The sequence below is a fragment of the Salvelinus fontinalis genome, chromosome 6 (assembly GCF_029448725.1).
Source record: "Salvelinus fontinalis isolate EN_2023a chromosome 6, ASM2944872v1, whole genome shotgun sequence".
Taxonomy (NCBI): Eukaryota; Metazoa; Chordata; class Actinopteri; order Salmoniformes; family Salmonidae; genus Salvelinus; species Salvelinus fontinalis.
The window spans coordinates 57,257,476-57,319,415 of NC_074670.1; the positions used below are offsets into that span (position 1 = coordinate 57,257,476).

Genomic DNA, 61,940 nt, shown 5'->3' on the forward strand with positions numbered 1-61,940 from the left:
AACGATTGAGTCGGACATCGATCACTCTTCATTATAAGACTACCCCTATGAAAACTGGTAAATACATTTAAGTGTTCTTCGTGTAATTCCTATTTATTCTGCATTGGCCCAGTCCGTTTCAAATGGGTTTTTATCCTTTGCTGTAGAGTCTGAGAGATAAGCTAAGACAAAATCAACAGTGACAGCCATAGGCCCGGGAGCTCCCACTGAACACATGACTGACCCCTCATTGTCTCCTGTGGCATCAGAGAGCACACTGCTGTCTCTGGAACAGCTCTGAACTGGTTGTCCTACCTCTCCAATTGGAAGCAATACATCACTATTGGAGAGTCCAGAATGGAGGAGTATGCAGTCACATGCGGTGTCCCACAGGGGTCAGTGCTGGGGCCTATCCTGTTTTGAATTGACATGCTCCTTCTCGGCCAAATCCTCCAATTATAACATCAACTTCCACTGCTACGCTAACGATACCCAGGTTTACGTTAACACCAAACCGGACACTATCTCTGCCCTAGCAAATCTCAGCAGCTGCCTAGAGGACATGGATGAAAGAGAACTTTCTCCATTTGAACAGTAGCAAGATTGGGGCTATACTTATTGGGACACCCAAACTGGTCACCAATGCAGGAAATTGCCCTACAGTCAGTGGCCAGGCTCCCGGTCATCTCTAACGTAGCAGTCAAGTTTGATCCTTCCCTGTCCCTTCTCTGTCCCTCAATGCTCCAACTAATCCAACTAACAGTGCTGCCAGAGTCCTGACCAGGACCAAGACGTCAAACCACATGACCCCGATCCTGGCCAAAATCCACTGGCTACCGGTTAACTACAGGATCGGCTTCAAAATCCTCAAAATGCTTGTATTTAAAACCATGAATGGATTAAAACTCACTTCTGTTTTTCATAGTCCTAGTCCCAATCTAATACGTATTTGCACCAAACCCACTATTGCTACCTGCCTTGATTCTAAATATTTGTTGTTTTTATTGTATGTAATATTGAAAAGAAATCCTCAGTAGGCATTTGAGAAGTGTAATCAAAGTGCTGTATAGATTAGATGTATTGTTATTAGGGCTGATTGATAGTCAAGTTGTAAGCCATGCTCCCCAAAGATGGCCCAGGGATTTCAGCGCCTCTTGGTAAAGAAGAAGAATCCCAATTGCAAGCTAATAGGATTGTAACTTATCCAGCCGTAACATTTACATTCATTGTTATTTGGGTCGTCAAATTTACATTTGTTATTATTCAGGTCATGTAAGGGCCCAATTATGAGTTGGGTTGCCAGGCTTGGATCTCTGACTTTATGAATTTCTAGCATAGAGATAATCAGCTTAGAGTTGCTGATTGGAAGTCGACACCATTCTGAAGGCCACCACTGAGCATGCTGTCAAATTGCTGGTGTAGCTCGCCTGCTCTGTCTTGCAGGAGAATTAAATGATTTCTTCCTCGTGTGAAGTGCACCAGAGCAGCATGAGGCCTTCATTTGCTCCAGCCTGACACTGCTCCTGAGCTGTGGACGGACAAAGCTAGTCTTAAAGGGATACACTCCAAATCCAGTTGGTGCTTTATATTTCCCATTAATTTGCCTGAAGTCTGCAGATCTCTTCCAATGCATAGAGCATTACTCACTCTAAAGATAAGCATGGCCTTAATTTGACTTTAGACCATTTCTGATTTATTGAAACATCTGCCAAACTATTGAGTGAACCATCACTTTAACTATTCTATCTTTGACCCAGCGCTCCCTCAATCAAAAAAAGTTTATTTCACAGTTTCTTCACCATAGCAACAAAGTTCTGTATGTGCTGTGGAACTTTTTCTCCAAACTCAGCCATCGGTTGCCACAGATCAGGAATCACCCAGGAAATGGATAGAGGAGACTGGATCCAGTTCATTGATCTCAGGCATTCAGCAAATTTCCCAGTTCAGTAAAGTGAGACGACTCCAATGATTTTCTGGGCCGGTTTATGTATTGATTTCTCCTGGCTGCCGGTGGTACAGAGAAACCAGTCTGTGAGATGGCATCACTGTATTAAGATAATGGCGTTGGGCTGAATACAAATTATCAAAGAAATGTAGAGCGAGACTCTGGGTCCTGTTCCAATACTATGACAATCCTTCCTTCAGCCCTTTCTCACTTCCTTAATGGTACCTATCCAATGATCGGTCATGACTGGATTGGAGATAGAAAGTTAACCTACGTAGTGAACCCTTGATTGATCCAACAGTGTTCAAGGTCAACTGTCGCTTAGAACCAACTTGTCTGGTTTAAAATGGCCTCTGTGGCATCGATATGAGTCAAACATATATAGTGTCTTAATAGGGTAATTTTGGTCAAAAAGTCAGTCTCGTTCCAAACTGAGTTTTGCAAGTGAGTTTGTCACGACATACAGGAGGGTTGGGTGTGGCGGTCTTGCCCAGTGCCCACTAACATGAGAGAAGCTGCTGTGCTGATTGCGCTCAGTTGTGTGAGTTGTGTGCACTGTATTCAACCATAGCAGCCAGAATCTCCAGACAGTGGTACAGACCTGCCCATGACACAGTGCCTCACGACTTGTTTACATAAGATAACAAGTCGTCAATGTATGGTTGAAATGACCCTTGGCCATAAGCCCTTTATGGTGTGGCCACTTGCTAGTGTGTTTCATAGTGTCTGCCACTTTTTGGGGTAAAATTAGAATTGAGACGATCAGAGCGGACTTGTATACCAACTGCAACCTGTCAAAATTCCAAAACCCATTTACAAGCATATTGTCCCCCGCGACCTGTTTTGTAACATGAGTCCATATGAAACACTGCCGGACAGATGCACTCTGGTAATAGTTGTAAAAAAAACAAATATCATAGAAAGAACACACACAGCCACTCACCAGTGACCTGATAAGCTGATTGCTAGCGTCTTTGACAAACACAGAGTTGGAACTTAGCTAGCTAGCAAGTGATTTTGGGCAGTGATAACAGCTTACAGATGATTAAGTTGTATTTTTTTATTTAACCTTTATTTAACTAGGCAAGTCCATTAAGTACAAATCCTTATTTACAATGACAACCTACCAAAAGGCAAAAGGCCTCCTGCAGGGATGGGGGCTGGGATTAAAAAGATTATACAAAAATATATACACTACCGTTCAAAAGTTTGGAGTCACTTAGAAAAAATGTTGTTCATTAAAATAACAGCAAATTGATCAGAAATACAGTGTAGACATTGTTAATGTTGTAAATGACTATTATAGCTGGAAGTGGCTGATTAAAAAAATAATAATAATAATAATTTATGGAATATCCTCATTGGGCCTCTGTACGTGTAACGGATGTGAAATGACTAGCTAGTTAGCGGGTATGCGTTAGTAGCATTTCAATCAGTTACGTCACTTGCTCTGAGACTTAAGTAGTGTTGCCCCTTGCTCTGCAAGGGCCTCGGCTTTTGTGGAGCGATGGGTAACGCTGCTTCGTGGGTGACCGTTGTTGATGTGTGCAGAAGGTCCCAGGTTCGCGCCCGTGTCGGGGCGAGGGGACGACGTAAAGTTATACTGTTACATACGCCTATTTCAGCAACCATCACTCCTGTGTTCCAATGGTACGTTGTGTTAGCTAATCATTTTAAAAGGCTAACTGATCATTAGAAAACCCTTTTGCAATTATGTTAGCACAGCTGAAAACTGTTGTGCTGATTAAAGAAGGAATAAAACTGGCCTTCTTTAGAGGAGTTGAGTATCTGGAGCATCAGCATTTGTGGGTTTGATTACAGGCTCAAAATGGACAGAAACAAAGACCTTTCTTCTGAAACTCGTCAGTCTATTCTTGTTCTGAGAAATGAAGGCTATTCCATATGAAAAATGTATTTTAAGGAAAAATACTATTTTAAGGAATTGACTATTTTGAGGAAGTGGCTATATTGTTGCTATGGAAACTCAGGAAGGACAAACTACAGTACCTACAAGGGTATGATATGCAAACATAACCAGAGATCTGTAATGACGAAATGCTCATGTCTCTCCCCTAACAACGGGAGTCGTTGTCCCAAAGGCGGGAAGGCAGACTACAAGCTTAGGTCCAAAATAAGCCCATAGAAACGTATTGGGCTTATTTTGGACAGATTTTGTCAAGAGAGAAACCTCTTGCTTCACCTTTTTTTCCTCTCTGACATAACACACCCACATCAAACCACACCCCCATGACCCTTGTTTGGCTGCTTGCATTTCTCAATGAGCAATCTTCAAAATTAGGCCAAATCGGGAAGTGCAGTCTCCCTTTAACTTCAGTGTTTGCACTGCATGGGCTGGGTTGGACAAAGAAACAACTGCGCTGCCTCTCAAAACCCATAGAGGACACTGTAAAGAGTTATGGTTTCTTAAAAATGTTCATACTGTAACAACACAGTTTCTCTTGTCCTCAAGTGGCTTTTACAAGCGTGTTAGTTCGGAGTGGATCACATCACTGGACAAGGTTAAGCAGCACTTACAATGCAGAAGAGTTTGAAGTGCCAACAGGGGTCACTGACTAATTCAGAGGTGAGATGATTCGTCCATTGGCCACCCTGGGGATCTCTACAAGAAGCAGCAATGTCATCAAGTATTTTTCTATTAGATAACAGTGGATTCTGAATAGAAAGGGATGTTGGCCACAATGACTTGATCAGACTAAATCTTTGTATCTGAGGTGTTAATAATAAATTAGTGCAGTATTTATGGGTATTTCAACTTTGTCAACCTCTCAAGTTGAGTCTTCAAAGCTTGATTATTTATTGTTATTCATACATCTCCCGGAAACATTATCTTTTTCATCACATCTTGCCATGGGCCGACTGACTATTCAGTTGCAAAAAATATAACTTTGTCTCCCCCACCCACTCCCCCGCCAGCTGGGTAAACACAGCCTGGTGCAGACATCCCTACTAAGAGCTACAGCCTGGCCATTACACCAACTGTAAGAATACTAATGACTACCCTCGACACCAGTTCCTATACACACAAACACAGGGTGGCTGGTAGCCTAGTGGTTAGATCCTAGTAACTGAATGGTCGCTAGTTTGAATCCCCGAGCTGACAAGGTCAAAAATCTGTCCTAATTGCTCCATGGTCACTGTTAATAATTGCAGACCCCAGCTGTGATTCCACTCTCCGAGGGTGTTTCGGGAGAGTTGGAATATGTAAAAAAGCACCATCCAATTTACACATGCAAATGAATACACACTTGTACATGTGTGAAATAGGACAAACAAAAGCACCCACCAAATTATTATTTTTCAAAGTTACTTTCAATAGTTTATTGAAATACATTGTGCAAAATAGATTGATTTTGACACCTACGTCGGACAACAAGAAATTACATAGGTCTCTCAACCCCGTGTTTTTCATAAGGAATCAGTGCATCTTATCAACAACAGAGCACAATATTCCTTATTTTATTTAGGGAGCTTGCATCCATTCATGATGCAATCCAGGCATGCTTAAAGCCACCATGTTATCTTGATGATTATTCTGTCTATGTTCTTCCTTTTGGAAATCATATGCACCCAACCCAACTAAGCGTCAAAGAGCACACAACTCAGTTCCATGGCCTTGGCTGGACTGCTGTTTATCTTCTCTCCATAGCCAAATATAGACAGAGAAACGTAAGCTGTTCGCGCGCCCTGCTGGAGATCACCACGTGGCTTTCTTGTAGTCACCATTCACGTTGCTACGGCGACGATGCAAGCAAGGCTACGGTTGGTTGAGCAGCGATGACGTCATGTGGATATCGGGAATTCCGTATGCACGGAGTGGAAGAAAAGAGGTCCGGAAAAAGTGGTAACACAGCTAGCACGAAACATTCTGTGGGAGATGGCTAATTATTTTAAAGTTGATGTTATAGAAGTGTTGCCTATGTATTTTATTAAGAGAAAAGTAGATGCAACCTTCGAAAGTGGTATCAAACCCAATGACCATACCTCAACCAATATTCATAAACATCAGATTTGAGAGCTGCACCGCTGGGGGACAACTGAGGGCAGACTGCAGACTTGCACATGTAAGTTTCTTACACAGAATAATGTAGATGTTGACAACTTTTTACAATGTTTCACTGGAGATGATGATTGTGAAGGATTTTGGTGATTGTGGTTGTTACAAATGATATACCATTTTCTAATTACATAAGTGCATAATTTTTTCCAGACAAAATTGATTTTGTACTGAATGACCTCTCATTTATTTGGACTTGACATTGCCAGCAAACAGGGCAGTTCGAATGTAGGGTTAACAAAAATGTTTTGTTTGCTTATGCTCCGGTCACATCCTTTTAACGTGGGTCAATTAAAAGTACAGTCTACAATGGAACTTGGGTTAATATTAACCTGCTTTGGCATCATTATATATATTTGTTTTGTTGTCCTTTTATCGTTCGCTAAGTTAATGTTTTTAGTAGACTATTGAGTATATGCACTTACCCATCCTACAGGACTTATTTGACATAAGGAAATTGTATAACGATATTCACTTGATCAACATGTTTGGGCAGTCCAGGTGCTCTTTGCTTGACGGTGCCTGTTTAGGAATTATTTAGGCATGGTTTCTGCTATAGCAGCTGGTTCTGCAAAGTTATCAGCCTGGTGACAAACTTCACATGATGAAGGGGCCACGTGATAAAGGTTGGAAGGGGGGGAATATCACTTTCTCTCGTATGTCAAGTGAAACGTCTCACTTCTCTGCAGTTCTCATGCTACAGACACTGTACACTGACTCTTACAGTGCTACTTTTCAACGCATATACCGATAAGATCTGTCTGAAGTACACAGAACTGTAACTGACTCTTGCAACATGCTACTTTACTGTGTGTGTGTGTGTGTCTGACCCATTGGGTGTAGTAGACCTAAGGCCGCTTTTCCTTGCTAAACTTTATTGGTAGCATGTCTGTGTCAATAAATACGTTCTTAAATAAACCTTTCGTCTTAGTCCACATTGCTGTCCTTTCCCTGGCCAAGGTCGATCTGCAACATACGTACACTGAGTGACCTTATCGTGGAGCTTTGCCATCGAAGGATCACTGACGCTGTGCGAACACACAAGCGGCTCAAATATCCTCCCTCCTCTCAATGTTTCCCAAGCCCTTGAAGCCGCCAGCGGGCGTCTTTAAATAGATAAGCACTTCATATTTGTGGCTGTGGGGGGCACAACTTGAGTGTAACTAGTGTGAAATGGCTAACTAGATAGCGTTAAAGTCGGTGACGTCACTCGGCCTGAGACCTTGAAGTAGTTGTTTCCCTTGCCCTGCAAGGGCCGCAGCTTTTGTGGAGCCATAGGTACCGATGATTCATGGGAGGCTGTTGTTGATGTGTTCAGAAGGTCTCTGGTTCAAGGCTAGTTTATAACATGGAGAGGGCCAGAAGCAATATTGTTACATGAGCAAGGTGCTTTTCAGTCATACCAGGTCTCCACAGGTGAGTCAGCAAAACAAATATATTTCTCTAATAGGGCTCAGAAAATAGGTGATTAGGCAATAGATGGATAGAAAGGGTTCCCACCAAGATTTGATTTAATTTAAAGAGTTAACTGAAATTCATGAATTGAAAATGGCCCATTATTTGCTATGAGGACTTTTCAACTCAAGTGCTTGAAATCACTGCACTCAAACTTGCTGTTAGGTTATTCAGATTGTTTAAGTGTCTCTCCAAAAACCCTAATTCAACTCCAACCCAGGTTTCTCACAGAAAGGGCCAGTTCGAACACTTTTACATGTCAACTAACTTTTGTGTTTGCATTTTCCCCTCTACAGAAGGTCAGCCATGTTCCCCGATGCTCTGGAAGCAGTTGGCAGGGTGGAGGGCTTGCCCTTGAACTCCCCCGCAACCCCAACCTTACCCGACCCCGATGAAGAGGAAGGCCAGAGGGAGGTTGTGCCGTGGACCAGTCCCAGGCGGAGGGCTGGCCGCTATCGTCACAGCCTGCAGATACTGAAGCCCTTCAGGATAACGCACAAGTAAGCACACTCTTTTTAGGCCAAGGGTTCCTAAACTTTTTGGGCCCACGACCCCATTTTGATATCTGAAAATTCTTGCGACCTCCACCATGTGAAAAAATTGTAATTAACAGACAATGTTTATTTTTTTTATTTGGTGCTATGACAGTCAATTGAAAAACATTCTAGCATTATTTCTGACTGTCTTCTCAACTCACCATCACATAAAATATTTTTAATTTTTGGTACTTTTTTACCCCTTTTTCTCCCCCAATTTCGTAATATCCAATTGGTAGTTAGTCTTGTCCCATCGCTGCAACTCCCATACGGACTTGGGAGAGGTGAAGGTCGAGAGCCATGTGTCCTCCGAAACATGACCCTGCCAAGCCGCATTGCTTCTTGACACACCGCTCGCTTAACCTGGAAGACAGTCGAGCCCGGCCCACCACAAGGAGTCGCCAGAGCGCGATGGGACAAGGACTTCCCGGCCGGCCAAACCCTCCCTAACCCGGACGAGTTCCTAGTTGTTTTGAACGCAACCTTAATACTCAGAGGGAGACGGCAGGCTATTCCCTTTGAGTCAGTAACCAAAACTCCTCTAGTGACCCATGAATGCATTCGGTTAAATTTCACTCACCGGAATCGCAACTGAGCCAGAATCACAGTCAAACGGATTGGGAAGTAGGTACCAAAGTGCTCTTCCAAGCATTGGAGGTGAGCAGTCGTCCCTTGTGTGAGACACTTATTGATGCTGTTTTTTGTTAGGAAACATGCACAGCCGAAGGGAAGGGGGCATGGTTCACTTTTGAAAGACTCTGTCCAATAAGAATTATTTCCACTGATTCGGTCACTTGTCTGTAGAATGTTTTTGTATTTCCCCTGCATGCTTGTGTTCACTTCATTCAGTTTCCCTAATATGTCTGTTACGTAGGCAAGGAGACACAACAGTTCCTCTCTCAAAGCAAAAAAATCTTTACAACACTCCCCCTCTAACCACAAAGCCTCAGCGTGAAATAGAACATTGTCATGCTCTGATATCATATCTCCACATAACTTTGCAAACAGGCGTTCGCTCAGTGGATGTGGTAGTTTACAATCGAAGTTACCTGCTGCAGTATACAGCATCTCAGAGTCCTGTGCTCCGCTCTCTTGCCACCAGTTGCTTTTGGTGTATCATACAATGTGTCCATATGGCAGAGGGAGACACATTCATAACTAGAGTGCAGCGGCCTGCCCGCCATACTGTTGTAATAGCATACATTTTTTTAACAGTGTTATATGACAAAGGTATTGATTTGAGTTTGTGCCTCCCCACACATTGTTTTCAATTGCGGACGGTAATATCAAAGTCTCTGCAATAGTGTGTGGTTTCATAGCGTAACAGGCCTAGCCATTCACCTTGGGAATGATTCAAGTGCAACAGTCAAGTGAGGCCTTTTCCCATGATCTAAGGGAGCTCTCTGGTTGAATTTTATCTTTTAGATTTGAATAATTTTCATTTCGATTTTTAAAGGTTAACCACATTACAGTGATTTTGAGATACAAAGACGATATATTTATTTTTGTATATATTTTTCAGAATTTCGGAAATTCTCCCGCGACCCCATTTTCATATCAGGACCCCTAGTTTGGGAACCGCTGTTTTAGAGCCTTTACTAATCGGCAAAAATCCGGCAATGTCAACATGAGACAGTGTGCCCTGCTGAGTTGTGAGTGTATAGGGTAAATGGCTCATCCCAAATGGCACTCAATTCCCTTCATTGTACAGTACTATAGTCCCTGGTCAAAATAAGTGCACTATGAAGGGAATAGGGTCCCATTTGGGACTCAACTATAGTCTTCCTGTTTCAAGCGAGCAGCAGGAGGCCATGATAAGGGAATTGACTTATCCCCCGCTAACAGAGGGCTCTGTGTTTGAACGCACACTGACTGATAAACTGTCCCTGAACTTTTTTCACAGCTCCCCAAGATTTATATGAAGTGCCTGCAAACTGCTGTTCAAACAACGGTGGTTCATGATTCATCTTTCCCCGGTCAAAGTGAAGGCTTAGGGGCTCTTTTCTTTTCTCTCAGGGGCCAGTGTGTTCTCTCTCTCGTTTAATCTCTCTCGCTCTATCTCTCTCCACCTAGCACCCAGATGGTGCCTAGATTTTCACTCAGTCCGTTCTTTTCTGCTCCTGTCTTTCTCGCAGGCACCAGCACCCAGTCGACAACGCTGGCCTCTTCTCCTTCATGACTCTGCACTGGCTCACCCCACTAGCACGGAGAGCCCACAAGACATCCAGCCTCTCCATAGATGACGTATGGGGCCTATCCTGCCACGAGGCTTCTGAATTCAACTGTCAGAGGTGAGGCTATTGTCAAACATCAATCCCCAAGCACCCTATGGTCCATTGACTCTCCATATGTTCAACAGGGTTATTATTTTATATCTTATCAGAAACCCAATTTTTTCCCCTTCAACAAATATTTGATGAATCCCTTTTCTTGCCCCTGTGCGAGTTAAACCAGAAAACAGTAGTGCAGCCAAGCTTTCGCAAGGTAATATCAGTGGACCTCCACATTTGCCGTTTGTGGGATTTCCCAGAGTCACCCTCCACAGAGGTTGATTGCCTGATTTGATGAACATCTTGTCACTTCCAGGAGAGATATGGCGGTTAGGGACGGTGGTATTAATAGCCTAGGATTAGAGATTAGGGTGTTAGAGTTAGCCAGGACTAGCCTCGCTCAGTCTTGCCTACAGAGAGAACAGTTATGTCATTATCCCTCGTCCTCGCCTCAGTGTGGCTGCCAAAACAGCATTTCAAGCAATCCTTTGAGTCTTGTGTCCTCGCCCTTATGGAGGTGAATCTGTCATTCATGAATGAATGAATGAATGAACACAAGAAGGACATTTTAAATGGTGGATCATTTGTGACTCATCTTAAACAACTTCCACATTTTGATCAAGAGCAGAAATTCCTGTCAGCTAGGCTTATAACATGCTATAGGGGACTACATGGGAGAGAGGCATGAGAAGAGCTCGCAGTATGTCCCTGACCTGGGTCCAAACGTGGCCCAGAAAACGGACACAATGATATGCTTGTGCCACGTCTGAGAAAAAGAGGTAGAGTGGAGGGTTTAACTTTGTGTTTACATGGCTAGAACAGTTACGTAACGCAACTACCAAAGAGAGGGATGGGAGAGGAGCCAGAGCGCCCCCTGGGAGAGTTGACACTTGAGTGCCAAAAGAAGGTGCTATTCATGAAACGCTAGCAGACTAGCCCCTAGCTGCATTCAGTCACCACATTTGTTTTCTTAGGCACGTTTTTTTCTAAGGCGAGCCAGTACAAAGTGTTGCTATTAGGCCTACATTTTGCTGCACTGACTTTTTATTTTGTTACTTTCAGTATTATTAAGACAAGTGAAAGGTGTTTTATAGATTTATAGGTGCTTTATGTGCAATTACACTCCATAGTGCACTACAACTAGACTCTTTTCAACATTAGACAGTGGACGGGATTATTTTGCTTGTATACCTTTTACAGCCTTGAAAGGCTTCTCTCTAAGTTAAACTGCTTGGTGTATCGACCATTGATGTCAATTCAAACCAAAAACTCAAATGGATATATATTTACACTAAGCTTTGAATGTTTCCTTTCCTGCAAACCTCTCTCTGCATAGACAGCTTAGTGTAGATATAGTGTTAATTGTAATTTCTCACTCAGCTCGGAGGTAAATGTGAATTCAAGTTTTAATTATCTGCCCAGGGGAGAATGTGCACGGGTTAGTGCACTTTGTATCTCTGTAACGTTTGTAATAAACTCATTAACACATCAATTAGATGTGGCACCTGCTCTATCCTTTTCTTTTTCCAGCCATTAGGAATGATACATTTTGTCAAGCCATTTTTCCCTCTTCATGGGGAATTTACACACCGGTAAAAGAGTGCATTACCACATATTGAACATGCTTGCGTGTAATGCTCACGCGACTATTATCCTACGTGCCATCCATTCTCATCTCCATTGGGCTCGTTGGCCGTTGCTGTGATTAATCTGTCCCACAATGTTAAATTAGTCTATTTAGTGTAAATTACTGTTATGAATAATGCATTTTTCCAAGATAATCATTTTGTCCTCAATGCTAATTTCCATCACCATCTTAATATTAGCTGATCTATCACCTTCATCTGTCTGCAGAGGGCATACTAATTTGGAATGTGTTCAGATCCCTTGACTTTTTCCACATTTTTTTTTACGTTACAGCCTTATTCTAAAATGGATTTTTTTTTAAATATATCCTGATCAATCTACACACAATACCCCATAATGACAAAGCTAAAACAGGTTGAGAAATTTTTGCAGTTGTATAAAAAAAACATGTTTATATACGTTTCCAGACCCTTTGCTATGAGACTTGAAATGAAGCTCATGTGCATCCTGTTTCCATTGATCATCCTTGAGATATTTCTACAACTTGATTGGAGTCTGTCTATATAAGGTCCCGCAGTTGACAGTGCATGTCAGAGCTACAACCAAGCCATGAGGTCGAAGGAATTGTCCGTAGAGCTCCGAGACAAGATTGTGTTGAGGTACAGATCTGGGGAAGGGTACCAAAAAATGTCTGCAGCATTGAAGGTCCCCAAAAACACAGTGGCCATCATTCTTAAATGGAAGACGCTTGGAACCACCAATACTTTTCCTAAAGCTAGCTGCTTGGCCAAACTGAGCAAACGGAGAAGAAGGGCCTTGGTCAGGGAGGTGACCAAGAACCCGGTGGTCACTGATGCTCACCATCCAACCTGACAGAGCTTGAGAGAATCTGCAGAGAACAATGGGAGAAACTCCCAAAATACAGGTGTGCCAAGCTTTTGTAGCGTCATACCCAAGAAGACTTGAATGTAATCCCTGCCAAAGGTGCTTCAACAAAGTACTGAGGAAAGGGTCTGAATACTTATGTAAATTTAATATTTACTTTTTTTAGGGTTTCTAAAAACCTGTTTTTTCTTTGTCGTTATGGGGTATTGTGTGTAGATTGATGAGGGACAAAAATGATTTAGAGGCTGTAACGTAACAAAGTGTGGAAAAAGTTAAGAGGTCTGAATACTTTTCGAATGCACTGTAACTGCCAAAATAAAGGAAACACCAACCTTGTCTCTTAATAGGGCGTTGGGCTACCACAAGCCGCCAAAACCGTTTCAATGTGCCTTGGTAGAGATTCTATAAGTGTCTGGAACTCTATTTGAAGGACGCGACAATTCTTCTTTGAGAAATTCCATCATTTGGTGTTTTGTTGATTGTGATGGGAAACCCTGTCTCAGGTGGTGCTCCAGAATCTCCCATAAGTGTTCAATTGGATTGAGATCTGGGGACTGAGACACACCCTATGCTCCTTTGAGATCCCTCATTCAACATCACTGAGATCTCTTTTAGCGATGGTAGCCAAAAGATTGGGCTACTGAGCATTTAATTTATAATATTTAATTTCTAAACATAGTTCAATAATCATAACCATTGCAAAATAAGTTCCTCACCTTTTCTGGCCATGATGAATTCATATTCCCAAAGTAGCCATACAACAAATTACCATGCGCATCTCTCATTTAATTGGGCCTATTAGATTATAATTATAAGACTGTTGTTATTGCTCTATAGATCTGAAAGGAAGCGCTGTTTATAACATACAGGTGAATTTAACAGGTGAACAGACAGTTGATCTTCTGCATCGAAGTGTTTAGGCTACCACTAAGTAGGCCTACTGTAGGCCGTCATTGTAAATAAGAATGTGTTCTTAACTGACTTGCCTAGTTGAATTGAACCTTCATTTTACAACAGCAAAAAATGACCCCCCCCAAAAAAGTGCTGTTTTCATCAGAGTAGACAATGTTTCAGAATTCGCGGGCAGTGCAGTATATTTAGGTTTGGGAAAAGGTAAATGCACAACGGTATTGAATTCAAACGATCGGTTTACAGGTCCACAACAATTTGCAATAGTTTTTCTCTTTCAAAAATGGTCAGACAGCAAATGTCACTGCAAAAGAAAACATGCAGAGACATTTGATCAAGTTGGCCATGGCTATTTCCTTTAGAAACTGTCTTGGCCTAATTCCAATACTTCCAATGTATACAGCACATAAGCACGTTATTGTCACCATAAAAGGTGAATGATGGATGTTTTTCAGGCAGCGTTATAATGCTCTTTCACGCTCACGCAGTTTTACTATGTGTCTGATTTATATCAGAAGCATGCATCACCCCAAATGGGACCGTCTTGCCTAGTTACATAAATAAAATAAAATGTATGGCGTGCGCCAAGTTTATAAATTGCAATATTTTTTTGTGTGCACAGTCTTTGCAGAAATGGCTAATTATTTAGTGTCAAATTTAGGCAACGGTTATAAATGAGGCCCAGGTGTTTTTGCCATCCCTTGAATAGGAAAAGGTTAGAACTGGGTGAAGGCTAATCAGATCCTATTGCCATGGTCTCAAGTTTCATCTGTCCATCTTAACTCCTCTCCCTCTCTTCCCCCCCATGGTCAGACTGGAGAACCTGTGGTATGATGAGCTGAAACAGAAGGGGAAAGATGGGGCATCACTGTCTCGCGTCTTCTGGAGGTTCTGCCAGACCCGCATGCTGGTTGGAATCTTCTCTCTCCTCATCACCATGGTCACGGGCTTCATTGGGCCTGTAAGTACACTCCAAATCCCTCCTACTTTCTTTGTCTTCTGCTGCAGCCCTCAATCTGCCTGCATACTGGCTCAGAGACTGGGGATGTGTTCACACATAATGCCCTATTCCCTATGTAGTGCTCTACTTCTGACCAAGGCCTGTAGGACTCTAGTCAAAAGTAGTGCATGCTACAGCAGCGGGTCCCCATTGCACCATGGGCCGTTCTCATATAGACAATATTTTCCAGGACTGGCTGTGGGATATCGATTAGGCCTACAAGTTTAGTATAGCTGCTTTTTCATAACATTTTAGTTTAAGTAGGTCTAACGTGATACTGTACACAGGGGGCTTGGAGTATGCAAGTCACCTGTTGCAATAAAGCCACATTTTAGGTAGGACTCATATTTTCTATTGAATGAGGCTTTATTTTATTTATTTTTTGCAGCCTCGGGCTCTGCTATCTTTGCATTATCGTAATCGTCGTTGGGCCTTTTTAATATCCTTTACCCCTTCCGAAGAAGCTCTCCAGCGACGTTGATTTGTTTATATTCGTGTCAGCTAACGTAGCTAGCTAGTACAAAGTCGGCGGGCAACAAAGCTCACGCAGACCGTTATGAACTCGCAGCCAGTGATGCCAATTTAGCAATTTTGTTTCTAGATTTAGCAACTTTTCAGAGTACCCTGGCAACTTTTTTTCCAAACATCACCTAGCAACACATTTAGCTACTTTTAAAAATGTATTTGGAACTTTTAGCAACTTTTGAAAAGTGACTCAAACGCTATAATGCACGTATTTTCCCTCTAAATGACACAAAAATGATTTTCTCTGTCACACCCTCAGTCACAACACACGTGCCTGGCTGCAAAAGTGCATTGTGAGTGACGTCAGCAGCAGGCGCTCAGCTCGTGCACAGACAGCAGCAATTTAAATGAAAACATACCAGAAGATTAGAAAGCTTTAGATGGTGAAACCCATATTAATCCTCCAGATTAACCATTGGTACCACGGTTACACTTTGTCCCTGTGAAATAGGCTGTTTTCCAACTGCCACACTTCGGACTTCATTTCCCCCTCCTACCTAAAATACCCCAAATTAGTACACATTTGTGCTGATATTGAACCACAATGCGAGCGCTTATTACAGCCATATTAAACACAATTTCAGATGAGGAATTCCAAATTTAATTGCCTTTCAACTGAGATATTGAGTGGCTGTATTGTTATCAACACTTCTGGCTGTTTATATGGATGTCATGCTAGGTCTATGTGTGGCATGCTAGCAGCTTTCCTCATTCCACTAATTATCAACTGTATTTACAAGTTACACAATGAATCATTTGTGTCACATTCCTGCCTGGGTGCTATGTAGGCCTACTGTACAGATTTATTTGGCATAGATTGAACTATAGTAGCACTGGTAATCATACTGTAATTACAATTTTGGATGCCTGCACATTTTCAGACCTTGAGTGGTCTGTTGAGATGAGTTCATGACCCCAGTCAGTTATGTACAGTGCATTCAAACTATTCAGACCCCTTGACTTTTTCCACATTTTTTACTTTACAGCCTAATTCTAAAATTGATAACTTATTTTTGGGTGCAAATTTATATAAGTTTTTAGACCCTTTACTCAGTACTTTGTTGAAGCACCTTTGGCAGCGATTACAGCCTCGAGTCTTCTTGGGTATGACTCTACAAGCTTGGCACACCTGTATTTCTCCCATTCTTCTCTGCAGATCCTCTCAAACTCTGTCAGGTTGAATAGGAAACGTCACTGCACAGCTATTTTCAGGTCTCTCCAGAGATGTTTGATTGGGTTCTAGTCCGGGCTCTGGCTGGGTCGCTCAAGGACATTCGGACACTTCTGCGCTGTCTTGGCTGTGTGCTTAGGGTCGTTGTCTTGTTGGAAGGTAAACCTTCTGCCCAGTCTGAGGTCCTGAGCGCTCTGAAGCAGCTTTTCATGAAGGATCTCTGTGCTTTGCTCCGTTCATCTTTCCTTCAATCCTGACTAGTCTCCCTGCCGCTGAAAAACATCCCCACAGCATGATGCTGCCACCACCATGCTTCACAGTAGGGATGGTGCAATGTTTCCTCCAGACATGACGCTTGGCATTCAGGCCAAATAGTTCAATCTTGGTTGCATCAGACCAGAGAATCTTGTTTCTCATGGAGGCCGCTGTGTTGTTGGGGACCTTCAATGCTGCAGACATTTTATGGTACCCTTTCCCAGATCTGTTCCTCGACACAATCCTGTCTCAGAGCTCTTTGACCTCACGGCTTGGTTTTTGCTCTGAAATGCAATGTCAACTGTGGGAGCTTATATAGACAGGTGTGTGCCTTTCCAAATCATGTCCAATCAATTGAATTTACCACAGCTGGACTCCAATCAAGTTGTCGAAACATCTCAAGGATGATCAATGGGAACAGGATGCACCTGAGCTCAATTTCGAGTCTCAGAGCAAAGGGTCTGAATACTTATGCAAATAAGATATTTCTGTTTTTAATTTTTAATACATTTGCTAAACTTTCCCCCATTTTTTTTCTCGCTTTGTCATTATGGTGTATTGTGTGTAGATTGATTGATTTTTTTATTTAATCCATTTTAGAATAAGGTTGTAACGTAGCAAAATGTGAAAAAAGTCATCAAGAGGTCTGAATACTTTCCGAATGCACTGTAGATCCATATGGCTCAATCCCAAATGAAAGGGAAAGATGGGCACCATCTAATGTCATCATTTAAGACTTTGCCTATCTTTCCCATTGTCCTTCCAAAGTCTCCAGTTCACTCTACGTCTGTCTTCCTCAATTACCTTATTGTATGTCTCTAATCTGGCTCAAAATTTTCCTCTTTCTGCCTACTCTTCCTTCCTCTCCTTCTTCCTCTCCCTCTTCTACGCTTCCTTTCTTACCTCTCCCTTTCCCACCTCATTCCCATTTCCAGGCTCTCCTGGTGCGTGCCCTGCTGGAGTATTCTCAGAGTGCGGAGGCCTGGCTGCCCTACGGCCTCTCCCTAGTGGCAGGGATCTTCCTGATGGAGCTGATGCGTTCCTGGTCGCTGGCACTCATGTGGGCCGTCAACTACCGCACCGCCGCTCGCCTCCGGGGTGCAGCGCTCACATTCGCCTTCCACAAGATCCTCCGCCTGCGCAGCACCAAAGACATCAGTGCTGGAGAGGTGAGTGTTTGTTAGCCTGGTCCCAGATCTGTTTGTGCAGTATAGCCAACTCCTATGGTCATTGTCATGCCTGGTCCCAAACAGATCTGCGAACAGGCTAGGGTGTTTGTGTGATGGTGGACCAAATCAGCCCCTTATCCCCACAGTAGGTTTGCGAAGGGTCGGAACATTACGGTAAATTTCCGGATTTTTTCCATGGGAAGTTAAGCCCGGGAATTTGGGGAATTTTGCTTAAATTTATCAAAGAAGTTAGCTTATAACATTGAACCTTTTTTGTGTGATACGCATAAGGCAATTCTAGGTCTTGTGGCATATTTTGGTTAAACTATCCCCAATTCAATGGAATTGCAACCCTCTGCATGCACAGTGCATTCTTCCATCACATGTGCAGTGCATTCTTCCATCACATGTGCAGTGCATTCTTCCATCACATGTGCAGTGCATTCTTCCATCACATGTGCAGTGCATTCTTCCATCACATGTACAGCTGATTCTCAAGATCTTGCACACTAATGATGCCCCACACTACTACACTGTCTGAGCCAAGGACTACATGCTTTCTGGTAAGTTTTGATTACAATACTGGGTGGGGTGAATATATTTTATATGACATACATGATTTTTTGTTAACTAGTAAATAGGAGCCTACAGCAACATGTGTTTAAATCCTTTCTAACAATTTCTGCTAGTTAGTTTTTGCTACCATGTGGGTTTTAGCTTGCTTGAGCCTGCTAACTGAGTGTTAATTCACCTGTTTCATTTGAAAACATTTCTTAAAAAGGAGGTGTTTAATCTAACTGCTGAACTATTTATCTGTAGATGGAATTGTATTTTTTATTTAAAAAAAATAATAATAATTCTCATCTTTACAGGAAAATGCCACGGGCACTATCTGATGTGTGGAGAGACATTTCACTGCACCTAATGTAGAAGGAAAGCGGTGTACATTTGAAAATACTGTGTCAAATCATATGTGAAGAATGCAACTAAGATGCGGAATCATCTGGCCAGTGCATAAAGTTTCCTCTGCGCTCACAACAAGCAACCTCTGACAAAAGTCCCTCTACTTGTATTCGAGGTGAAAATGATGAATCGGAAGTTTTTTTTGACTCAATGGAGGAAGTAGTCAGAGAAATGCTGATGAATGTCTTGCTCGAGCTGTGAATGCAACTGGTTCACCTCTAATCCTCATAGGCAATGTGTTTTGGAAGAGATTTCTGAATGTTCTTCGCCCAGCATACACCCACCCCTCCAACAAGACATGCTTTATCTACTCATTTGCTGGCTGCAGAGTTCAACAGAGTTCAAGTGAAGGTCAAGCAAATCATAGAGAAAGCAGACTGCATTGCAATCATCTCTGATGGGTGGTCAAATTTCCGTGGGCAAGGAATAATTAACTACATAATCTCTCCCCCTCAACCAGTTTTCTACAATAGCACAGACACAAGGGACAACAGACACATTGGTCTCTACATTGCAGATGAGCTGAAGGCAGTCATCAATGACCTTGGACCACAGAAGGTATTTGCACTGGTGACAGACAATGCTGCGAACATGAAGGCTGCTTGGTCTAAAGTGAAGGATTCCTACCCTCACATCACACCCATTGGCTGTGCTGCTCATGCATTGAATCTGCTGCTCAATGACATCATGGCACTGAAGATACATTCTACAAGAGAGCCAAGGAAATGGTTAGGTATGTGAAGGGTCATCAAGTTATAGCAGCACCAAGCAAAGAGAAGAATAAGAGCACCACATGGAAGCTGTCCAGCAACACCCGTTGGGGTGGTGTTGTCATCATGATTGACAGTCTCCTTGAGGCGAAGGAGTCTCTCCAAGAAATGGCCATTTCACACACAGTCTGCTGATATAGACAGCCCCATCAAGAGGATCCTCCTGGATGATGTATTTTGACAGAGGTAAGCAGCCAGAAATCTCCTGAAACCTATTGCAGTAGACATTGCATGGATTGAGGGAGACCATGCCATCCTGTCTGATGTTCAGACTCTGCTTGCAGGTGTAAGAGAAGAAATCCGTACTGCCCTGCCCACTTCACGCTTTTTGATGTATTTCAGAACTGCAGTTTCCTCTGCTTGGAGCAACAGTGAAGACTTCTGCCTGAAGCCCATACACACCGCAGCTTACATGTTAGACCCCAAGTATGCTGGCAAGAGCATCCTGTCTGGTGCAGAGCTCAACAAGGCCTATGGTGTCATCACTACCATGTCTCGCCACCTTTGCCTGGATAAGGGCAAGGTTCTTGGCAGTCTGGCGAGGTACACTTCCAAGCAAGGGCTTTGGGATGGAGATGCAATATGGCAGTCGTGCCAACATATCTCATCAGCCACCTGGTGGAAGGGACTTTGTGGATCTGAGGCTCTTTCCCCTGTTTCCTACATCATCCTCCAAATCTCACCAACATCAGCCGCCTCAGAGTGCAACTGGTCCTTGTTTGGGAACACACGCACCAAAGCACGCAACCGGCTGACCAATACAAGGGTTAAAAAATTGGTGGCCACCCAGGCAAATTTGAGGCTTTTTGAGCCTGACAACGAGCCATCCTCAACAAGGTTGGAAAGTGACAGTGAAGATGAGGCCTCAGAGTCTGATGTTCAAGAGGTGGACATTGAGGAGGTCCAGGGAGAAGACATGGAAGCCTGAGGAAGACAACCAAAGCTTTAGTTTCTAGACTATCATTTTACAGATGTAACAATGAAATATTTTGGGGGAGATGCGATGGATCATTGGGGATTATTCAATATTCTCTTTCTTTTGTTGTTCAATGAAATCATCCCATGTGAAGAGTCAACTCATTTAATTAAAGTTAAATTCGTAACTAAATTTTATTTCTATTGGAAGGATTTAATCATTTGCAATTATGTCTACTTATGATAAGGTTTATGTTTCTGTCTCTATATGATATGGTAAATATATCCAATGCAAAAAAACATCTACCTTTTAAATGGTATTAATATTAATTTGCATATATTTCCTTTAATTCACATATATTCCCGTTAATTTCCACGGAAAGTTTCCACCTCTGAATATTCCCCATAATGTGCAATCCTACCCCACAGACATTGCCTTCAGTTCTGAAAGTGAAATGCACGTCTAGTGGTTACATTGTAGGTGTGTCTCAGATAACAAATAACTCCATTGTATTAGTTTGATTGAAACAAACAATGAAAAAAATGTAATCCTATGTCTTGCCAATGTCTCGGCCCTTTGACCATGCGCTACTATTGTAGCTTATTCTCATTGCAGCATTTCAGGATTCTGTGGGTTAATTTCATTCTCTTTGACTCACTATGTCCTTGTGAAGTAAATGGTCTGTTCAATGTGTCCACTAACATTCTGTGTCAATGTCCCTCCCTACAGCTGATCAACATCTGCTCCAGCGATGGCCAGCGGGTATACGAGGCAGTCTCAGTGGGCTGTCTGCTGGCCGGGGGCCCGCTGGTTGGCATCCTGGGTCTGTCCTACACTGCTTACTTTCTGGGACCCACTGCACTGGTCGGATCAGCCATATTCATCTTCTTCTACCCTGCTATGGTAGGAAGTCCTCCACATGTCTCCTAACAAAGGAATCCACACCTTATGGGGGAAAAAAGTGCCGACTAACGAAAAAATGTGAACCGATGTCTAAAGGAACGTTACTCCACTTTCATTAACTCAGAGGCATCTTAGTGCTACCTTTTCATACAGTTTATTTATTTAGGAACAAAGCTTTAGTTACTGAAAAAAGAATACACTAGGAAAGTAAACATTATTTTGACAGCAGTGTTACTTGGAGCATGATTCCTGTGAACTTATCTCATTCTAAGCACTTAGTCGTTCATGAATTGTCTTGCCTGTTTATAGTGTTAGTGATGAACAGCATCATATTTCCCCATAACTGGAGAGCTAAAGTTAATGTCCTTCACTTCACAGACCGTTATCCTTTACAGCACAGCCTGTTAATTCCCCTTAAAAGGGTTTTGGGGAGTTAAAGGGCAGTTCTGCCATTTTTCAATCTCATATTCTTCATCTCCGGCAGTAAACCAGTGTCTACATATGTGAAAACAGCCTGCTTCTATGATCTGTGGTTAAAAAGATAAGAAAAAAGGTCATATAAATGGCTTCTCTGTGGCATCACAGGGTAGGTTAAAAAACAGTGATTTTCAAAACCTGCAACGGATTTCTAGGGAGGGTATTTTCTTGCTCCCCAGGTCACCGCAAATCTGTGTTTTGAAAATCACTGTTTTTATAATGTTTGAGGATGTCATCGGGTAGACCGTTTTTACTTGATTTGTTTCTACAAAACATAGAAATGTACTGTTTTCACATATGTTGACACTGGTATTGTGCTGGGGGTAATGAAATTGAGGTGGAGTTGCCCTTTAACTTCCCGAAAACTCTCCGACTGCCAATCTCCTGTTAATTTTGCTGTTGTTAGTCTTTCAATTGAGTTAGCTTCAGTCTGAGGCTTCCTGTTGGGGACCTTTGCCTTTATTTGGAAGCCGTTTATAGCCTGTTCCTTGCAGTAACCCTGCCGTACAGCTGATGCAATAGGGCTGTGTCTGCGTCCCAAATGGCACCTTCTTCCCTATACAGTGTACTACTTTTGACCAGGGCCCATGGGCTCTGTTCTAAAGTAGTGCACTAGGGGAAACATAGGGATGTAGACTGTGTCTGCCTTCATTTCCCTGTTACGACACTCGCATTTCTCCTCTGTTACTTATTTTCTTCTCTCTATCCGGGACAGATGCTGGCTTCACGTCTCACAGCGTATTTCCGTAAGAAGTGTGTGTTAGTGACTGACCAGCGCGTGAGGCTCATGAATGAGATCCTCGGCTGTATCAAGTTCATCAAGATGTATTGCTTGGAAAACGCTTTCGCTCAGAACATCCACAGTGAGTGTTTGGTAACACTTGCGCACACACACACACACACACACACACACACACAGTCTTGTACAGCTAACCTTGTGGGGACATACAATTCAGTCCCATTCAAAATCCTATTTTCCCTAACCCCTAACCCTAAACCTAACCCTAATCCTAACCCGTACTCTTACCCTAACCTTAACCCAAAAACCTAAACTTTATCCTAACCCTAGCTCCTAACCCTAACCCTACAACTAACCCTAGCTCCTAACCTTAATATTTAACTTAATTCTAACACTAATTCTAACCTTAACCCTAAACCCCCTAGAAATAGCATTTGACCTTGTGGGGACTAACAAAATGTCCCCAGCTCGTCAACTTTTTGTTCGTTTACTATTCTTGTAGGGACTTCTGGTCCCCACAAGAATAGTTAAACACGTCCACACACACACTGGGCTTGTATTAGTTTTTTTCTGGTCAGGTCACTTGGTGAGGATAAACACCAGGCCACAGTCATATTGTTTTTTGCACGGAGCCAGTGACTCAGTAGTCATTATGTTATGGCACGGGACCAGTGACTCAGTAGTCATCATGTTATGGCACGGGGCCAGTGACTCAGTAGTCATTATGTTATGGCACGGGGCCAGTGACTCAGTAGTCATCATGTTATGGCACGGGGCCAGTGACTCAGTAGTCATCATGTTATGGCACGGGGCCAGTGACTCAGTAGTCATTATGTTATGGCACAGGGCCAGTGACTCAGTAGTCATTATGTTATGGCACGGGACCAGTGACTCAGTAGTCATTATGTTATGGCACGGGACCAGTGACAGTAGTCATTATGTTATGGCACGGGGCCAGTGACTCAGTAGTCATTATGTTATGGCACGGGGCCAGTGACTCAGTAGTCATTATGTTATGGCACGGGGCCAGTGACTCAGTAGTCATTATGTTATGGCACGGGGCCAGTGACTCAGTAGTCATCATGTTATGGCACGGGGCCAGTGACTCAGTAGTCATTATGTTATGGCACGGGGCCAGTGACTCTGTAGTCATTATGTTATGGCACGGGGCCAGTGACTCAGTAGTCATTATGTTATGGCACGGGGCCAGTGACTCAGTAGTCATTATGTTATGGCACAGGACCAGTGACAGTAGTCATTATGTTATGGCACGGGGCCAGTGACTCAGTAGTCATTATGTTATGGCACGGGGCCAGTGACTCAGTAGTCATTATGTTATGGCACGGGGCCAGTGACTCAGTAGTCATCATGTTATGGCACAGGGCCAGTGACTCAGTAGTCATTATGTTATGGCACGGGGCCAGTGACTCAGTAGTCATTATGTTATGGCACGGGGCCAGTGACTCAGTAGTCATTATGTTATGGCACGGGGCCAGTGACTCAGTAGTCATTATGTTATGGCACAGGACCAGTGACAGTAGTCATCATGTTATGGCACGGGGCCAGTGACTCAGTAGTCATCATGTTATGGCACGGGGCCAGTGACTCAGTAGTCATTATGTTATGGCACGGGGCCAGTGACTCAGTAGTCATTATGTTATGGCACGGGGCCAGTGACTCAGTAGTCATTATGTTATGGCACAGGACCAGTGACAGTAGTCATTATGTTATGGCACGGGGCCAGTGACTCAGTAGTCATTATGTTATGGCACGGGGCCAGTGACTCAGTAGTCATTATGTTATGGCACGGGGCCAGTGACTCAGTAGTCATTATGTTATGGCACGGGGCCAGTGACTCAGTAGTCATTATGTTATGGCACGGGGCCAGTGACTCAGTAGTCATTATGTTATGGCACGGGGCCAGTGACTCAGTAGTCATTATGTTATGGCACGGGACCAGTGACAGTAGTCATTATGTTATGGCACGGGGCCAGTGTCTCAGTAGTCATTATGTTATGGCACGGGACCAGTGACTCAGTAGTCATTATGTTATGGCACGGGGCCAGTGACTCAGTAGTCATTATGTTATGGCACGGGGCCAGTGACTCAGTAGTCATCATGTTATGGCACGGGACCAGTGACTCAGTAGTCATGTTATGGCACGGGGCCAGTGACTCAGTAGTCATCATGTTATGGCACGGGGCCAGTGACTCAGTAGTCATCATGTTATGGCACGGGGCCAGTGACTCTGTAGTCATCATGTTGTGGCACGGGGCCAGTGACTCAGTAGTCATCATGTTATGGCACGGGGCCAGTGTCTCAGTAGTCATTATGTTATGGCACGGGGCCAGTGACTCAGTAGACATTATGTTATCATTATGTTATGGCACGGGGCCAGTGTCTCAGTAGTCATTATGTTATGGCACGGGGCCAGTGACTCAGTAGTCATTATGTTATGGCACGGGGCCAGTGACTCAGTAGTCATTATGTTATGGCACGGGGCCAGTGACTCAGTAGTCATTATGTTATGGCACGGGGCCAGTGACTCAGTAGTCATCGTGTTATGGCACGGGGCCAGTGACTCAGTAGTCATTATGTTATGGCACGGGGCCAGTGACTCAGCAGTTATCATGTTATGGTATGGGGCCAGTGACTCAACAGTCATCATGTTTATAGCTCGGGGCCAGTGACTCAACAGTCATCATGTTTATAGCTCGGGGCTAGTGACTCAACAGTCATCATGTTTATAGCTCGGGGCCAGTGACTCAACAGTCATCATGTTTATAGCTCGGGGCCAGTGACTCAACAGTCATCATGTTTATAGCTCGGGGCCAGTGACTCAACAGTCATCATGTTTATAGCTCGGGGCCAGTGACTCTGCAGTCATCATGTTTATGGTACGGGTGCTAGTGACTCTGCAGTCATCATGTTTATGGCCCGGGGTCTAGTGACTCTGCAGTCATCATGTTTATGGCTCGGGGGCTAGTGACTCTGCAGTCATCATGTTTATGGTACGGGTGCTAGTGACTCTGCAGTCATCATGTTTATGGCACGGGGGCTAGTGACTCTGCAGTCATCATGTTTATGGCACGGGGGCTAGTGACTCTGCAGTCATCATGTTTATGGCCCGGGGGCTAGTGACTCTGCAGTCATCATTTTTACAGCACTGTCCCAGTGACACAGCAAAAATCATAGTACTCACTTCCTGTTTTTGCGTCTGGGTTAGAGTGATTATTTCCAGCTGAGAATGCGCCTCTCGAATTCGTACTTCCTTTATTTGACTTTATTTACATTTTCTTCTCTGTTAGGCCAATTCTATTTCAATTCCAGTCAGTCCAGGAAATTCAACCCGTTACCTGAAATCCATTAGTTCAAATCCTCCAATCATCAATTCAAATTAGATTCATCCCCGGAATTGACCCGGCAACTCCATTCACGTTAGGTTCCATTGGCTCAGATTTCCTCCATGGCTTCCCACATTACACAAGCCCTGATTGGATCACTGCGCCCAAAGTTTAATTTGAAAAGCGTTTAAAGCTCTTTCATACTTAAGACCTGCAGAGGGTTGTTCCACTTAGAGGAGATTGAAGAATTATAGAGGGAGGGGGGACATTTCTCACGAGGCTCTGCCTTACATTGTGGATAAGAAGCGTTTGGTGCTTTTAATCATAACTGTAATTAGCCAGGTTGGACTCATATCCTCATAACAGCCCGCTGTTTGGATAATAGTGATAATACCTATTATTATGATCATTAATTGGACATTCATCTTAAGGGCTATCGAGTGTTTCATATCAAGAGTTCTGATATCGTTCTCTTCAGTTAGTGTTGTTAGTTTACGGCCCTATTCCACCTGCTGATAAAAATATACATTGTATATGTAGCAGCTTCTACAAAGGCAACTCAACAACAGTGCTGTGAGTCCCTGGAGAATAATATGAAATATGTTTTAGGAGGAGTGCAGTCATGTTATAGCTTTCCTGGAGCACGTAGTAGCCTTGGCTGTGTTAGAAAGAAATAAACCTTGGCTTGGAGCCAGAGTGCACTGAATGGACTGTTGAGTGAAGCAGCCAACACATGCATTTAGAAGATGTACACAATCATGGATGACAAGCCACTTGACTTGGACAACTGCCAATGGCCCACAATTTTAAAAGTCCATTTCATACCATTTATGGCCGCGAGGCCCAACTTGTCTCTCTTATTTCTGGCCATGACTGTAAGTGACTCTCTCTAATGTTGTTTGGGGCTGAGTATAACTGTACAGTGCCAGGCGTAACTTCCTGAAAGACTCTACAGTGGTAATACAAGAAGAGCTCATTGTCTATTTTCTGTCTGTGCTATCTCGCTCTCTGTCGCTCGCGCTCTCTCTGTCTGTCGCTCTCTCTGTCTGTCGCTCTCTCTGTCTGTCGCTCTCTCTGTCTGTCGCTCTCTCTCTCTGTCTGTCGCTCTCTCTGTCTGTCGCTCGCTCTCTCTGTCTGTCGCTCTCTCTCTCTGTCTGTCGCTCTCTCTCTCTGTCTGTCGCTCTCTCTCTCTGTCTGTCGTTCTCTCTCTCTGTCTGTCGCTCTCTCTCTCTGTCTGTCGCTCTCTCTCTCTGTCTGTCGCTCTCTCTCTCTATCGCTCTCTCTCTCTGTCGCTCTCTCTCTCTCGGTCTGTCGCTCGCTCTCTCGGTCTGTCGCTCGCTCTCTCGGTCTGTCGCTCGCTCTCTCGGTCTGTCGCTCGCTCTCTCGGTCTGTCGCTCGCTCTCTCGGTCTGTCGCTCGCTCTCTCTGTCGCGCTCTCTCTCTCTGTCGCGCGCTCTCTCTCTCTGTCGCTCGTTCTTTCTCTCTGCCTCACTCGCTCTCTCTCTGTCGCTCGTTCTTTCTCTCTGCCTCACTCGCTCTCTCTCTGCCGATCGCTCTTTCTCTCTGCCGATCGCTCTTTCTCTCTGCCGCTCGCTCGATCGCTCTCTCTGCCCTTCTCTCTGCCGCTCTCTCTGCCGCTCTCTGCCTCGCTTGCTCTCTGCCTCGCTCGCTCTCTGCCGCTCTCTGCCTCGCTCTCTGACGCTTTCTCTTTCTGCCCCCCCCCCCCCCCCCCCCCCAGCGGTGCGATCTGAGGAGAGGAGGATACTGGAGAGGGCTGGTTGTGTTCAGAGTCTCACAGTGGGCGTGGCCCCCATCGTTGTGGTGATCGCCAGTGTCTGCACATTCACTCTACACATGGCCCTGGGTTTTGACCTCACTGCTGCCCAGGTAAACCCCTCCCCTCAGCTGTCACTAGCTTTTCAAGAGTCAAGTGACTTCAATATCTACCAGTAGCTTTTGTTGTTTGTTTCAGTAGAAAGCTCCCCAGTAGCTTTTAAATATGTGGAATTCCACTAAATGTGAAATTACTTGACTATGTTGCTCCCTTCAGGCCTTCACCGTTGTTGCAGTCTTCAACTCCATGACCTTTGCCCTCAAAGTCACGCCCTTGGCTGTACGAGCATTATCAGAGGGTTCTGTGGCAGTCAACCGATTTCAGGTAAATGAAAGACAGACAAGATTGTTGTACAAAATTTGGAATGATTGTAGCGTTCAGTCAGGATGGACTGTTGTCAGCATAACACTTCAAAATAGACATGTTCATTAATGAATCTTCTCCATATATCATACAGTATATCATATGTCATGTCAACAGAGACTCTTCTTGATGGAGGACCGAGAAGTTGTGTTGGCCAAAACGGATGACCCGATGAACGCCGTGGAGTTCCGGTACGCCACGTTGGCCTGGGAGAAGGCCAAAGCTCCCGCCAAAGCCACCCCTGTCCCCAAAAAGCAGTGCAAGAGAGGTGGAATGAATCGAGTACTGCGCAAGGAGAAACTGAGCTTGTATATCACAGCAGAAGAGGGTAAGGGAAACAACGAGGGTCCCAACGGACAGAGTCTCCTTACCCACATGGAACAGGAGAGCCCCCAGAGCACCATCTCCTCTACTCAGAGCTCCATCATCCGCCCACCGCTGCACAAAACCCTACATCGCATCGATCTGCGCGTCAAGAAGGTAAACTGCTCGAACAAGCACCATCAATCAGACAGGTGTACTCACTCGCGCACAAAACAACCCTGATTTCCATTCATACCAGCCTACACAAATGCTTGTACACATTGACAAATATATGCATGCACGCACACATGCAAACCTGCATATACACACACACATACACACACACACTAAAGCAGTGGTGTTCAAGGTCTGGGGGGGAACGCAGTGGGGTTTGCAAAACATATATTTTTTTATGAATACAATTGGAACAAAGAAATCAGAGGACAGATTATTGTATTCAAACATTTTCTGAAAATTGTATTTAGTAAATGTGTTTATTGGTTTCTTTCATATTTATATGAGATGAAAATGTAATGACTTGAAGGTTATTTGTTGATGATTCCATATGTGATATTTCATAGTTTTGATGTCTTTACTATTATTCTACAACGTAGAAAATAGTAAAAATAAAGAAAAAACATTGAATGAGTTGGTGTGTCAACTTTTGACTGGTACTGTATATATTTTCTATTCCATCTGAGAATTTTATTTTTAGCTTTTGCGGCAGCAGCTACTCTTCCTGGGGTCCACAAAATGTACAGGTTTTAAGGATGTGTCATTATATTTGGGGTGGGGTTGCTAGAAATTTGTGCCCAAAACAATGGTGTCGTCCGAAATTCTGGTGGAAAAAAATTGCGTCCCTGCTGAGAAAGTTTGAATACCACTGCTCTAAAGCATTGCGTCACCGGCACTGGAAAGATAAATGGATTTAGCATGCAGGCACATTTGATTATAGGAGCACAACTCATAAAAAAAGAGAATGACTGAAAGAGTAGACAATTGGAGGGAGTCAGCAACTTCTTTCCTTTTGAAATGGACTGAGTGCGTTTCAATTACAAATCCATACCAATACTCCCTGGTATCCTTCTGATCTGCAGGGTGCGTTGGTAGGAATATGTGGAGCTGTGGGGAGCGGAAAGAGCTCTCTTCTGTCTGCTCTGCTGGGACAGGTGAGGTTCTATATCATTCCCCTACAAACCAGACTGGAAAGCATTTGAGGTGCGTTTGATTAAGCTTTACTTTTGCACTTTTGGGACTGTTCCGTTGTACCGGGCAATCAAACGCAGTTCAAGTATTTTCCCTCTCGTGAAAGCCCAGGTCAGCTTTACCTCTAGTATGTTTTAACATGAGTCTTATCTCTGGTGCGCAACAGATGACCCTGCTGGAGGGCAACGTGGCAGCCAGTGGCGGCTTTGCCTATGTGGCTCAACAGGCCTGGATCCTCAATGACTCACTGAGAGAGAACATCCTGTTCGGAAAAGAATATGACGAAGACAAGTAAGATTGATTGATTCGTGTTTATGACTTTTGAGTCATTTATTATGGAACAGTACACAATGAAAGCAACAACGCAGACCATTTAGAGGTGTCTTAGTGCTGGATTTAGGTAGACGGCTCATTTTCATCTGTAGTCCATGACCAGTCACGTTTGGATGTCATAGTTTGATAGTTTCACATTCAGAAGGGCCAAAGGCTCATTTCTAACTCATGGTTTACTCATTTCTCTGGACCATGACTGCGTTTCCCTCTCATGTTAAGTTATGTCCTTGGCTGTGTTTCCTTATTAGGTATAATGCTGTGGTCTCTGCCTGCTGCCTGATCCCTGATCTGACAGAGCTGCCCTATGGGGATATGACTGAGGTATGTATCAGACCACTATTGTATCTCTCTGCTGGAGATGCTCTCAATATGAACTCTGGCCATTCTGTACAATACATTTGCCTTACACTATACCAAAGTAGCAGAAAGTGTATTTACCATGTAACAGGCTAGTAAGTAGTACATGCATTTATAGATGGAATGCTTTGGGGTGCATTGTGGTGTTTTATGAGAGAACATGATAAAGTGTTATGTAAGTACATATCTGGTCTGGTCTGTTGCTGCCTCTGTGTGAAGCCCATCAATCAGAAATTATCCTTGATACATTTTGTCAACATTGTCCCAATGTTTTCACTCAAGATAGGTGAGAGGGGTGCCAACCTGAGTGGCGGGCAGCGCCAGCGGGTGAGCCTGGCACGTGCCCTGTATAGCGAGCGGCCCATCCTGCTCCTGGATGACCCTCTCAGTGCCGTGGACGCCCACGTGGGCTCTCACCTCTTCCACAATGCCATCCGCACGGCGTCCAAGGGCAAGACCACCATCTTTGTCACACACCAGCTGCAGGTAAGAGGAGCTTCTGATTATCTGAATGATCAATTCAAATTGTATTTATGTGAGAAACAGAAGAATTTGCAGCAAATAAGTGACTTGTGTACTATGGCCAAATGATAGGAAATGGCATTCATGATCTGAAATGGCTTTCTTAACTACTCTCTTGTATATCTTTGGGACGCCTAATCTGAAAGGAAATGAGAGAGGCCCTATGTAGACCTCCTAGGTCGGTGATTATAGTGCAACTTGCGTTTTCACACAAGTCTCCCATTGACGACTCTCAAGACTTTGTCCCGAAAATAGAAGGCTGAGGAAAAGAAGCCATATAGAAATATAGAGGAGCATACTATAGCCCAGGATTCTTCATCAGGAGAATCCCAGATCTCACTGGTGTTGACCCTCTCTCAGTACCTGGCAGAGTGTGACCACGTGATTCTGATGAAGGACGGGCAGATTGCCGAGCATGGCACCCACTCCCAGCTTATGGGCAGAGACCGTGACTACGCCACTCTCTTCAACAGCGTACAGCAGGAGGTAATGCCAACCACGGAGCGCATGTCCAGCTCTAGCCTGATCACAGATCTGTTTGCGAACAGATCTGGGACCAGGCTAGCCTTTCCTACTCCTATGGTCATTGTCATGCATTGTCATGAGCTGGCAAGACAGCATAAACTGATCTGGGACTAGGCTAGCCCAGCTCTCCTCGATGTAAAAACACCTTTTTCCATCCCTCTTTACACAACACTATCGTACATCACATCCTGCGTAATTCAGGAGGCAGGAGAAGCCAAGTGGGTGGCTGGGAAATGTTAATGCATACAGGGCTTTTCATTATTTAGGTCGGCATTGATTTATCGGTGTCACACTGCTAAAGACCCTGTCACCAATATCTCAGTTTAAATTACTTACTGGCAATGTTATGACTTGGCCGATTGTCTTATACTGTAGGTCTCTTTGGCTTGCTCTCCTAGAACCTGGTGAAAAAGAACCTGGTGAAAACAAACCTGAAGAATAAGGAGAAGAAAGAGGGAGATGAAAAGGTTGAGACCACCGAGAATTTTGCCAAAGTTGTCAGACCTCCGGTGGAGAAAGGGAAAGGAGGTGAGACTCGAACGCACCAAATAGAATGTGTTCATGTGTTCCCTTTAAAACAGTTGGCTTGAAATGAGGAAATTACTCACAGGTTTCTTCCTTCCTCTCTCTTCCTTCCTTCTTTCCTCTCTTCCTTCATTCCTTCATTCCTTCCTCTTCTTTCCTTCCTTATTTCCTTCCCTTTCTTCTCTCCAGACCAGCTCATGAAAGCGGAGGAGAAGGGCTCTGGTGCCGTGGCCTGGGATGTGTACAAGGCCTACATCAATGCGGCTGGAGGCCCTTGTGCCTTCATCATCAACGTCATCCTCTTCCTCTTCACCACTGGCAGCATCGCCTTCAGTAACTGGTGGCTGAGCTACTGGATCCGCCAGGGCAGTGGGGTGAGTTTGGATTTTCTAATGGCCTTACACACAGACACATAACTAGGATCAGATTACCCTACCTACAATACTTATTAGAATTGAAAGAAATATCTGATGCTGTGTTAGTGGGATAGGACAACTTCTGCCTACTCTGAGGAATGTCTATACTGTATCAGGCTGTCTCCCACAAGTAAAACGACTTCTGTGCATCACTGAGTTGTAGTGGGGAAAGTGAGAGCATTAATCTCAGCACGTGTAATTAAAAAAGTACCGGTGTCTCTGTAAACGTAATTAAAACGAGACGAGCCGGCAAAAACCAGATGTGCTGCGAAGCTGTCGTCCGTGTCTGATTGAAGGATGTGTTTGGAATAACGACATTACCCAAATGGCTGCTTCTTTCATGTCTTCTGTCTCAGCTGGCTTTGTTTAATTTATTTCCTTCATTGGATAGAAATGCCTTGTGTGTATCCCTCCATCTGCCCTCAGAATACATCATTAATCCTGGAGAACGAAACCAATGAAACATTGGCGGGGTTGGCAAGCGACAGCATGAGGCTCAACCCTCACGTTCAATACTACTCAAGAGTTTATGTGATGTCCATGGGGGCCGCTCTCTTCCTGAAGACAATGAGGGGGCTAGTGTTCGTCAAGGTAAGCATCTTGCTCAAATGTCTTTTAGAGGGGTTCTTGTGGATTGTTCTCTCATCTTGAAATGTCAGGATCATTCATTGATGCACTCTATGGCCTGTCAAAGGAGAGTGCATCACTGGCCGATTCACTCCAGGGTACTACTTTTAACAAGGGCCCATAGGATACCATTCTGGACGTAACCATAGTCTCCATAAGTCAGGTTTTCATTGATTTACGCTCAGGCCCGTTTCAAAGGAAAGAAGTGCAAAGTTGTTGTGGTACAACCTTGACTCTCTCTATTTGTCTTTAAGACATTTTCATGAGTTGCACTACTATAATTGAAAGTGCCTGCAGGCTAAATCCATTTATATGTCCAGTGCCGTGACACGCTGCTTTAATGGCTGTGTGTGTGCGTGTGCCGCTGTGTGTCCCTGTCCCTTTGGATATGTCCCCTGTGTTTGTTAAACTTTCCTGACAGCCCATTACAGAGGTTATGTCCTCACGTAATTGTGTGACACAAACTTTTCCCGAAGATGGCTAATCTTTTTTTTTTTTTTTTACCCTTAGCTGTAACGTGAATGTGGGAGTGTTGCATATTCTATGAATAGATTGAATGTGTTCTCTCCTGCCAAAAGTCATTTCTGCCAGATGTTTCTCACTGCGTTAACCTAGACATGGGTTCATAACCTTTGTGTCAGCCTGCCAGACATTAATTCATGTCTGATGATTTGACAGTTTGCCTGACACGAGAAACTTTCCACTTGCTCTTAACAGCACAGTGACTACTAATAGGGACACATCAACAACAACAACATATGGCCAACTAGCATTAGCAACATGTCATATGAGCGTTAGCTAGTGTGTGTACATAGCTGTGAATGCTGGCAACAATTCTCTAATGTCTACTCCTACTACTGTATGTTTGTATTTGTTGCGACTGGGTGTTGAGCTTTCCCAAGTCCCGACAACCCATCTGTTTACCAGTGTTCTGTCTGGCTCCGTGTTGAAACACCACTGTGTTTGTCTGACAGTGCACTGTTCGGGCTGCCTCGGTGCTCCACGACAAGCTGTTCCACCGCCTCCTCCTGAGCCCCATGCGCTTTTTTGACACGACACCTCTGGGCCGCATCCTCACCCGCTTCTCCCGAGACATGGACGAGGGTGAGGTGTCTTGCCTTGACTTCATACTCCGAGCCTTGATGTCCCCATACCACCCAGACAACACAGTGTGATGTGACAGTTTTTTGTTTTCTCTCTCCCTCCGTGTTCTCTTTCTTTCGGTCTCCTTTTCTCTCTCTCTCTCTCACCATCCACAGTGGATGTCCGTCTGGCCATGCAGGCTGAGATGCTTCTCCAGAACATGACCCTGGTGCTTTTCTGCCTGGTCATGGTGGGCATCGTATTCCCCTGGTTCCTGATCTCCCTCCTGCCCCTGGGAGCCTTCCTCCTCATTGTCAACCGCGTCTCCAGGTCAGGCTACAACCAATCGATTTATACGTGTGTGTGTGTGTGTATGCTCGTGCATGCTTTGATTTAAAGACGATAAGTGTAGAGATGGATTAGGGTTCCCTAGGTCTTTGGGTAATTTATTATTCAGTGTGACGCATCTAACCAGTTTCCTCATTAAAAGCAAGCTCAAAAGGCACCCCATTCCCCATATAGTGCACTACTTTTGACCAGGGCCCGCACAATATAGGGAATAACGTGCTTTTTGGGACGGGTCCCATTTGTTGATGTGGTGTACTTTGCCAGCTGGCATCGTGAGATGAAAGTACCAACTGCATAAACATGTTTGTGTAGGTTGTCTCAGAACAAGGAGTGTCATGTTCTTTAATGCCCTGACCTCTTCTCCTCCAACCCTCCCTCCCTCCCGCCGGGGATGATTCATGAGCAGACTTGTTATTCACATGTGCAGCCTATCCTATCTATGGACCTAAAAGTAGAACTCCACCCCATCTTTGTCAATAAAACCCTCTCTCTCACACTTCCCTGCTGACTCAGTCGAGTGTCGTGGTAGTGTGGGTCTGTGGCTCATAAAATCACACATCAATCAGAAATGATTCTAGCGGAGCCAAGGAATGGCCTGAGCTGTGCCAGGAAATGGTTGTCCTGTCCTGGGCAGAATTACACTCTGACTCCCCTGTGTCCTCTCATCATATCATAGTCCACTAACCTGTCAGATAACTGCACTGTCATTGGAGTTATAATGCAGTGTTTGTCAACCCTCTCCTCGACCACCTAGATATTTCACGATGTTGTTGTTGTCCTGATCTAGTGTGTCTGGTTTGGTGATGAGTTCACAAGTTCAATCGGGTTCCTTAGAACACGCAATGGAAAACATTTTTGCAACGGGAAATTAAAATGTTTAACCCTCCCTAAGGTTTGGCTGGGGGTCACAGAGTGGAGGTTTGGCTGGGGGGTCACAGAGTGGAGGTTTGGCTGGGGGGTCACAGAGTGGAGGTTTGGCTGGGGGGTCACAGAGTGGAGGTTTGGCTGGAGTTAACAGAGTGGAGGTTTGGCTGGAGTTAACAGAGTAGAGGTTTGGCTGGGGGTCACAGAGTGGAGGTTTGGCTGGGGGGTCACAGAGTGGAGGTTTGGCTGGGGGGTCACAGAGTGGAGGTTTGGCTGGGGGGTCACAGAGTGGAGGTTTGGCTGGAGTTAACAGAGTAGAGGTTTGGCTGGGGATCACAGAGTGGAGGTTTGGCTGGGGGGTCACAGAGTAGAGGTTTGGCTAGATGGTCATAGAGTAGAGGTTTGGCTGGGGGGGTCACAGAGTAGAGGATTGGCTGGGGGGGTCACAGAGTGGAGGTTTGGCTGGGAGGTCACAGAGTAGAGGTTTGGCTGGGGGGTCACAGAGTGGAGGTTTGGCTGGGGGGTCACAGAGTGGAGGTTTGGCTGGGGGGTCACAGAGTGGAGGTTTGGCTGGGGGGTCACAGAGTGGAGGTTTGGCTGGGGGGTCACAGAGTGGAGGTTTGGCTGGAGTTAACAGAGTAGAGGTTTGGCTGGGGGTCACAGAGTAGAGGTTTGGCTGGGGGTCACAGAGTGGAGGTTTGGCTGGGGGGTCACAGAGTGGAGGTTTGGCTGGAGTTAACAGAGTAGAGGTTTGGCTGGGGGTCACAGAGTGGAGGTTTGGCTGGGGGGTCACAGAGTAGAGGTTTGGCTAGATGGTCACAGAGTAGAGGTTTGGCTGGGGGGGTCACAGAGTAGAGGATTGGCTGGGGGGGTCACAGAGTGGAGGTTTGGCTGGGGGGTCACAGAGTAGAGGTTTGGCTGGGGGTCACAGAGTGGAGGTTTGGCTGGGGGTCACAGAGTGGAGGTTTGGCTGGGGGGGGGGTCACAGAGTGGAGGTTTGGCTGGGGGGGGTCACAGAGTAAATTAAATCATATTTTATTTGTCACATGCTTCGTAAACAACAGGTTTAAACTAACAGTGAAATGATTACTTACGTGTCCTTTTCCAACAATGCAGAGTGAAGATAAAATATAGAAATAGTGACACAAGGAACAAATAAACAATGATTAACAATAACGAGTAAAAAATAACATGGCTATATACAGTCAGTACCAGGTAATAACATGGCTATATACAGGCAGTACCAGGTAATAACATGGCTATATACAGGCAGTACCAGGTAATAACATGGCTATATACAGGCATTACCAGGTAATAACATGGCTATATACAGGCAGTACCAGGTAATAACATGGCTATATACAGGCAGTACCAGGTAATAACATGGCTATATACAGGCAGTACCAGGTAATAACATGGCTATATACAGGCAGTACCAGGTAATAACATGGCTATATACAGGCAGTTCCAGGTAATAACATGGCTATATACAGGGAGTACCAGTACTGAGGCAATGTGCAGGGGTACGGGGTAATTGAGGTAGCTATGTACATATACTGTAGGTAGGGGTAAAGTGACTAGGGAACAGGATAGATAATGGACAGTACCAGCAGTATGTGTTTGTGCGGCCTCAGTATGCGTGTGTGCCTGTGCTATGTGTGTGTTAGGATGTTAGTGGAAGTACTTGCAAGTGTGTGGGTTGAGTCCGTGCAAGAGAGTTGGCCAATGCAGGTAGTCCGGATAACTATTTGATTAGCTATTTAGCAGTTTGGTTCAGCAGTATTATGGCTTGGGGGTAGAAGCTATTCAGGGTCCTGTTGGTTCCAGACCTGGTGCACTGGTACCGCTTGCCATGCGGTAGCAGTGACAACACTCTATGGCTTTGGTGGCCGGAGTCTTTGACAGTTTTTGGGGCCTTCCTCTGACACCGCCTGGTATAGTGGTCCAGGATGGCAGGGAGCTCGGCCCCAGGGTTGTACTGTGCCTTACTCGCCACCCTCTGTAGCGCTTTGCGGTGGGTTCCTTGCTGTTGCCGTACCAAGCTGTGATGCAGCCAGTCAAGATGCTCTCAATGGTGCAGCTGTAGAACTTTTTGACAAATGTTTTCAGCCTCCTGAGGGGGATGATGCACCGACGTGCCCTCTTCACAACTTTGTTGGTGTGTGTGGACCATGTTAATTCCTTAGTGATGTGGACACGGAGGAACTTAAAGTTCTCGACCCGCTCTGCTATAGCCCCATCGATAGCATTCTCACATAGGTATTCCTTTTGTTAAGGTGGTGAGGGCAATGTGGAGTACAATAGAGATTGCTTCATCTGTGGATCTGTTGGGGTGGTATATGAATTGGAGTGGGTCCAGGGTGTCTGGGATGATGGTGCTGATGTGAGACATGACCAGTCTTTCAAAGCATTTCATGACTATAGATGTGAGTGCTATGGGGTGATAGTCATTTAGACAGGTTACCTTGGAGTTCTTAGGCACAGAGACTATGGTGGTCTGCTTGAAACAAGTTGGCACGCTCTGAGTACGCGTTCTGGTATTCCGTCTGGCCCCCCGGCCTTGTGAATGTTGACCTGTTTAAAAGTCTTACTCACATCGGCTATGTGTGAGTTTCGACTACATTCGAGCCGGCGTAGTAGGAATCGATCTTAGTCCTGTATTGAAGCTTTGCCTGTTTGATGGGTCGTTGAAGTTCGTAGCAGGATTTCTTATAAGCATCCAGATTAGTGTCCCGGTCCTTGAAAGCGGCAGCTTTAGCTGAAAGCGGATGTTGCCTGTAATCCATAGTTTCTGGTTGGGGTATGTACATACGGTCACTGTGGGAACGTCGTCGATGCACTTATGAATGAAGCCGGTGACTGACGTTGTAAACTCTTCAATGTTATCGGATGAATCCTGGAACATATGCTAGTGAAAAAGTCCTGTAGCTTAGCATTCACTTCATTGGACCACTTCTGTATTGAGCGTGTCACTGGCACTTCCTGTTAGAGTTTTTGCTTGTAAGCAGGAATCAGGAGGATAGAGTTATAGTCTTATTTGGCGAGGGAGGGCCTTGTATGGGTTTCTGTGTCTGGAGTAAACATGATCTAGAGATTTGTTGCCTCTAGTTGCTGTCGTGTCTTTGACTATGCCAGATTAATTGCTATGACATGCTATTCTATAAAATAATTTCTCCGTAATTAATATTACCTGATTGAACTAATCATGTAAATATGAATTAACTAGAGAGGGACACCACAAAAGAATATTTATAGAGCTGTTATCTTTCGAATAAACTCTTAAAGATTTAGTAATATTTTACTAAATAGCAGTCACATTAATCGTCATTTTATTCAGTCTCATCTGAAAGTTTTAAGTCCTTGATTATCTGCAAGAATCCTGGCTAACAAGTTGAATCAGCAATACAAAATTGGGTTTAATTATTTATTTACTAAATACCTAACTAATCACACATATACAATTAACTCATAACTTGATCACAAATTACGTCACACAGAAAAACGTCCCTAGCGGGCGGAATAGATATGACAGCTTGTTACACAAAGGGAAGGGGGGAGTCCTAGTGAAAGCGCAGGAGACTTGAACATAGGCGAGCTGTGCTATCGTAAATACAGTATCTTATGCATTCTAAATTACCGCCCATTTGAAGAGGAAAATGCAATCAATATTTACTCTGAGCTGCGCTTCAGTAGATTGGTGGTAGATGGCCCGTGTCGCCAACCCGAGTCCTCTGTCCTTTGAAGAATGTCTCTGGTAGTCACGGTATACGTTGTGTGTATTAGACGGGATACTTGGACTGTCCTTCCGAACCTGCGTTTAGCTGTTGCTAACTCAAAGGCTAGGAGATATCACTTCTGTAGTGAATACGAGTTCAAAGTTCATACCATTCACAATCAAAGTCCATGCTGATGTTGGCTTCATCTATAGTGATTATCTGAACCATTCTGACACTGGATCGTCATCCTAGCATACCCGGAACAGAAAGTTATTTTCTGGGAAAAGGGCTTTTATAGTGGAGGGAGAGGGGTGTGTCTGAAAGGTTTATAGCCCATGCCTCTTCACAGGGGCGGACCACTGTGAGCAGAGGAAAACTTATGAAAGCACAGATCTCTCATTTGGAAGCTAAAATTACATTTCATCTCTTCACAAATAATGTCATATTCAAACATTTGAATTAAACAACAATTCCATGTGAATCCGATATCTCTGACATTTAGACTTTCCACAGTAGAGTTTATGTCATTCAATCCTTGATGAGAATGTGTCAGAGGGCAACCGAACTGACATAATATACCTTAAGTACCACCGCATATGTTCAGTTGGTCGGATCACCAGAATATATTTCATTTCCCCCAACTTCTGATGTTACCAGAACCTCTATGTTAACCCATGGGTTTCCTTATGTCACATCAGTTATAGTAGGGAGAGAGGAAAAGGGGGAAAGAGGTATTTATGACTGTCATAAACCTACCCCCAACCCAACGTCATGACATTGCACAGGTGACATGCTAGTAAAAATGAGGTAAAACAGATTTCAGTTTCCCTTTATTCCCTGTTTGTTCTCCAGTGACTGCACGTTCACCAAAAAAAGCAGACGGCAATGGCGGTCTACTTGCTCGCCGACGTAGTCTTGTGACTCGCCGGCGCTTTCTCTTTCGTGTCCTGGGGATCAGGGCCTGGTCCGGGATAAGCAGAACGTTTAGAGCTGCCGACTTGTTGAAGCAGAAATCTTCATTCAAATCGATGTTAGTGATTGCTATTCTGATGTCCAGAATCTGTTTTCAGTCATAGGAAATTATGGCAGAAACATTATGTACAAGATCAGCGTAAAAAAACACAAAATAGCAGAATTGGTCAGGAGCCCGTAAGACTGCAGCTATCCACTGCAGCGGCATCATTGTGAGTTGAACAGAGTTGAACAGTAGAGGTTTGTCTAGGGGTCACAGAGTCAGAGGTTAGAGAAATGGTGAGTGAGTGGACATCTTTAGCATCCCTAAAGTGGTGCTCTGGTACGTTTAAGTAATAGACTTGACGTTCCACTTCCTCTTTGTCTGACTAGGGTTCTGATTCGCGAGCTGAAGCGTCTGGAGAACATCAGCCAATCACCTTTCACCTCGCACATCACCAGTAGTCTCCAGGGGCTGTCCACCATTCACGCTTATGGCAGAGGGGACGACTTCTTGCACAGGTGAGAACAGTACACTAATATACCGTATAGCGCTCATAGGAAGACACTTTCTTTATCTGTCACAGGACGTGTTTTCAAACACTGATAAGACATTGGTTTTGACAGTTCATGTCCAGTTAGCTTCGCCCAACAGACGTCTACATTTAAAAAAATAAAATAAAATAGCAGACGCTCTTATCCAGAACGACATACAGGAGCAATTAGGGTTAAGTGCCTTGCTCAAGGGTACATCAACACTTTTTTTTACCTAGTTGTCTCTGGGATTTGAACCAGAAACCTTTCAGTTACTGGTCCAACGCTCTTAACCGCTAGGCTAGGTGCCGCCCAAATTGCACAACTAATAATGAGATAACCTCCCTTAGTAACATTTCCTGGACTTTTGAGTTGAGTAGCATTTGATTTCTGCTGAGCTAATGTGGGCACTGAGCAGCCTTCCACTAAGTCTGTTATTGGGCCGTTGACTTTCAGTAACCATTCCTATTGGTTTATCTCTGTGTATCTCAGGTACCAGGCTTTACTGGACACCAACCAGGCTTCCCACTATCTGTTCAGCTGTGCTATGCGCTGGCTGGCTGTACGACTGGACCTGATCAGCATCATTCTCATCACCACCGTAGCCCTGCTCATCGTTTTCATGCACAACCAGATCCCCCCAGCCTACGCAGGCTTGGCTATATCCTATGCCGTGCAGGTACACACACACAAAAGCACATTCATGCACATGCATGTAAACACGCACACACGCATGTAAACAGACACGCACTGCTAGAGTGTGTCCTTGCTATCGGTGAATTATTTTGACTGTCCTTTATGGGAATGTTTTTATGAAGGCTTGTTGATGTTATATACAGTACCAGTCAAAAGTTTGGACACACCTACTCATTCCAGGGTTTTTCTTTATTCTTACTTTTTTCTCCATGTAGAATAATATTGAAGACATCAACACTATGAAATAACACATATGGAATCATGTAGTAACCAAAAAAGTGTTAAACAAATCTAAATATATTTTATGTTTGAGATTCTTCAAAGTAGCGACCCTTTGCCTTGATGACAGCCTTGCACACTCTTGGCATTCTCTCAACCAGCTTCATGAGGTAGTCACCTGGAATGCGTTTCAATTAACAGGTGTGCCCTTTTAAAAGTTCATTTGTGGAATGTCTTTCCTTCTTTATGTGTTTGAGCCAATCAGTTGTGTTATGACAAGGTAGGGGTGGTATACAGAAGATAGCCCTATCTAGTAAAAGACCAAGTCCATATTATGGCAAGAACAGCTCAAATAAGCAAACAGGCATCATTACTTTAAGACATGAAGGTCAGTCAATCCATAAAATTCAAGAACTGAAAGTTTCTTCAAGTGTAGTCGCAAAAAACATCTAACGCTATAATGAAACTGGCTCTCATGAGGACCACCACAGGAAAGGAAGACCCAAAGTTACCTCTGCTGCAGAGGATTAGTTCATTAGAGTTACCAGCCTCAGAAATTGCAGCCCAAATAAATGCTTCACAGAGTTCAAGTAACAGACACGTCTTAACATCAACTGTTCAGAGACTGCGTGAATCAGGCATTCGTGGTTGAATTGCTGCGAAGAAACCACTACTAAAGGACACCAATAGGAAGAAGAGACTTGCTGGGCCAAGAAACACGAGGAATGGATATTAGACTGGTGGAAATCTGTCCTTTGGTCTGCGGAGTCCAAATTTGAGATTTTTGGTACCAACCACCGTGTCTTTGTGAGATGCAGAGTAGGTGAGCAGATGATCTCTGCATGTGTGGTTCTCAGTGTGAAGCATGGAGGAGGTGGTGTGGTGGTGTTTTGCTGGTGACACTGTCAGTGATTTATTTTGAATTCAAGGCACACTTAACCAGCATGGCTACCACAGCATTCTGCAGCGATACGCCATCCCACCTGGTTTGCGCTTGGTGGAACTATAATTTGTTTTTCAACAGGAAAATGACCCAACACACCTCCAGGCTGTGTAAGGGCTATTTGACCAAGGAGAGTGATGAGTGCTGCATCAGATGACCTGGCCTTCACAATCACCCAACCTCAACCCAGTTGAGATGGTTTGGGATGATTTGGACCACAGATTGCAGGAAAAGCAGCCAACAAGTATACAGCACATGTGGGGACTCCTTCAAGACTGTTGAAAAAGCATTCCAGGTGAAGCTGTTTGAGAGAATGCCAAGAGTGTGCACAGCTGTCATCAATGCAAAGGGTGGCTACTTTGAAGAATCTCAAATATAAAATATACACTGCTCAAAAAAATAAAGGGAACACTTAAACAACACAATGTAACTCCAAGTCAATCACACTTCTGTGAAATCAAACTGTCCACTTAGGAAGCAACACTGATTGACAATAAATTTCACATGCTGTTGTGCAAATGGAATAGACAAAAGGTGGAAATTATAGGCAATTAGCACAGCACCCCCAATAAAGGAATGGTTCTGCAGGTGGTGACCACACACCACTTCTCAGTTCCTATGCTTCCTGGCTGATGAGGAGACAGGCCAGTACATCAGGAGACGTGGAGGAGGCCGTAGGAGGGCAACAACCCAGCAGCAGGACAGCTACCTCCGCCTTTGTGCAAGGAGGTGCACTGCCAGAGCCCTGCAAAATGACCTCCAGCAGGCCACAAATGTGCATGTGTCTGCTCAAACGGTCAGAAACAGACTCCATGAGGGTGGTATGAGGGCCCGACGTCCACAGGTGGGGGTTGTGCTTACAGCCCAGCACCGTGCAGGACGTTTGGCATTTGCCAGAGAACACCAAGATTGGCAAATTCGCCACTGGCGCCCTGTGCTCTTCACAGATGAAAGCAGGTTCACACTGAGCACATGTGACAGACGTGACAGAGTCTGGAGACGCCGTGGAGAACGTTCTGCTGCCTGCAACATCCTCCAGCATGACCGGTTTGGCGGTGGGTCAGTCATGGTGTGGGGTGGAATTTCTTTGTGGGGCCGCACAGCCCTCCATGTGCTCGCCAGAGGTAGCCTGACTGCCATTAGGTACCGAGATGAGATCCTCAGACCCCTTTTGAGACCATATGCTGACACATGCACATTTGTGGCCTGCTGGAGGTCATTTTGCAGGGCTCTGGCAGTGCACCTCCTTGCACAAAGGCGGAGGTAGCTGTCCTGCTGCTGGGTTGTTGCCCTCCTACGGCCTCCTCCACGTCTCCTGATGTACTGGCCTGTCTCCTGGTAGCGCCTCCATGCTCTGGACACTACGCTGACAGACACAGCAAACCTTTTTGCCACAGCTCGCATTGATGTGCCATCCTGGATGAACTGCACTACCTGAGCCACTTGTGTGGGTTGTAGACTCCGTCTCATGCTACCACTAGAGTGAAAGCACCGCCAGCATTCAAAAGTGACCAAAACATCAGCCAGGAAGCATAGGAACTGAGAAGTGGTCTGTGGTCACCACCTGCAGAACCATTCCTTTATTGGGGGTGCTGTGCTAATTGCCTATAATTTCCACCTTTTGTCTATTCCATTTGCACAACAGCATGTGAAATTTATTGTCAATCAGAGTTGCTTCCTAAGTGGACAGTTTGATTTCACAGAAGTGTGATTGACTTGGAGTTACATTGTGTTGTTTAAGTGTTCCCTTTATTTTTGTGTATTTTCATTTGTTTCACACTTTTTTGGTTACTACATGATTCCATATGTGTTATTTCATAGTGTTGATGTCTTCAATATTATTTACAATGTAGAAAATAGTTAAAATAAAGAAACCCTTGAATGAGTAGGTGTGTCCAAACTTCTGACTTCTTCTATAGGATTGAGGCCAGGTTGTGAGGGCCACTCTAATACCTTGACTTTGTTGTCCTTAAGCCATTTTTCCACAACTTTGGAAGTAATGCTTGGGGTCATTGTCCATTTGGAAGACCCATCATTTGCAACCAAGTTTTAACTTCCTGACTGATGTCTTGAGACATCAATATATCCACATAATTTTCCTACCTCATGGTGCCATCTATTTTGTGAAGTGCACCAGTCCCTCCTGCAGCACAGCACCCTCACAACATGATGCTGCCACCCCCGTGCTTCACGGTTGGGATGGTGTTCTTCGGCTTGCAAGCCTCGCCCTTTTTCCTCTAAATATAACGATGGTCATTATGGCCAAACAGTTCTATTTTTGTTTCATGAGACCAGAGGACATTTCTCCAAAAAGTACGATCTTTGTCCCCATGTGCAGTTGCAAACCGTAGTCTGGCTTTTTTATGGCGGTTTTGGAGCAGTGGCTTCTTCCTTGCTGAGCGGCCTTTCAGGTTATGTTGATATAGGACTCGTTTAACTGTGGATATAGATACTTTTGTACCCGTTTCCTCCAGCATCTTCACAAGGTCCTTTGCTGTTGTTCTGGGATTGATTTGCACTTTTCGCACCAATGTACGTTCATCTCTAGGAGACAGAACGCGTCTCCTTCCTGAGCGGTATGACTGCTGCGTGGTCCCATGGTGTTTATATTTGCGTACTATTGTTTGTACAGATGAACGTGGTACACTTCAGGCGTTTTGAAATTGCTCCCAAGGATTAACCACACTTGTGGTTGAAAAACGAGTTTTAATGACTCCAATCTAAGTGTATGTAAACTTCCGACTTCAACTGTATGTCTGTCTTTTGGGGCCGTAAAGGTTTATGGTTTGTGCTGCTCATTCATCCAAATGGTATCACCGCACACAGTGACCAACACTAGTGTTGACGTGAGCCTGGGTTGATTGTAATAGGGTGTGAGGGTGTTAATCATTGACTAATCACTTCTCTCTCTCTCTCTCTGTCTATGTCTCTCTGTCTGTGTCTGTCTCTCTCTCGCTGTCTCTCTCTTCTCCAGCTGACCGGTCTGTTTCAGTTTACCGTGAGATTGCTGTCAGAGACTGAGGCTCGCTTCACGTCAGTGGAGAGGATCAATCATTATATAAAGGTAGGTAGGCTTAATGACACAAGGGGCTGCTGCCAACAGTCGGGGGAAGGGTTGCTGATTGGCTGAACCATGTGTGGCTGAATCGAAAGTACACACATGGTGTGACACAAACGAACACAGGCTTATATACTTAACGCAGCAGGACACAGGCACAGATGAAGTAACACACACATACAGGCACAGCATACTCACATGCAGACACACACTCTAAATCCACATTCCTGCGCGCGGCACACCCATGCACACACACATAACACAATCCCAATAACACAAAGCTGTTGGTCATGGTAAGCTCCAGACAGACACAGAGTACATCCCAAATTGAACCCTATTCCCTATGTAGTGCACTACTTTTGATCAGGGGCCCATAGGGTTTGGTTAAAAGTAGTCCACAGTATAGGGCGTCGAGTGCCGTTTGTTGCACACACAGTCTCTGAGAGGCCCAGCAGGAAGCAGATGGAACCCAGTGTGTGGCCCGTCACACATCAAAGCACATGACAGGACCTGTTTCACACAACACCCATCAAAACATAAACACCCTCATATCAGAGGAACAACTTTTTTCTCTCAAAGTGCCAACAAGCTTTTAGAGATCTATAAATTACAGTTCTATTGAGAGGTAGAGGTCTTTACTTCATGGAATTAGAGATACAGAGATTAGCACTCCATATTGGATCTATTTTTTTCTGTCTCAGACCTTGGAAGGTGAGGCGCCGCGGCAGATCACTGGACCCTCCTCTCCTGCCCCCTGCTGGCCAGATAAGGGACGGATCTCCTTCCAGGACGTGGAGATGTGTTACCGGGACGACCTGCCGCTGGTGCTCAAGAAACTTTCCTTTAACATCCTGCCAGAGGAGACCATCGGCATTGTGGGTCGCACTGGCTCAGGTACTTCCCTCCGTTATTCCCATGTATCGTTTTACATCGTTAATGTTTCATTTTATTATCTTTGTTTCCGCTGGTGTTTACCTGGTATTTACTAAGAAATAATGTAATAACAATGGGTTTAATTGATGGTAATGGTGTTTGTTTTCTAATGATTCTCATTCAAAAAGATTCTCATAAAATAAAAGTAATCATTATCCAGTGAACTGTAATCTTCACATGTAGATGTGGTTATCATCTATCCGAACAAATCGTAGTTCACTCACAACCCCCCGTTTCTATCTATCTAGGGAAGTCCTCACTGGGCGTAGCTCTCTTCAGACTGGTGGAGCTGACTGGGGGCTCCATCACCATCGACGACATCAACATTGCACAGATCGGATTGGAAGACCTGAGAAGCAAGCTGTCAGTCATTCCCCAGGAGCCCGTTCTCTTCATTGGCACTATCAGGTATGTATTAATGATTTACCTAAGATTCCCCTAGGTACAGATGTAGGATCAGCTTCCCCTCCCCCAATCCTAACCTTTTAAGGGATCCTTTGGATATTGGGTAATTTCTTACTTACCCAGAGTCAGACAAACTCATGGATACAATTTTATGTCTCTGCGTGCAGTTTGAAGGAAGTTGAAGGTAGCATATCGTTAGCTTAGCAATATTGCTGGAGGTCTATGGGTATCTACTAGCCAGCTCCTCTCAAAAGCAGGGACATGGACCTAACTACTACAAAGCTATGTGGTTGGTCATTTATAGTCTAACAAAGGTATACATAGTAATCTATATTTTATGAAATGAGATTCTATCAACTTCCTAATTTACGTACTGGGGGGGCTTGATATCTATGGCAAAGAAAGCAAGGCACCCAGAGACTGTAAAAAACCCTGAGGAATTTTCTGCACTTATCAATCCTGGAGTTATAGAGACATTCTTCCATATCCCAAAATGAAACTGTAAGAACCAGCCCATACCTGCTGGACCGAATGGACAGCTGTCTTATCTGGTAAGTACATTATTCTTGCTTGTCCCACCACACAGTAACAAAATATAAAGAAGATAATCTATCGGTAACTTTTGTTGTTTCATAATTGCACTCAGATACAAATAATCTAATAATAAACTATTTGATTTGATCAAACGACTCATGAATAATAACTTATTTGTTCTTGGTCAATACAGGCTGGTTGCATATCGACTGGTGTTTAAGTGGGCACTGAAGGGAGAGCGACTGGAACGAGGGAACAAGAGTTTTACATTCACCTTCACAGCCAGACATTGCCTAACCAATTCTGTCAAATCATTGAAATAAATGCCCTTAGGAACAAAATAGGTGGTATTGGTTCTATCTGCTAGAAGTGGTTCATTACAGTATGCTACAACATCTTATTTTTATTATGAAATATAGCAGTCAGATCCATGTGTCAGTAACATTTGAATACTTAAGGTAAATTGGTAGAAGCCAACAAAACAGCGTATACCTATGGAATGACATGACAATCAATGAAGAGGCAAACACCATTATGTATTTTACACCACAGTATAGACATTCAAACAATGCACATCAATAAAAGGTCAAATGTACAATAAAATAGACAGTACAAAGTAGGTATGGGGGTGATGTTATGTAGTAGTCTATGTGAATGGTATGGGGGTGCTGTTATGTCCAGTGGTAGTCTACCGTGAATGGTATGGGGGTGCTGTTATGTCCAGTGGTAGTCTACCGTGAATGGTATGGGGGTGCTGTTATGTCCAGTGGTAGTCTACCGTGAATGGTATGGGGGTGCTGTTATGTCCAGTGGTAGTCTACAGTGAATGGTATGGGGGTGCTGTTATGTCCAGTGGTAGTCTACAGTGAATGGTATGGGGGTGCTGTTATGTCCAGTGGTAGTCTACAGTGAATGGTATGGGGGTGCTGTTATGTCCAGTGGTAGTCTACAGTGAATGGTATGGGGGTGCTGTTATGTCCAGTGGTAGTCTACAGTGAATGGTATGGGGGTGCTGTTATGTCCAGTGGTAGTCTACAGTGAATGGTATAAACCCTCCACTTTACCCAAGTCAACAAAACTATCCTGGAGGGGCAGTCAGGCTACCTGTCCATTTGTTAGAATAGATGTGTCTGGACACGTCAATGATTGCATTACCATCCTAATATGACAAAACAAGTGCTGAAGTGTAAACATTGATTAACACTATCTAAACCAGAGTGAGCAATAAAGGGAACAGGAAATGGGGAAAATCATTTGAAATATACAAAGAAGAACACACTTGAAGAAGGCCATAATAGATGTTCTGATTTAGTGGCATGATGTCATGCATTACATAGCTAACACTATAAAGTCAAGTCAATCTATTTGTTTCTCAAGCATGTGGAAAATGTATAATTAGTTGGAAAGTACTTGAATCAAGTTGAATAAAGACTAAAATAATGGCACCACTCAATGTTGAATAATGAAAAAAGGAGAGCACATAGTTTTGAGCATTCTTAGTCATTTTGTTGTACTCTGTTTTTCTTTGGCTTTGAGCGGAGGGCATCACAGATGTAATGGACAGCCTATCCACAAGAAAAGTGACAGGCCTATCACATTTTATCATGAGAGCAGCTAGCTACTATTCAATCAATCAGATAATGTAAGATCTCATCACACTTACCCCCATTCCACTTTGTTCTGGCGTGCGTAGAATGGCCACTGATGGGACCGCTGTATCCGTCAGGAAACGTCTCATCTTATGGCTTGTCAGTTTGATCCTCTCATAATAGTCCCCTAGTTATAAAAAATCAGAGCAAACCATTAACTTTCAGAGATCCTTGGTTGGAGTGTTGTTATCTAGCTTGCTAACGTTATATTCATGGCAACTCAATCAAACAAGATTTATAAAAAATGGACCCTTACAAACAAATACAATAACATGTTTCAGTTCAATACAATACGCTAAATAACAAGATATCGATTTATCAATAATGTCTGTTGATGCTGAAAAGGCTTTCAACCGTCTTGAATGACCTTTTTCTATTCAAAACTTTGGAAGCTTTCAACTTTCCAAAAATATACAGTGAGCTCAAAGTATTGGGAAGGTGACCATGTTTTTGTTGTTTTGGCTCTGTACTCCAGCACTTTGGATCTGAAATGATACACTGTCAGCTTTAATTTGAGGGTATTTTCATCCATGTCGGGTGGACCGTTTTAGAAATTTCAGCACTTTTTGTACATAGTCCCCCCATTTTAGGGGACCAGAAGTATTGGGACAAATTCATTTATCTGTATTAAAGTAGTCAATAGTTTAGTGTTTTGTCCCATATTCCTTTAAATGTGTTGGTTCCATTTGCTGTTTGTTTTGGTTGTGTTTCTGGTTATTTTGTACCCAATAGAAATGAATGGTAAATAACGTGTTGTGTGTTTTGGAGTCACTTTTATTGTAAATAAGAATAGAATGTTAACACTTGTACATTAATGTGGATGCTACCATGGTTACGGATAGTCCAGAATGAATCGTGAATAATGATGACTGAGAAAGATAGACGCACAAATATCACACCCCAAGACATGCTAACCTCTCACCATTACAATAACAAGGGAGGTTAGCATTTATTTTTTACGCCTTTAACTTCCAGCAGTGTCAACAATCTTCACAGTCACGGCTGCGAGATAAAAATATTTGCTCCGGTAAAAATATTTGCTCCGGACGAGCATTGGCTGTCTGTTGATGTACTCTTTTTCTTTTGTGAGGTTTATCTTCTCACACTTTGGTTACTTGATATCTATCTAGCAAACTCGTTCAAACTGCCGCTGTCTCAGCTGGCCTGCTGTGTTTACACTTGCGCACAGCCTATGCTTGCGCCCACCGTCGATGAATGAAATGCGTAGTCCGGAGAAAATAGTTCCAGAAATAACTATAATAAAAACATTATAATTTCATATATACTTGTAATGAATACTTAGACTACAAAGTGCTAACCACCCAGCCTTTGAATAGTTAGGTTAATTTCCATGCTTTTGAGAGGAGCTGAGTAGTAGATACTCATAGACTTCCAGCAATTGCACTAAGCTAACAATATGCTACCGTCAACTTCCTTCAAACTGCACACAGAGACATACAAATGGTATCCATGACATGAGTTTGTCTGACTCTTGGTAAATAGGACATTTCCCAAAATTCCAAAGTATCCCTTTAATCATTAGTGGGGGAAATGTCAAACTGACCCCACGGGCAACTTCACCGGACTCTTGTCGCACTGTTATCTAGGCTTGTTTACAAATATGGAGATTGATTCTTTATTCTTATTTTTCCTTATCAAATAGGTCCAATCTGGACCCATGGAATCAATACTCAGATCCCCAGATCTGGAATGCACTTGAGAGGACCCATATAAAGGAGATGGTAAGTAGGGATAGATGGTAAATGTTAACATAAATAGAGTAAGCAATACATTCCTATGTCAGTTTAACCCCAATATATTGATAATGTCAGTATACAAATGTCAAGTAGTCCTTGTGTTGACATCATACTATTTATTCATTGCCTTGTACACCTTCTGATAGTGTTACTAATGCTGACAGTAATTGATAACAAATCCTAGACCCGTGTAAGATTAAAGTTCCCCACTAGAGATTTTTTTAACAGTTGAAAACGATATATGTGGCTTGTGTTTTGACTCCATTTTGTCTCTCATCATGTTCAGATCAGCCAACTGCCCCACTCCCTCCAGTCCGAGGTGACAGAGAACGGAGAGAACTTCTCAGTGGGAGAGAGACAACTACTGTGTGTGGCAAGAGCACTGCTGAGACACAGCAAGGTAAACAAACACAGACACATCACACATGCATGTGCGCGCACACACACACACACACACACACACACACACTCTAGCGTTGCATCACGTCTCTTTCTCTCCACACCACACACACACACAGGATAATAGACAAGGGCAGTTAGATTGATTTTCTCTTTTCTGTTACCACAGAGGAAAGCTTTTGTGCCTCACATCCTAATATTGAGGTAGTCACATAAGACGGGCAGAAGGCAGCAGCTTCTCCAAGGCGTAACATTGCCACCACATGGCTTGTGTTGTAATGTCACTCTGATTCTATACAATGCAGTTGGAAATTCAATCAAATGAGGATGACGACAAAAGACGTTTAGGGACTAGTCCTATTTATAGCACTCCTTAAGATTGTAATATACACATCCATATTCAATGTTGTTTCTATATTGTTACTTCCTTATTCTACCAACCTTTGTGATTGAATCTCTGCAAAGTGTGCTTAAATGTGACATGTGTTTGGTTGCCAGATCTTGCTGTTGGATGAGGCGACTGCAGCCATCGACACAGAGACAGACCGGCTGATTCAGGAGACCATCCGCGAGTCATTCAGCAGCTGCACCACGTTGATCATCGCCCATCGCCTCAACACTGTGATGAGCTGTAACAGGGTCATGGTGTTGGACCAGGGACAGGTGGGTCTTCTGCACCACAGACATATAGAATGTGTCTCAATGGCACCCTATTCCCTATGTTGTGCACTGTTTTTGACCATGGCCTATAGGGAATAGGGTGCCATTTGAGACGCTGCCATATCATTCTATTTCTTCTGTGTTTATTTGAGAGGGACTTGTAACCATTTATATCTATTGAATCATACCAGTGGCTAATGAAACACATTTGACGTCTTCTAATTCTGGGTTTGTAGTATAGTGTAAAAATATATACAGGGCCTTCAGAAAGTAATCACACCTTGACTTTTTCCACATTTTGTTGTGTTACAGCCTGAATTTAAAATGGATTCGATTTAGATTTTTTTCCACTGGCCTACACACAATCCCCCATAATGTCAAAGTGGAATTAATTAAAAATGAAAAGCTGAAATGTCATAAGTCAATAAGTATTCAACCCCTTTGTTATGGCCAACCTAAATAAGTTCAGGAGTAGAAATGTGCTTAACAAGTTGCATGGGCTCACGCTGTGTGCAATAATAGTGGTTAACTGGATTTTTTATTGACTACCTTATATCTGTACCCCACACATACAACTATCTGTAAGGTCCCTCAGTTGAGAAGTGAATTTCAAATACAGATTCAGCCACAAAGACCAGGAAGGTTTTTCAATGCCTCACGAAGAAGGGCATCTATTGGTAGATATGTAAAAAGCAGACATTGAATATCCCTTTGAGCATATTAACTACACTTTGAATGGTGTATCAATACACCCAGTCACTACAAAGATACAGGCGTCTTTCTTAACTCAGTTGCAGGAGAAGAAGGAAAACGCTCAGGGATTTCACCATAGGCAAATAGTCACTTTAAAACAGTTAGATGGCTGTGATATTAGAGAACTGGATGGATCAACAACATTGTCTTTACTCCACAATACTGACAGAGTGAAAAGAAGGAAGCCTTTACAGAATAAAAATATTCTAAAACATGCGTCCTGTTTGCAACAAGGCACTAAAGTAATACTGCAGAAACATGTGGCAAAGAAATTTACTTTTTGTCCTTAATACAAAGTGTTATGTTTGGGGCAAATCCAATACAACACATTACTGAGTACCATTCTTCATATTTTCAATTATAATGGTGGCTGGATCATGTTATGGGTATTCTTGTAATCGTTAAGGACTGGGGAGTTTCAGGATAAAAAAGAAACGGAATGGAGCTCAGCGCAGGCAAAATCCTAGAGGAAAACCTGGTTCAGTCTTCCACCAGACAGATGAATTCCCCTTTCAGCAGTACAATAATCTAAAACACAGGGCTACACTGGAGTTGCTTACCAAGAGGTCAGTGAATGTTCGTGAGTCGCCAAGTTACAATTTTGACTTAAATTATGGCAAGACCTGAAAATGGTTGCCTAGGAATGATTAGCAACTAATTTGACAGAGGTTGAAGAGTTTTGAAAAGAATAATGGGCTAATGTTGCACAATCCAGGTGTGGAAAGCTCTTACAGCTGAAATTGCTGCCAAAGGTGCTTGTACAATGTATTGACTCATGGGTGTGTGAATACTTATGTCAATTAGATATTTCTGCATTTCATTTTCAATAATTTAGCAAACATTTCTAAAAACATGTTTTCACTTTGTCATTATGGGGTATTGTGTGTAGCTGGGTAAGAAAATAATACATTTGAATTCCGTCTGTAAAACAGCAAAGCGTGGAATAAGACAAGGAGTATGAATACTTCCTGAAGGCATTGTATTTAACGCCTTTACACTTGTGGGAATTGGCCTATATGGATAGGACTAAATTGAAATGTTTCTTACAGAAGAAATATGGAAAACATATGCATGACCATGGTAACAATTAAACAGGAACAGTTAGGAGATTGTGGGCAAATGATTAGACTAAAGGTGAGGACACAACAGTTTACCTGACACAATAATGAACCCAAACATTACACTGTTGCTTTTATGTGCATTTTACATTTACTGTACTTTTCATCTCATTTGACAATAACAAAATATGAAAATACTCTGGATACATTCAGTAACATGATGATAATATTCCTGGAAAATGTGGGACAAGTGCAACATAAGAGAAAAAAATGACATGGATTTGAGTGAGAGGTCTAACTGGTGTTTCCAAGTGGTGTCACACTTCTCCAAAGTGTGCCCAGTTCCTAAGTAATTTCAATGCAGAAGAGTATTCAACTATAAGGTGCTTTTTTGAGCTCTCCTAGCTGTGCTGTTGAGGAACTAGAGCAAGTACACTTGTAGTTGTTTTGTATGGAACACAGCCCTGAAAACTCCTGCCTTTACACAATTACTGTTGTTTACGCAATCCAAAAGCGGTCCATTTTATAAATCTCAATCTGGGACAGGTGGGTATAATTTGAAAGCTTGTTCTATTGCCAAAATGACTAGCTAAATTATAAAATACAATATTACACTGCTAGGCTTTCACAAGGCAATTCAGAGAAGCAGAACATCATTTTGGTGGGCTTAGAATAGTCTTAAGTGCATTGATGCGTGGTCCATGGCAAGTTTTCATCACAATACAACAAACAGGCTCATTCTGTTCAAGACAACCCAGGGTATAACGCCATGTCATCTTGTAATTGTATATCAAACATAGTCATCATAAACATTGACACTGTATATTACATGAGTTTTATGATATGGAAATGTGAAGTGCACATCTGGGCTCACGGGTGTTTGACGTCAAAGTGGTATTTTTCATTGTAATCCTCAACGTCTCATATTTCAAAATGCATTGAGTCCTCTTAATTTACAGCTTTTCCCTCACTCAGACAAAAAAATGTGAAAATTTCCCAGTTAGCAGGAGGGATGGGGGCAATTTCTTGTCACGGGGTGCTCAAGTTCAGAACGGCTGTCAGTCAAAACCCATACAGCGCTGTGAAGAACAGAGCCTGAGCTCTGACGTCATGTATAGTATGTTACTGTACAGCCACTGTGTTCCAATTTAGGCACTTATCAGTGTCCATATCTGCAATTTTCAACCTGTATATTGGTACAAGTGTAAAGGGTTAACAGCATATACTAAACAAAATATTTGATATACTACTGTATACCTAAGGAAACATTTCTCTAGTGGGTCGAAATACTTGTTGGTCAGAACTTGTTTATTTTCTTCATTCCAGATTTTGGAGTTCGACACCCCTGCTGCCCTGCTGGCAGATGACAACTCCAGATTCCGTGCCATGATCGAGGCATCTAACGGCAAGCTCAGTGACACAGAGCAGTGAACCGAGTCGAATGAGTACAAATTAGCGCTTATAAAACGAGGCAATACAGCAGAAGACATGACTTGCACAATCTTTGAAGATTACCATCCTGCCATGGAGCAAGTAAGATGTTATTTTAGAAGGCATTAACAGAGGTTCTTACAAACGCTGCTAAATCTAGTGATGTCTGTTGATTTCAAAAACCAATGATGACTTCATGAGTATGATGACAATGTTCCAAAAGACGCATCAAAGATGTGGATCTATTGAGAGTTGGGAGTATCGTACCTGCTGACCTTTACTGCTGTGTGGAAAGAGATCATTTCTCAGAGGCAAAAGGAGAAAGTGCAAATCAAGAGCAATGACTCTACAATGGCACTTTATATTCCATGATGAAACACTGAAGCGTCTGAGAACACTGAATGTTGCTTCCTTTCACCCTCTCTCTACAGGGCTATCAGTGCGACTTGGAAGAGAACGTTAAATGATCTATATATTTCACTGATATAATTCGAAAGGAACCTATCACTTGTATAAGCCTCAATGCTAGTTGGTGGAATGGATTTTATATTATGATATTTGCAAACAATACAGCCAGCATATTCATCAGTCAAATCACTGGGCAACTGAGACTTCCAAAGAATCACTTTGATACACCAAAATAACCATTCCACATGAGCAAGGTCAGGAATATATTGACTGATAATATGTCAAGTTATAATAAGGCAGATTATTATATGGTAATCATTTCAGTGAATCCTAACAGATGCAGTGTATATGTGCCTCTACAGTTATGTCATTCGTTGTGTAGTAATGTTGTAGCCTATGCTTTTTGGAATTGCATTTGTGTTATGTTCTGTTCTGGGTGAATCTTATGCTGGTATGTCGGAACTGTATCTGCATAGTCTCTTGTATTGTTGCAGGGTATATGGCAGGAATGTCGTTTTTATCAACGTGTAATCATTCTGTTGTGTAGTAATAAAGCACAGTTATATTCATGGAATTGAAGAACAGCAAAACAGAGTTGTGGAACAAATAATGAAAGGTACTGAATATTTAGAGTATTTTTTTGTTCTAAACAACCACAGACAATGTCTGCAAATCAGTGTTTTTGGATGACGTTTTGGATTGTAAACATCTAGATGCCTTAAAAAAACAAATGTTCATACACTGAGCAGACATTGTGTGCAATAAGTAATATGTTGCCAGAGAAATCGTAAAGATGGTCTTGTAAAAGACTTGCGATTGTAATTTGCTATATTTTTTTATTCTTAAATGTTAAGATTTTTTTTGTCATAGAAATGCTTTACCAATAAAAATGTTTTCATACTTGAAATATTGTTCTTGCATTCATTGTTCTCGCGTATGGTGCCTTCCTGGCATGCATGGTGCTCTGACAATTAATTAGATCAATAGTCCATGGGCCAGAGGGCCACATTTCACATATTGGTCCACTATGGGGTGGCAAGGGTAATGTCTGTGAGCTATATTTTGGTATGATAACCACTATCGGACATTGATAAATTGTGGTAATCACTGCATGAATGTTATGACCCCTATGCGGTTAATTGGGACAACTGGATTTAAGAAATGTATTATAAAACAACAATCTTCTCAAAACAAGGTATTGATATGTTATTAACTTCATAATACAACATGAAAGAAGGCATGGAACAATTTGAATGGTAGTGACATCTCTATGGGCCCAACGTGGAGGGTCAAAGGTCATACATGTATGCATTTTGGGGTATACATCGAGCCAGAATGGACGTACGGTATAGGGAAGTGCTCCATTATGACATGGTACGTAGATAATCATCACCAAAAATCACAAGGAGACCCATTGAGACATTTTTGCATTCGGAAAGTATTCAGACCTCTTCCCTTTTTTCCACATTTTGTTACATTATAGCCTTTTTCTAAAATTGAGAACTTTTAAAAATGTAATCAATCTACACACACTACCCCATAATAACAAAGGGAAAACAGGTTTAGACATTAATGCAAATGTATTAAAAATAACAAACAGTAGTACCTTATTTACATAAGTATTCAGACCCTTTGCTATGAGACTCAAAATTGAGCTCCGGTGCATCTTGTTTCCATTGATTATCCTTTGTTTTTACAACTTGATTGGAGCACCTGTGGTAAATTCAATTGATTGGACATGATTTGGAAAGGCACACAGCTGTCTAAATAAGGTCCTACAGTTGACATTGCATGCCAGAGCAAAAACCAAGCCATGAGTTCGAAGGAATTGTCTGTAGAGCTCTGAGACAGGATTGTGTCGAGGCACAGATCTTAAATGGAAGAAGTTTGGAACCACCAAGACTCTTCCTAGAGCTGGCCGCCCGGCCAAACTGAGTAATCGGGGGAGAAGGGCCTTGGTCAGGGAGGTGACCAAGAACCGATGGTCACTCTGACAGAGCTCCAGAGTTCCTTTGTGGAGATGGGAAAACCTTCCAGAAAGACGATAATTTCTGCTCAGTAAAAGGCACATGACATCCCGCTTGGAGTTTGCCAAAAGGCACCTAAAGGGCTCTCAGATGATGAGAACCAAGGTTCTCTGGTCTGATGAAACCAAGATTGAACTCTTTGGCCTGAATGCCAAGCGTCACATCTGGAGGAAACCTAGCACCATCCCTACAGTGAAGCATGGTGGTGGCAGCATCATGTTGTGGGGATGTTTTTCAGCTGCCGGGACTGGGAGACTAGTCAGGATCAAGGAAAAGATTAACAAAGCAAAGTACAGAGAGATCCTTGATGAAAACCTGCTCCAGAGCACTCAGGACCTCAGACTGGGGTGAAGGTTCACCTTCCAACAGGACAACGACCCTAAGTACACAGCCAAGACAACGCAGGAGTGGCTTCGAGACAAGTCTCTGAATGTCCTCAAATATGTCAGGAGAGACCTCAAAATAGCTGTGCAGCGACGCTCTCCATCTAACCTGACAGAGCTTGAGAGGATCTGCAGAGAAGAATGGGAGAAACTCCCCAAATACAGGTGTGCCAAGCTTGTAGCGCCATACCCAAGAAGACTTGAGGGTGTAATCGCTGCCAACGGTGCTTCAACAAAGTACTGAGTACTTGCTGTTCAGGGTTTTAGGCTGGGGTTTTGTGTAGAACTTTGTGATATCTGCTGATGTAAAAAGGGCTTAATAAGTACATTTGAGTAAAGGGTCAGAATACTTATGTATATGTAATTACATTTTTTAATTAGCAACAAATTCTTAACCTGTTTTTGATTTGTCATTATGGGGTATTGTGTGTAGACTGACGAAACAAATCATCTTTATCAATTTTAGAATAAGGTTGTAACGTAACAAAATGTGGAAAAAGTCAAGGGGTCTGAATACTTTCTGAACGCACTGAATATACAAAACATTAAGGACACCTGCTCTTTCCGACCAGGTGAATGCAGGTGAAAGTTATGATCCCTTATTGATGTCACTTGTTAAATCCACTTCAATTCAGGACGCCTACAGCATCCGATGTCACAGGAAGGCCAAAAAGATAACCAAGGACATCAACCACCAGAGCTATGGCCCGTTCATCCAGAAGGCATGGTCAGTACAGGTGCATCAAAGCTGGGACCGAGAGACTGAAAAACAGCTTCTATAAAATACAGTATATAGATATGAGTAATGTAACATATGCAATTTCATATGTATATACTGTATTCTAGTCATTCCACTCTGACATTGCTCATCCTAATATTTACAGTATATATTTCTTAATTTCATTATTTTACTTTTAGATTTGTGTGTATTGTTGTGAATTGTTAGATACTACGGCACTGCTGGCGCTAGGAACACACGCATTTCGCTATACCCGCAATAACATCTAAATAAACTCAGAAAAAAAAGAAACGGCCCTTTTTCAGGAACCTGTCTTTCAAAGATAATTCGTAAAAATCCAAATAACTTAACAGATCTTCATTGTAAAGTGTTTAAACACTGTTTCCCATTCTTATTCAATGACCCATAAACAATTAATGAACATGCACCTGTGGAACGTCGTTAAGACACTAACAGCTTATAGACGGTAGGCAATTAAGGTCACAGTTATGAAAATTTAGGACACTAAAGAGGCCTTTCTACTGACTCTGAAAAACACCAAAAGAAAGATGCCTAGGGTCCCTGCTCATCTGCATGAACGTGCCTTAGGCATGCTGCAAGGAGGCATGAGGACTACATATGTGGCCAGGGCAATAAATTGCAAGGTCCGTACTGTGAGACGCCTAAGACAGCGCTACAGGGAGACAGGATGGACAGCTGATCGTCCTCGCAGTGGCAGACCATGTGTAACAACACCTGCACAGGATCGGTATATCCGAACATCACATCTGCGGGACAGGTACAGGATGGCAACAACAACTACCCGAGTTACACCAGGAACGCACAAGCCCTCAATCAGCACTCAGACTGTCCGCAATAGGCTGAGAGAGGGGTGATGGTCGGATTCGCGTTTATCGTCGAAGCAATGAGCGAGACACCGATGCCTGTACTCTGGAGCGGGATCGAGGTAGAGGGTCCGTCATGGTATGTGGCAGGTGTGTCATAGCATCATCGGACTGAGCTTGTTGTCATTGCAGGCAATCTCAACGCTGTGCGTTACATGGAAGATATCCTCCTCCCTAATGTGGTACCCTTCCTGCAGGCTCATCCTGACATGACCCTCCAGCATGACAATGCCACCAGCCATACCGCTCGTTCTGTGCGTGATTTCCTGCAAGACAGGAATGTCAGTGTTCTGCCATGGCCAGCGATGAGACCGGATCTCAATACCATTGAACACGTCTGGGACCTATTGGATCGGAGGGTGAGAGCTAGGGGCATTCCCCCCAGAAATATCCGGGAACTTGCAGGTGCCTTGGTGGAAGAGTGGGGTAACATCTCACAGCAAGAACTGGCAAATCTGGTGCAGTCCATGAGGAGGAGATGCACTGCAGTATTTACTGCAGCTGGTGGCCACACCAGATACTGACTGTTACTTTGATTTTGACCCCCCCCCCCTTTGTTCAGGGACACATTATTCCATTTCTGTTAGTCACATGTCTGTGGAACTTGTTCAGTTTATGTCTCAGTTGTTGAATCTTGTTATGTTCATACAAATATTTACACATGTTACGTTTGCTGAAAATAAATGCAGTTGACATTTTTTATTTTTTATTTATTTCACTTTTATTTATCCAGGTAGGCAAGTTGAGAACAAGTTCTCGTTTACAATTGCGACCTGGCCAAGATAAAGCAAGGCAGTTCGACACATACAACAACACAGAGTTACACATGGAGTAAAACAAACATACAGTCAATAATACAGTAGAAAAATAAGTCTATATGCAAATGAGGTGAGATAAGGGAGGTAAAGGCAAAAAAAAGGCCATGGTGGCAAAGTAAATACAACATAGGAAGTAAACACTGGAATGGTAGATTTGCAGTGGAAGAATGTGCAAAGTAGAGAGAGAAATAATGGGGTGCAAAGGAGCAAAATAAATAAATAAATACAGTAGGGGAAGAGGTAGTTGTTTGGGCTAAATTATAGATGGTCTATGTACAGGTGCAGTAATCTGTGAGCTGCTCTGACAGCTGGTGCTTAAAGCTAGTGAGGGAGATAAGTGTTTCCAGTTTCAGAGATTTTTGTAGTTCGTTCCAGTCATTGGCAGCAGAGAACTGGAAGGGGAGGCGGCCAAAGGAAGAATTGGTTTTGGGGGTGACCAGAGAGATATACCTGCTGGAGCTCTTGATACAGGTGGGTGCTGCTATGGTGACCAGCGAGCTGAGATAAGGGGGGACTTTACCTAGCAGGATCTTGTAGATGACCTGGAGCCAGTGGGTTTGGCGACAAGTATGAAGCGAGGGCCAGCCAACGAGAGCGTACAGGTCGCAGTGGTGGGTAGTATATGGGGCTTTGGTGACAAAACTGATGGCACTGTGATAGACTGCATCCAATTTATTGAGTAGGGTATTGGAGGCTATTTTGTAAATGACATCCCCAAAGTCGAGGATCGGTAGGATGGTCAGTTTTACAAGGGTATGATTGAGAGGACGTTTCTTTTTTTGCTGAGTTTATGTGTATGTGACCAATACATTGATTCTTGATATGCCACACCTGTCAGGTGGATGGATTATCTTGGCAAATGAGAAATGCTCACAAACAGGGATATAAGCAAATTTGTGCACATTGTTTGAGAGAAATACGTTTTTTGTGCAATGGGAAATTTTGGGGATATTTTATTTCAGCTCATGAAACATAGGAGCAACACTTTACTTTTTGCATTTATATTTTTGTTCAGTGTAGATGGGTTTTATAATTGTTCCTTTTGTCCAGGTGAGAAAGGGCAGTGAGGAATGCAATAGAGATTACGTCGTCTGTGGATCTTTTGGGGGCGGTATGCAAATTGTGTGTCCAGGGTGTCTGAGATGAAAATATGATGAGACAGCTTCTGAACAAATTGTTATCTCCACAGGCTAGGCCAGGTGTTCTCAAACTTTTTGGGGCCAGGGACCCCTTTTGTTATAGCACCCTCATAATCAGAACACAACTGAAGTGAGATAAACTCCTTGTATGCTATTTTTAACTGACTTTGGGCCATGTTAAGGAACATTTAAAAAGCCCTGCCTCTTGGCTTCAGAGAGAAAATTGAGCCGTTTTCAATCTAATTTCCTGCAATTCTACACATTTTGTCACAGGCATAAATATTTTTGTTGTTGCAGCTTTAAAGCTAATATCATACAATTCTACACATTTTGTTTTAAAGCTTACATTACAGTGCATTAATGTTAAGAAATATACATTTTGGGGAATAGAAGTATTGAGTTGAAAAATGTATAGTTGGTGGAGTACTGTGGATATCAATTTCCTTGTGAACCTCCCAAGCACATGTTGCCCAAGGTTAAAAACATAAATTGTAGATTCATTATATTACGTTGTATTGTATTACTCCCTCTAAATGTAATCCACGCATGCCTTGTCCAAAATTCGTTGAATCTGTTTTTGTTAGTATTAATAAAAACCCCCCTACAGTACCGCGAACCCCCACTTCGAGAACCCCTGGGCTAGGCTACATAATATTCATCCAACTTTC

General features: G+C 43.4%; 1 protein-coding gene across 1 annotated transcript; it reads left to right on the forward strand.

The window, feature by feature from the left end:
* Window positions 1-5,656: 5,656 nt before the first annotated feature.
* On the forward strand, window positions 5,657-56,189 carry wu:fb13g09 (ATP-binding cassette sub-family C member 5). Its single transcript, XM_055927217.1, has 29 exons — window positions 5,657-6,006; window positions 7,751-7,954; window positions 10,126-10,281; window positions 14,455-14,602; window positions 17,528-17,761; window positions 21,140-21,313; window positions 22,506-22,653; window positions 27,611-27,759; window positions 27,923-28,030; window positions 28,187-28,549; window positions 29,470-29,541; window positions 29,745-29,869; window positions 30,160-30,232; window positions 30,551-30,754; window positions 31,151-31,276; window positions 31,714-31,843; window positions 32,030-32,214; window positions 32,683-32,847; window positions 33,858-33,987; window positions 34,143-34,296; window positions 40,239-40,367; window positions 40,872-41,058; window positions 45,212-45,301; window positions 45,997-46,189; window positions 46,477-46,636; window positions 50,480-50,558; window positions 50,860-50,973; window positions 51,471-51,635; window positions 54,770-56,189. Exons 2-29 carry the CDS (start codon window positions 7,761-7,763, stop codon window positions 54,872-54,874), a joined length of 4,260 nt encoding a protein of 1,419 aa, XP_055783192.1. The 5' UTR covers window positions 5,657-6,006; window positions 7,751-7,760; the 3' UTR covers window positions 54,875-56,189.
* The last annotated feature ends 5,751 nt before the right edge of the window (window positions 56,190-61,940 follow it).

Coding starts and splice junctions, on each gene's coding strand:
- wu:fb13g09 (XM_055927217.1), top strand. CDS start 7,761: ATGTTCCCCGATGCTCTGGAAGCAGTTGGCAGGGTGGAGGGCTTGCCC. Junction 29,542..29,744: donor TGTCTGCTCTGCTGGGACAG/GTGAGGTTCTAT, acceptor GGTGCGCAACAG/ATGACCCTGCTGGAGGGCAA. Junction 31,844..32,029: donor GGTGGAGAAAGGGAAAGGAG/GTGAGACTCGAA, acceptor TCTTCTCTCCAG/ACCAGCTCATGAAAGCGGAG.